Source organism: Lissotriton helveticus, chromosome 7 (genome assembly GCF_964261635.1).
Source record: "Lissotriton helveticus chromosome 7, aLisHel1.1, whole genome shotgun sequence".
NCBI classification, from domain to species: domain Eukaryota; kingdom Metazoa; phylum Chordata; class Amphibia; order Caudata; family Salamandridae; genus Lissotriton; species Lissotriton helveticus.
This window is the reverse complement of record NC_136068.1, coordinates 1,172,090,250-1,172,162,338: the sequence shown is the minus strand read 5'-3', so window position 1 is coordinate 1,172,162,338 and position 72,089 is coordinate 1,172,090,250. Positions and strand designations below refer to the sequence as shown.

At 44.1% G+C, this 72,089-nt stretch overlaps 1 long non-coding RNA gene across 1 annotated transcript; it reads right to left on the bottom strand.

Moving 5' to 3' along the window:
* Positions 1-35,813: 35,813 nt before the first annotated feature.
* LOC144770077 (uncharacterized) lies at positions 35,814-55,713 on the bottom strand. The gene is made up of 3 exons (XR_013598790.1): positions 55,616-55,713; positions 54,687-54,750; positions 35,814-36,042 (listed from the first exon to the last, which is right to left on the bottom strand). It is a non-coding gene; the product is annotated as an uncharacterized LOC144770077 (long non-coding RNA).
* Between the last annotated feature and the right edge of the window lie 16,376 nt (positions 55,714-72,089).

Here is a 72,089-nt window from a genome sequence, read left to right as displayed (position 1 = left end):
GATGTCATCAGTGATGTCATTTGAGATGTCATCAGTGATGTCATCAGTGATGTCACTGACCATGTCATGAATGATGTAATATGTGACATGATCAGCAGTGGATTGCGGGTGCGCGATATATAGTTAGTACAACTAACTATATATGGAATTTCAATGGTTTTGTGTGAGTAAAATAAGGTTTTTTAAATGCTAATTCCTAACTATATATGGTGTATAACCTATGGTTTTTTCAGTGAATATATATATATGTATATATATATATATATATATATATATATATATATATATATATATATATATATATATATATATATACATATATATATATATATATACGTATATATATATATATATATATATATATATATATATATATATATATAATACATTGAAAAAACCAAAGGTTATAGTTAAGACATAGAACCTTAGAAATTCACTGACAAAAACATGTATATTCATTTGTTATAACTTTTATTTTCCTTTCCAGTACATGTTGAGTTTATGAAGGTTTTTATTTTTATGAATATTTATTGATGTATAACTTCTGTATTTTTTAACAGCCCTAAAGAAGAGCAGTGTGTGAGAATCACGTGTTGGGTGTTGGCTGTATTTGCTATATAAAGAGACGCAACAAGTGATCCAATAAAGGGAAAAGAAATGAAAAACAATTAAAGAATGTGCATTGTGTGATTTTGGCAATATCTCAGTAGTTATTTTTTGTATTAATAATTATTAATTAACATAATGGTGGGGACCAGTACACTGAAATATTAAGAATATATATATATATATATATATATATATATATATATATATATATATATATATATATATATATATTCTTAATATTTCAGTGTATTAATAATTATTAATTAACATAATGGTGGGGACCAGTACACTGAAATATTAAGAATATATATATATATATATATATATATATATAAAATTCATAAACAATACATTCAGCCTAAAGTATTTGTAAAGTGGGATGGGTATTGGCAATCAAACAAACCAGTGATGACACTGAATAAGCCAAATCAAAATATGCTGTATAAAAACAAGTCAAAAAAACTTTCTTTAGTGCATATTCCATGCAGGTTTTGTATGGTGAGTTCAGCTCTAATCGAAGAAAATACCAACATTATTGGGTGCATATACAGCATAGACATGATCTTTATGGAAATCAAAAAATCAAACAACATATGTTCAATGTCATTAATTCACACTGGATCAGCAATTGGTTACGCGTTTGAGGCACTCAGTGGTGATTGTGACTCTTCTCTAAGAGGCTCAAAAGATAACAGTGATCCAAGCCATTCATCAAGAGCTATACTGAAAAGTGCTACTGGTGACATTTCTTCCTCATAGGTAACATTCTATAGAAGAGATAGATGAATTGCTTGCCATTTTTTCTGGTGCTCTGGAAGAGGTTGAATTATTGCTTCCAAAGCGAGATAAGCCACTGGGGGCTGTTCTAGCTTTAAGTCCAAGATGATTTCAGTCAGACCTCACTGACCTTGTAAGCGTGCGTTGCTCCCCCCCACGAGCAGCTCCAACTGGTAGTGGTCTGCCCTCCTGAGCCCTAGGCTAGTAGTTTGTGGCCCTCCTCCACCCGCAGGCCCCCGCCTGTACCTTATCCTTCGTGGCCCAGTGGTGAGCTTTGTTCGCTCTGCTGGTGTTTCTTTTCTTTTTATTCGATTGCTGGTGTTTCTTTTCTTTAATTATATTGCCTTTTCTGTATTTCTTTGTTCTGCTTCTTGTTTTCACTGTTTACTTCTGTCCTATACTTTTACGCTGGTATGCTACCTTCCCCTCCTCCATATCACCCCTTCCCGTCACTGTTCGCTCCCCGCATCCCTGCCTCCTTCCAAGCGCCATTTTCCCACCTCCTGCCTCCCAGCTAACCAGTTCTCCCGCCTCCCCAACACTACTTAATGGCAACTGCTGCATGGTGAAGAAGCCACCTCACTGACCTTGTCAACGGGCGTTGCCCCCCCCCCCACCACGCAGCTCTACCTGATACTGGTCTACTCTCCTGAGCCCTAAGCTCGTAGTTCGAGGCCCTCCTCCATCCGCAGGCCCCACCTGTGCCTTATCCCTGGTGGTCCAGTGGAGCTTCTTCTGCCTGCTGTTGTTTCTTTTCTTTTACTTTTATTCTATTGCTGTTGTTTCTATTCTTTATTGTTATTGACTCTTCTGTATTTCTTTGTTTAGCCTCTTATTTTCACTGTTTTCTTCTGTTCTTTCCTTTCACTCCGGTTCGGTCCCTTTACCCTCCTCCATGTCACCCCTTCCCGTCGCTGCTCATGCCCCACGGATATGCCCCTCTCCAAGTGCCATTTTCCCGCCTCCTGCCAGTGGTGGGGAGGAGATGTGTAAATAAATAAGATAACTTACCTGCCGGCTGCCCTGCCACCTCCTTCCTCTTCCTGGCTTCTCTGCAAACAGTAAGCACCCAGGCTCCTTAAGCCAATCACAACGCTGCACTGCAGTGTTGTGATTGATCTGTGGGCTGTGACTTGGCGCTCAGGCAGGGAATGAAAGCATAGGCATGTTCTCCATTCAGGCTGTTATGCAGCCAGGGTGGAGAATATGCACACCCAGATCCCGGAGAGCGGTACAAGAAGGTAAACCAGCAGGCGGCTGACCTTGAAGCAAGTGTGACAATAGGCAGGGCCTTCCGCTGGGATTTATGTCACGGAAAGCATTTGTGCTCTAAAAATTGCAAAATCTGGTGGTTAAACCCATAAGTTACACACCGTACACACCTATGCACACCTTAGCATGTGTGCATATTTCACAATGAGTTCAGGGTTTACTCTGAACCACAGGTCCTGAAGAAAAAGCCAATCAATTGGAAACTCATTGGCTGAAACATATAGACCACTTCACTAGGATTATTATTTTCACATATCTTTGAAGACATGTGTGAGATTAATCCTCTCATTCACGTCCAAATAACTATTTTTTAACCCTACCCCAGGGACAATACAGTAAAAATGAATTGGGTATCCTGGAGGTAGTTTTAACCTTTCACTTTCGCGGTATCCACTACTCACATAAACAATACATAACCCCAAAAAACAAGCTTGACGATAATCAGGCACACTTTGGAGGCACACATCATCCTGAGTGGGACCCTACTGATGAAGCATGGCACCAACTATGTTGGAGAGTAAGGGTTCTTCTATAAACCAAATTGGTTCCTACAAGGGAGACTCCTTTCCAAAGACCCTGATGACTAGGTTATGTAAAGCATAGCTCTGAGCTCGTTCTCTTTGTTCGTTTAATTTGAACATGCAAAGTGCGCATGGGCAACAGTTCTCCCCCCTGCGCTCCCCAGTCCAGCCTCACCCCGAACCACAAAACTGCCTCAGAATGGAAAATTAAATGATAATAGCCTTGTGTTATTGTCATTTTATGTTTCCTTTTTTTGCAGTACTGAAAGGCAATGGAGTGAATCTCCCCCACCCTAGCGGAGGAGCCATCCCTGCTCCCACCTCCCAGCTGACCAGCCCTCCTGCCTCCCCAACACTACTTAATGCCCCCGTTACACGGCTGTGCATCATGTGCGCTGGTGGCACTCCAAAGGCGAGCCTGTTTGCACCTGTCTGGGCCTGGCCTGCTTCCAGCACCAGGGACCCTGGTCCCTACAGCCTCCACCGCTACAACACCAGAACCCTCCATACACTCAAACACAGACGATCCACCACCTGCCACCTCGCATCACTGAAGGACACCCAAGGCCTGTTCACCTGCCACAACTGCATCTTCTCCAGCCTCTGTACATCAGATCCACCAATCGCACTACCCTCTGGTACCAGACCTGACCACCTCAGCTGCATTCTACTTAACACCCACTGCCTCAAAAAAAAAAACGTGGAGATCTGGGACCTGCTCGACTCCATTCCCCTCAATGTTGCCTTCTTCATGGAAATATGGATGAGCTCCACCACAGCCTTGGACAGCGCAATGGCCATCTCCGACATCCACAAGAACCGCGCCAATCTGCCACGAGGAGGCATCACCATAGTTCATTAAAAAAAACTCCGCATCACAACCTGCTCCCACGACCACTCACCCAACATGGAACACCTCAACTTCCAGATCCAGCCCAACCCGAACATCAGCCTCTGTGGCACTCTCGTCTACATCCCTCCTGAGCCCGTCTTCCCTTCAGCAAAGCCATACCCAATTTCATTGCACACCATGCTCTTGCCTCCATGGACTACATCCTCCTTGATGACCTCAATTTCCACCTGGACAACCTCGACAATCAAAACACCGCATACCTACTAGGGAACGTCGCCACCGTTGGACTCAAACAATTGGTCACCTCTCCAACCCACTCAGCAGGATACACGATCAACCCCAACTTCTACGCAAGCAGCAACATCTCCGTCAGCCACATCTCTGAGCTACATTGGACCAACCACCACTGCGTCCACTTCTCCTTTGCCAAACCCACCGTACACCACCACGTCTACCGCTATCCTCGCAGAAGGTGGAATAAGGTCACTGAAGACCAGCTCACCTCCTTACTTAGCAAAAACCCACCACCAACATCCATGGATGCCAATGCCTCAGCATGCAACCTCCAGCTTTGGATCTCTAACTGTGCCAACACACTGGCTCCCACAGGAACCCTCTAACCCTGCAAGCTTTCTTCCAGTTACTACAATGATGCAATATCCACCTTCATCTTTTTCGTCTTTAAAATTTTCAAGAAACTGCCTGCATATATTCCAGAGACCCTTCAGAAAATGGTGGTCTCCATCCTAATCTTGCGTGGGCTGGAATACTGCAACAGCCTCTTCGTTGACCTGCAGAAGGGGCTACTAGCCAGACTCCAGGTACTTCAAATTGTGGCTGCCTGATTACTGTTGAAAATTCTCAGGTGGCAGTCCAGCAGACCATTGCTTTTCATCTCTATTGGCTACCTATGCAACTAAGGAACAATTTCAAAACCCCATGTATGGCCTTTAGAGCCCTACATGGGATTTGTTCAAAGTACTTTAAACATAGGTTCTCCTGGTACCAGTGGCGGCACCTCGAGGGAGTGCTGCGGGCGGTGAGGCGGGGCAGGCTAGGGGTAGGGTGGGCTGTAGTAAAATCCAGCATACGGCTGAACCGAGTTAAGTAAATGAATAAATAAAACAAATTACATTGCGCGTGCTGCAACCCAATCGACGATGCAGTGTGCGCAATGTAATTCATTTTATTTATTTATTTATTTACTTAGCTCGGTTCGGCCATATGCCGGATTTTACTTCGCCCCTCCCTGCCACCACCCCGCCCCACCCCGCCTCACCGCCCTCTAGCACTCCCTCGAGGAGCCGCCACTGCCTGGTGCTCTCCACTAAGAGAGTTTTGTTCCTCTTCTGCCAACTTAAATGAGGTCCCCAAGTACCGGCTCGAGAAGTCGGGTGGAAGAAGCTTTGTCGCTGCTACTTCCAAACTGTGGAACTCGCTGCCCTCTCACCTTAGATCAGCCTCAGATTTGCTAGAGTTTAGGAAAGCTCTCAAAGCATGGCTCTTTATTTCAGTAATTACAGCGTGGTTCAATCCCATCTGCCACTGGTTCTTTTTGCTCAATCTGTGTAGGGCCCAGACGCCGCCGGGCATTAGTTTGCGCTTGACAAATATACATGATATCACATCATATCATGAAGGCAGTCGTCACCTGGATGAAGGAAAGCTGTCTCATGGTCAACTCAGACAAGACCAAAGTCCTCATCTTGGGCTCTACCCCCTCTGCCTGGGACAATTCCTGGTGGGAAGCAGCACTCGGAATACCCTCTCACACCCACAGACCATGCATTAAACCATGGCATCATCTTGAATTCCTCGGTCTGAAGAAACCACCAAATCCACACTGTTTTATCCTCCTGCTTACACATGCCCCACCTTCTTTGGAATATTTTCAGGTGGATCCCCACAGAGTCCAGGAAAATGGGCCCCCATGCACTCGACAGCAACACACTTGACAACAGCAACACATTTTACGCCCGAACCACCCTAAAATTTGTTAAGAAACTGCAGAAATTCCAGAAAGTCTCCCCAGGCTCATCCTGAACAGCCCCGCCACGGTCACCTGAGAGACCTCCACTGGCTCCCGATCAACAAAAGAATTACCTTCAAGCTCCTCAAGCATGCCTAGAAAGCCCTCCACAACGCTGGGCCTGCATACCTCAACTACAACCTCTCGACTTACACACCCACCAGACATCTCTGCTCCCCACGACTGCCCCAGCCCACTATCCAAAGTATCCACAAGACCACAGCTAGAGGAAGATCCTTCTCCTACCTCATTGCAAAGACCTGGAACTTCCTGCCTCCACATCTTAGGTAATCACCGTCGCTGCCTCATTTCAGGAAGGACCTCAGGATCTGGCTCTTCAACTAAACCGCTGATCCACCCCCTCACTAGTGCCTTGAGAGCCTAATGGGTGAGTAGTTCGCACTTTACAAGAATCCTGATTGATTGATTGATTGACAGTTTATGCACCAGAACACAGGTCTCACTTGTGTAGCATCCATTTTGGGAAAGGTGAGCATCCAATGCTCACTGAGTTCAGATAGCCAAGCATATCCCAAATAACATGCTAGAGTCTTTCTCCGTCTTTGTTCAGCTGGATATGTGTACTCCATGCTGTTAATTATTTCTTGACGGAACACTGGAAAGATGATTATACCACATCCGAATAGCAGTATCATGATGGGGAATCCTCCAAAGAGGCTGTAGAATAAATAGTGAAAAAACAACGGAATCAGTCCAAATAATGTTTTAAATCCAGCCATCAGACCAGACCCAATGTTCTCAAAAAGATGAACAACACCAGCCATCAAAAAGGAATAAAATATTCTTTGTGTGATATCAGCAAAATGGGTTGAGTACTGCATGTGTAACAGTCTCTGAATTTCTAAAGTAGTTCTGGTTGTCTGCATGGTATAGATCTCAACTGCTGAAGTCAAGGGGAACTCTTTCGGTAATAAAACAGACAATAGCTTGTTTAGATCTTCAAAACACGTGGCTTTCATATCTATACTAAGCCAAGGATTGTTCCTGATTATGCTTCGAAGTGGCAGATATAAGGTCCTTCACCAACACTGTGTATTGTTTCAGAAACTGTTATCAAGTATGACTAGCTAGGTCCCAACCCACACCAAGTAACATTTCTTAGAAATAAAAGAGAACCATTATTCAGAGCTCATGGTGTGAGGTAATGGATGTTGTGGTGGAAATGGATAGAGCACAACTTAAACCTATATTCAAAGCATCACACATTCCATGTAATGATATAGTATCACATAGAAGGGAGTGTCCAAGGGGATTTCTGCAATGTGCTCTGTTAATGTACACAGGGTGATCTACATTTTAACTCAAACAGATGTAAGAGAACGGGAACTTAAATGAATGAAGCAATTGATATTTATGCATAGTTTCATACCAGTCAATGGATTTATATTTTTGGCAATCATGTAAGTGAAACTTGCTAATGGGTAAAGAAATGACACCAAGTAATAACCAGGTAATAAGTGGAGTTTCACTAACTTTGAATGGTGCATCTTCAGATTGTTCAATACTCAATAGTGTATATGTGAATTCTTTCTTTATCGTTTTCTGACTAAATGTCAAATTATATGGTTCAAACATGGCTGTTTCATTGAGATATTATTAAGGACAAAACCTGCTCAAAGAGTTTGTAACGCCTGATTTAATTGTATATTGCTCTTAATTGAGCCTGTCCGTTTTGTAACAAGCCCAGATCTCCTTTTACGAGGTCTAAAACTGAGAGCAGAATATGCATCAATGGATACACTCTTTTAGAAAGCTGCATCAATTAATACACTCTTTTAGAAAGCGTGTGCATCCCAGTGTTGATAACTTTAAAAACTGTTTGCAAGTTTTCTTCATCAATTTGCCTAACTCTTTCTGTAGCTTCTTTTTCAGAATATTTGCTTAGCACAATAAATATTCCTGTAGCCAGGATTTTGTTATTACTTTTAGGAAGTGGTCCCTGAAGAAAGTCATAAAAGTCCATGTTTTTGTTAATTAAGGAAAAATGTTCTTTTACAGCTGGAAGACCGGAATGTTCCAACCAGCACTGGCATAGCTTACCTAATCTATATGAGGTATTTGTTTGTTATAGCATGGGTTGGGGGAAATTAGCTTTTGATTCAGGAGTGTTGGAAAGAAAACGACATACAGGATTCAGAATTGTATGGCCATAAGGCTAAATCTTCAGTAGAGAATTGAGTTAAATTATGAGTTTCTTTTTTAATCATTTCATTTATGTCTGCTTCTGACATATTTATTTGCAAGTGCAAATTATTGACCAAGGCCATTTTGGTATTGAAGGTTTCTTGAAGTTCTTTATTCTTCCAAATCCAGATGAGTAGTCCGTTGGATTCTTTTGCTTAGAAAAACTGTTATTTTCGGTGTTATGCATGCTGAAAATTACACTTCTTTGTCATGAATTTCCCAAAATGTGATTCCCCGAATGCTTTTCAAATCAACATTTGCTTTCCTATACTAATATTCTTCAACAGCCAGATTTTGACTTAACTCAGTAGGGTAAATCAGATTTTTAGTAGTGATCCAATATTTTTTGAAGCTGTTACAGCTTCTGCATGAAAGCTGAATGGTGTGAACTGTCAGCATGCTAGAAACAAGAGAATTTCTCTGCAAAATTAGTAGGACCATTGAGAGGTGGGGCCTCACAGATTCCCCCTATGTGTTATAGTGAATTTCTTCTCTATGATAGCTAGTCCTGTGTATGCAATAATGTGCACAGTGATGATAACTGTATTAGGGTTGTAGTCCCCCAAATATTTGGCCTTTCTTCTCCATTTTCTGCTGATATCATTTTTTGCTGGCCTTGGGACTCTGTGCACTTTACCACTGCTAACCAGTGCTAAAGTGTGTGTGCTCACGCCTTAAAACATAGTAACATTGGCTTATACACACTTGGCATATTTAACTTATCTGTAATTTCTAAGTGGCACTACCTGTGCCAGGGCCTGTTAAATAAAATGTTACTAATAGGCCTGCAACACGGGTTGTGCCACCCACTTAAGTAGCACTCTAAACATGTCTCATATCTGCCACCGCAGCCTGCATGTGCAGTTTTAAACTGACATTTGGGCCTGGCAAAATAAACCTTTTGTGAGCCCCAAACCTTCACTTTTAATACATATAAGTAATTCCTAAGGCATGCCCTACGGAGCCCACAGTCAGTGTGTGGTGTATTTTAAAAGTGGTACATATAGTTTTAAGTTATATGTGTCCTGGTAGTGGAAAACTCCGGGACTTCAAAGGGAATTTCTAGAAGTGACACCCACCTTGCAGAGAAAGGGCACCAGATATGAAAATGGGACCTCAGACACTAACTTTTGAGTACACTTCTGGACCTGGTGATACTCTGCCAAGAAGAAGGGCTGCTGTGCTATTAAAGGACTGCCACTCTGCTAGATGACTTCCCTGCAGGACTACTGCCTTGCTGGAATGCTGCCTTCTTGCCTGGGTGAGAAGGACTAAACCTGCCTTTCTTGAACCCAGGAACCCAGAGTGAGCAAGGGCTAGTTGGCTGGCCTCCTGATTAGATCCTCGGGGACAGATGGCTCCAATAACCTTCAGCCAAGCACCTGCACGCTGCCATCTGTGAGTCTTCCCTGCCAAGTGGTGCCTCATGGTGACCCTTGGAAGTGGGTCTTTGGTGCTCTGCCAGACTCATCTCCTCTACTACGGGGCACAACCCCAAGCAGAACCTACGCATTGCTGCTGCTGAGTGGATTGGACCCATTGCAAAGACCCGCATCGCCTCCGCAGCCTCTTCAGAACTGGCGCTGCATGATGCATCCTCAGTGCAGGCCCTCGCATCATTCATCGACCACAGCCTTGATGACAACACCACACTCTGCATCACAGTCTCACATTGCCTCAGAACCCATGAATCACCTTGATGCCAGAATTCGCATTGTAAGCCCTCGCTTTGACAACAATCCTCGCAAGGCTCTGCAAACCAGGAATTAAGGTACTTTGTTCAGGGAGCCTAACTGGGTCCCTGAAGCTGGCCCATGCTCCATTGTGGTTGGTCTGAATGTGTGACCTTTTCCTGGCCCAGCACAACCATATAACAACAGGTTGCACTTTGTGCTTTTTCAGGCTTTTTTCACAAAAATCTTTAAAATTGCATATGCTTGTTTCTTCTCATTGAATGTTATCATTTTGGTCTTGTTTTATTTTGTTACTGTTTGAAGTGTTGCACATATTCTTTACACATTGCCTCTGAGTTAAGCCTGACAGCTCTGTGCCAAGCTACCTGCGGGTTGAGCACAGATTCATTTAGGGTTTGTTTGTGACTTCACAGTGAGAAGAGTTGCGGTTGCTGCTTGCGAAGGGCTTTACCTCCCTCAACCAATTTGAATAAGGATCTTGTATTCAAAGTAGTATATGCCTGTAAATCATCTATAATTTTTTAACAGTCTATTTGTCCCAATCATCTGAAATAGAGCCATGTATTACAACATCATTTATTGAAACTTTGATCACATTCGGGATTTGAAAGGTCTGAGAGGTCCCATAATCTGATATGGTACCTTTTGCCATGCTATGCCCTCAGGTATGGGATAAGTTGTGATATTTGCAGCGTACACATTTCTTTGGACTCTGTGGGGTGAAGAGTGTGGCTGTAGTTCACAAATTACAGATGATGCAATTGTTCTTGCAGGGACTAAATGCCCGTTGAGTAGCAGTAGAACGACAAGTATCACTGACATCACCATAATAAAAAGAAACTTTCCCAATCTATTCCAGGCATAGGGCCATGTAGGAATTAGGAACCTGTCACAAAACCATTGATAAGCATGAAGGAGTCTTTGACGGTGAGTGACTGAAGAAGGGGGTTTACCCCACGAACAGTGACGGATGGTCTGGTCTGTAGGATGGTTCAAAATCTTGCTCGTTGTGGATGTTTTCACAAACTAGGTTCCCAACTCTAGGAAAGCCTCCTGCAAGCAGCAGTGATAACTTTCTTTTCACATGCATCCGAGTGATCCATCTTAGAAAGCTTATTTCTGACTCGTTGGATACTCCATTAAAACATTTAAATATTTCTCCAAGTCACATTTTCTCAGATTATCTAAGCAAAGCACATACATAGGAACTCCAAAATGACCTTTGTATGGAGTGCATCCTCCCAATACTTGTCTAGGCAAGTCATTCAATGCTCTCTGAACTCCAATAACATTAGCATCAACTAAGACCTGAACTTAGTACCCTAGCAGTTAGTGCCTGTTTAATCATGCTGTTAGCACTTTCAACAACTCCATTAGATTCAGCTCTGTATGGATTGCTGAATTGCAGATAAGCTTCCAGAGCAGCCAAACACAAGACCATCAACCAAATGAAATGAATGAACTGCCCCAATTGCTACCAGATACTACAAATCCTTTACTAGTGCTAAAAGAGGACAACACCCATAGGAATCAAGAACATGAGTCAATTGCCACCAATATGTTACTTTATCGGGTGTATGAGTTAAGAGGGCCAATGTGAAACAAGTAAATCACCTGTAGGGGTATATTGAAGATTGTGACAGGAGTTGGTGAGGATCTTGTGACAGTGGAGGGTTTCATCTGCTGACAAATGTCACACTGCCTAACGTAATCCCTATTCTGTTTATATAAACAAGGCCACCAGTTGCGTTGTTATGTTATACTATTTGTAAGGTGCAAGACTGCATCGAGATGGGCTTCCCAGCGTTAACCTACTACTACTGTGCCATCCTATAACAGACCAAAAGCCTATGCTGCAAACAGCTAAGTCTTCAACTGCTTTCCGAAGCAGAGATGATTGAATGTTTTCCATAGGTGTATAGGTAAATTATTCCATAACACCGGTACTATCGCTCGAAAAGAGCATCCTCCCTTTCTAGCCAATTTAAAGCAAGGTACCTCCACCAAAATTGAGTCTCCACATCTTAAAGCTCTAGTTGGTTTGCAGGGCTGAAGCAAGGATGAGAAACTCGATGAGCCCTGCTTATACAAGATGAGCCATGCACAAAGCCTTAAATGATGTGGTTCTCAAGCCGGTACAGCTTGCAGAGTAGCTGAGCAGAATTTTGGCAGGTTGAATAATAATCTCGTCGCCGTGTTCTGAACAATCTGAAGCCTGTTTTGCACATGCCATCCAAATTCAGGATGTCACAATAAGATGATTAAGGACTGGATGACCATCATCCGACCCTCTGGATGGAAGAAGCCAATAATAGTTTTCCGGTTTTTAAGGTTACGGAAACATATAGAAGTCAGCGCTTTAACTTGTGTGTCAAAATATAACGATTCGTTAAAACAAACATGCTGGTTTTTTACAGCATATTTGGGCTAGGGGGAGACCCTAACATACTAGGCCACGAGTGATCTCCTACCTCTTGTGATTGTTTCTCAAGCAAAATAATCTCAGTTTTACTGTCATTCAACTTCAAACAGTTAGCATGCATCACATCCTCAACGGCTGGTATACAGTTCCTAAAATTGACAGCGCCATCTACGGACCGACAGACAATTAAATAATATGCTGGATACCATCTGCATAGGAGACCCTTGAAATCCGAAAAGGTTTCATCACATCAGCCAATGGCTTTACATAAATATTAAAATGAGTGGGGATTAGGTCTGAGCCTTGTTGGATGCCATACTCTAAAGTCAGCTTGGTAGATGTACAGGGTAGAGTTATCATCTGAAAAGATAGATTTTTAAAAAAAGGACTTCTTTCCTGTCTGTATTGCAGCCTTTGCTGCTAGGTTGGCCGCACTGGTCCTTTTGGCGTGAACACCATCATGCTGCTGGCCCAAAGTGTTTCTCACATGGACCAATGGAAGCTTATCTTGTAACACAGCACCTTTCCCCAAAGCTTTCTCATAGGTTTTCCATTCGAATCCTTGAATCTATTCAAATGTCAAGGTGGCACATCAACATTGTAATCCTGACCACAAAAGGATGAGTCTGACACAATAAGTGTTGCAACTGAGGAGTCAGCCTTTTTGCAAGTAAAGGGGCATGTATTTCTGCTTATTGTGCAGTGCTGTCACCTAGGATTTCAGAGTGGGTGTGCTGTGTAAGGAATTCACCATCTTTCACTACACCTTGCACTATGGTGCAAGCTGTGGAGTACTTATATTTTGTTCCTACTGTCGATTGGCAAGAGCTATCCATATAGAATATGGTCTGGTGAGACTTGCTGGGCAAGGTAGCGGAAGTGTGAGCAATGTGTTACTCACATTGGGAAAAAAGTTGCATACGAAGAATACTTTCATACTGGAACTTTGAATCCATTGTACCTGAGGAAGAGGCCCACTGCAACCACCTCGTGTGTAGTCTGCAAGCATTGGGAATGCTGCCATGGTGGCCATTCTAGTACTGGTATGGGAGGAAAAGCAATTAGTGTTTTCCCTGTGCTAAAGGGCTCTCCTTTCAAATAGCTGTTTGTACAGCTATAAGATTTTTCAATGGAAGCAAAGCATGCTTCAGCTAAAGGATACAAGTAGGAACTGTCTGTCCTTCATTGTAGGTCACATAGGTATACAGATAGTGGCTGGGTAACTAGGTTAGTTTGATTATCCCTAGTTTGTAAATATTTAATCTCAAGCATGTCTGCTTCTAGAGCACACTAGTTATCAGTGTGTACGCTCAGCCATTGTTTAGAGGAAAACGTGGGAGAAATCAAGTTCTACAAGGGTTTAATTTGCTGAGCATAGTGACGCAAGTGAGTATATCCGAAGTTGAGAAAATCCAGCAAGGATTGCAACTTTTTCAGTGTATCGGGAGGCTGAAAAGTAGCACACTTCTGAAGAAAGTCTGGGGCTAGACCCTTGTCATCTTTGGATAACTCATATCCCAAGAAAACCACTGTCAGGTAAGCAATTTTTGATTTCTTAAAATTGATTTTGTAACCATATGATATTAATATGGTCAATACTCTTCCCACCCTGGTTAGCTGTAGATCTAACTCATCATCCGTATGATGGGTATCATCAATATATCAATATTTGACAATACCTCGTGAGCTGGCTGTAAGAGCTCCATTAAGCATGCGTAAAATAAGGCAGGACTGTTCTCATAGACAAATGGCAAAATGAGAACCGCACCCTGCCAAAACAAAAGACAGTTAGATAGTCACTTTTAGGCACTATATATTGACTAAAACCCCATTTGAAATATCTAGGGTCGTTTTGAATTTTTACACATCAACTTGGTCATTAAATACGTGCGAGGCACGTTTTGTACCACATAGGTTTGCTCATTCTTATACAGATTCCTATCGTCTAAAACTATTCTATGGGGGTGTCTGATTTGGAGACTGGGGAAAAAGGTGCGTTTTCATTGGTGAAATACAGGGCAGTATTATGCTCTGATATTGCAAGTGATCAAATATTGCTTTTATACCACATTTTGTTTCTGGCTGTAAAGGGTATTGTGTCTGTGGTTGAGGCTTACTGTGTAAGGGGGTGACATGTGAACTTGAGTGTTTAGCCAACTAGCTTTATTTCTGCGTAAAGCCGGAGCCTGTCTTACAGCCCATTCACTGATGTAAATTTCCCTGCTATCTTCAGGTACTATGTGAGGAAAAGCTACCCTTATAACTCCCTCGCTATCCATCCACCACATGGCACTTACCTATTAAAGACTGGAGGCCAGTCCTCTTCCGTTAGGATGAAATCATATTCACCAATTTATAAATCTTAGCAGGAGGATTTAAATGTCTATTTGGATTCTCGTCTTGTATATGCTCATCAGTTGGATTCACATCCAGAAACCTCTGGAGCATCTGATACTCTATCGTGACTTTTGTTATGCTGTCTAGAATTGTTCTCGCACATGTAGCCAGCCGAGACCGGACACATAGCCTCTTCACTGTTCAGAAGCCAAAGCGAACATTACTGTGCATGTGTAGCAAATGGCCAGCAAACCAGTTCTGATGTTCCTGGGAGGTCAGAGGGATTTTCAAATGTTGGAAAGAAAAGAGGTGAGCATGTAAGTATAGGTTCATTCACCTTGCCTTAACTCCTCTCGTCTATTACGATTCTGGCTCATTCTATTTTTATCTCTGTTTCCCCATTTCCTTTTTCCTCTGATCTCTGAGGATTACTTAACATCCAAACATGAGCGTAAAAGCAAAGAAAAAACTTCAACTGTTTTCTTTTTCCTCTTATAAGCAGACCTCAAAACCTTGGTTCTAAGCTGCTTCCATTTAGTTGATGGAAAATTTAACAAATAAATAGTTTCAAGACATAAGGAATAAACAACTCATAAGAAAATCCTCTGCCAAAAACAAAATACCCTTCTTCTTATGAGCATGTGTTCTCAAGGTATTGGCATTGTTCTTTATGATACCTCTCAAGAACTATGATTTTGCCCTTCACCAACACTTGCATAAGCAGTGACCCACCTGCATTAGCGAGTCCCCTCCTGGACAGTAGCGCAACCCGGGTGCCTCTCCGTCCTATGTGTGGATAGGAGGCACTACGGCGAGGATGCATCACCGCGCTATAATACGCGGACCGAGGGCTTTGTGATTACGAGGCCCCGATCGGACCAACAGCAGGCTTTGTATTTTTGCAGCGGAAATGAACGCCTTGAAAAGAGTCCATTTATGGCTGGATATATATTTTGACTTGAGGACGGTATTGCAATATTTATTTCAATGGTGTATACAGAGTGACATTGAGAATGACACTATTGTGAAACTACTGCTACCACTATGCTTTGCCTGATCATGTGACCTATTGAAGGTGAATAAATTGAAGGTGTCAATCAGCAGTAGCTTTCTTGCATATGTGCATCCTCCCTGCCTGTGAACAAGAACATTTAGTTTGAAACGCGTAAGGCTTATCTATCAGGACCTTTGAGCTGATTTCATTACGCTGCTGCCGTACTTGTTGGTGAGTGCGTCCTAAAGCTTTTGGGCACTTGAACTCGGGAACCACAGCGCCAATCCACACACCCGATACACCGTTGGAATCGTCAGGGTGTGTAGATGGTTATAGGCTATATAAATTAAAAACAAAACGTTATTTAAAAAATGTATAGTAAAAAAAAAAGTAGTCCCTCCGAAGTAGCGCCGGCCGCAACGTGCGTGCTCACGTCAGGAGCGTGGGGAGGAGCGGCGTCCAGGAGCGCGACGGGAGGAGCGGTGATGTGAGGAGCAGCGGACAGGCCACGGGCGGTGCAAGCAGCGGACAGGCTGGAGGAGCGGCGGCTGAGGTAAGGGAGCGGCGGACATGGTGCGGGGGAAGAGCGCTGACGTGAGGAGCAGCAGACAGGCCAGCGGCGGTGCGAGCAGCGGACAGGCGGGAGGAGCGGCGGCTGAGGTAAGGGGACCCATGTCGGGGCAGGCGGGCAATGGGCTGGGCGGGGGGCGGGGGAGGCGGGGGACGGGCCGGGCGGGGGCCGGGCTGCTGGACAATGTCGGGGTGGGCGGGGGGCGGGGAAGCCTGTTGCTCCCGGGCAACGTCGGGACGGGCTGCTAGTATATATATATATATATATATATATATATATATATATATATATATATATATATATATATACATACATATATATATCTATATATATATCTATATATATATATATATATATATATATATATATATATATATATATATATATATATATATATATATATATAGATATAGATATATACATATATATACATATATATATATAGATATATAGATATATTCAATGTTCATCAAGCGCTCCTAAGCAATGCGCACTCAGAAGCAGGTTGCTCAAAGATTTTCTTTATTCCCAAATACGCGTATTTGGGAATAAAGAAAATCTTTGAGCAACCTGCTTCTGAGTGTGCATTGCTTAGGAGCGCTTGATGAACATTGAATTGAAATGTAACAGCTGGGTTCGCCGTCATTGTGCGCCACCTGACTCGGGAGAGGATCTCAGCAGGACCCCTTGTGTGAATTTGGAATATATATATATATATACTGTCGTAAATCCATTACAAGTCAGTAATCTGGGAGGGCTTCAATCGCTCCTTGACCTGGCGCATGAAGACAGTTCACAAGAACCTCCAACGGTCAGTCAAGTGGTCACTGTTAATAAACCGGCACCCAGTCCTTTTCGTGCTAAGTCAACTTTTTTACCTCTAATGCCAAAGGACGCGGTGGATGTCTTTAGAGATAGGGTCATCACCGAATTTAAAGAGCTAAACAGGGCCACTTTGGGGAGAAAAAAACAGCTGGACTTTAACAATGAACAATATCTTCAATTGGTAGAGAAAATACAAGGAAATTCTTCTGTTATTGTGAAAAATGCCGATAAAGGTGGCAACACTGTTCTGTGGGCTAAAATGGATTATTTAAAGGAGGCAGAAAGACAACTTGGGTACTCCACCTGCTATATTAAGACCACTAAATTTGCAATGCTCAAAAGTAATGATATTACTCGCAAATCTATTTACCAATGGCAGAGAAGAGGCCTCCTTACTAAGGAGGAAGCCAACTTTCTCAGTGTTGTTCACCCGATCACTCCAGTTTTTTATCTTCTCCCCAAAATTCATAAAGTGGTCACCCCTGTCCCTGGACGTCGTATAATTTCAGCACAAGGTAGTATGAGAACTTGTCAAAATATGTGGATTTCTTTCTCCAACCTCACATGACCTCTCTACCTTCTTACCTCAAGGACACTACGGACTTTTTAGTTAAAATCAAAAATGTAACTTGGTGTTCTGACTTTTGTTTTTTGGTAATGGACATTAAATCTTTATACACTAGTATTCATCACTGTCAGGGTTTGGAAGCAACTAAACACTTTTTAGACACTCGTGATGCTGTCCTGAGGGACCACAATACCATGTGGCTCGAAATGACTAAAATATGTTTAACTAACAATTATTTCCAGTTCCAGAATGATATTTACCACCAACAACGGGGTGTCGCTATGGGCTCGTGCTTCTCCCCCAGCTATTCCTGCTTGCATGTTGGCTGGTGGGAGGAGCATGTGCTGTACAACATCCATCGCCAGTGGGTACCTTATTTAGCTTACTATTGGCGATAGATAGACGACATTTGTATCATCTGGCGAGGCTCTCAGGAACAAGCTCTTGCTTTTGTGGATGAAATTAATATCAACAATCACAACCTAAAATTTACGGCCTCAATCACACTAAACTCGGCTGAGTTTTTAGATGTATTTCTGTATATTGAGCAGGGTAAACTTCAAACGAAGCTTCACAGGAAATCTACGGCTGGGAATTCCATCCTTCATGCCCGTAGTGCGCATCCATCCCATACTATTAATAGTATACCCTTTGGCGAATTTATTCGCATTAAGAGAATTTGCAGTGATGTAACTACATCTAATTAATGCCTTGCCGAATCTGTTCAAAGATTTCTTCAGCGCGGTTATAAATTAGAACTACTTAACAGGGCTCTCTCAAAGGCAGCATTACGATCGAGAGATGAATTGTTAAAACCCAAGATTCAGAACATTCCTGATCCGAATAGTATTGGCCCTGTCCGCCTTATTACTACCTTTTGTTCACAGGAGCTCAAAATAAGGCGGATCATTAATGCAGAATGGCCGATTGTCCTTACTGACATCATCTTAGGCCCCATTTTGCCCAAGCAGCCGACCATCACTTTTAGGAGGGCACCCTCTATGAGGGATGCTTTGGATAGATCCATGCCAGAATCGGTCCCCAAACCCAATTGGTTGTTAAAAACAGGCTTTTTCAAATGCACGTCATGTCGTGCATGTACATTCGCCAAGAATGGTACACATTATAAATCAGCATTTAGCGACAAACAGATTGCCATTAAAGAATACCTTACTTGTCGCTCTGAGTTTTTTGTTTATAGGCTGAAATGTACGTGTAATCTTGAGTATATTGGAAGCACAAAATTGCCTGCAAATAAACGCATTCTGCAACATGTGAGAGTTATAGTCAATTCGGATAGCAATTATCCAGTAGCTCGTCATTTTAAAGCTGTTCACAGCAACAAACTCAAAGACCTGGAATACACACTTTTGGGTTCGGTCCACAACCCCGGACGGGGGGGGGGGTGACCGTGAAAAACTCCTCAGGCAAAAAGAAACTTACTTCATTCTGCTGCTAGATACCAGGGCACTCAATGGGCTTAACATTATTGATGAATTACACAACTTCTTGTAAACATGGTAGTCCATCACTGAGTCAAATCTTCATTGTTTTTTGTTTTTTGTATTTTTCATTGCTGAATGGTCAATATTTACTGTATTTTATAGGCTGCCTGCATTGAGCCTTAACTTAAACCGTCTCACGTGCTGTTTATAAATCACAATTACACTATTTGTTTCACATGTTATTGACAAGCACTGCCAATCCATACTAATACTAATAAAAAAGAGAGAGCCCAAACCTTTGAGGCGGGTAATCTCAGTAACCACAGCACCAATCACAACACCCAATACAGTGTTGGAAAGGGCAGTTGCAGCAGAAGGACATAGGCTATGCAGACGGCCACCATATACATTTAAAAGGTAAAAGAACCGTGCCAGCAAAGTAGTCCCTTGTGGGCGTGTCTGCATGGTGCTGTGGGTGTGGGCTGGGTGTGTGACTAACGCTGGGGGCGTGTGGTACGCCCATCATATCGTGGGCTGTAGGCGTGTGCTGGGGGCATAACAAACGCTGGGGGTGTGTGTCCGCCCTTCATGCCATGTGAGTCGTACATACAAGCACCAATTACGTTGCTGTGCAGCATCAAGGGGCACGTTGGGGGCGTGACACGCTGGAGACGTGAGAAACGCTGGGGCCGTGTGTCCGGCCTTCATGCCATGTGAACGCAATTGCGCCTCATCAAGGGGCACGCTGGGGGCGTGAGAAACGCTGGGGGCATGTGCTAAGTTCTGCCCTTCATGCCATGTGGGTCGTACATTAATCAGAAGATCGTCTGCTGTGGCCGTGTGCTGGGGGCGTGACAAACGCGTTCAGCTGGAGGCGTGGTAAGTAACGTTACTGCATCCTCTCCTCTGCGCTGTTACTGAACTCTCTCATTCAACGAAATTACACGCGCCTGCTACCATCAACCAGGGCTCTAGCCGGGCTCAGGCGGAGGATCAGTACACTAATTACACGCGCCTGATAACATCAACCAGGCCTGCATCTGGGCCTCAAGTGGGGGAACACGCAAATTAGCGTGTCTGCAGGGACAATTACTGCAGCCTCTCCTACTCGCTGTCACTCAACTCTCTCATTAAACGGATTTACCCACGGCTGATAACTCTCTCATTCAACGACATTACACGCGCCTGCTAACATCAACCAGGGCTGTAGCCGGCCTCAGGCGGCAGATCACTACACCAATTACACGCACCTGCTAACATCAACCAGAGCTGCAGCTGGGCCTTCTCCGTCCCCATTCTAATGAAACAAAAAATGTTGTCTACCGCGAGATTTTAAAATAAATTGCCCTTGCCAAATACACACATTACACACATTCTATTTCATACCCGGACAACGTCGGGACGGGCTGCTAGTTATACTATAATAGGCTAGTATTGGTCTTTTATATTATTCATCAATCTGTTAGAATATATTTGGAGGATATCCAGGGTAACATCTGTAATGCACTTGCACTTTAAACTCATTATCTCATAGCAGACTAAATATGGGTATTCATGAAGTTCATGCACTGGCACTTTATTTTCATACCCTTTTTTGTTTCGCTATTCTGTTACTATGATTAATTTGTCTTTTAGTTACGATCCTACATGGGGCACTTGCCTTCATTTGCTAACTATTCATTTTAAATATGAGTTTGTGATTCAAACACTATGCTCTTATTCAGTGTATTATGGTTATTTCCTGTTTATTTTATATTCTCTCATTATCATTTGGTAATGTGGTGCTGTGTAATCTGTCACATTTTTGCCCTTCATCCGTGTTTCTTTGGCTGATTGGGCTTTTAACTTGCTTAAAATTTGCACACCTGCTTCAGGCGCGTCATGTGATCAAGCTCCGTCCGCGGAGCAAAACGCGTCATGGAGAACACTGGTTCGATGATTGTTGAATAAATCCACACCACTGCTCGCACGATTTGGTGTATTGATGGCTTGTTATTGAAGATCGTGATTTGGTTTGGGGAAGAGGTACGCACCTGCTCAGTTCCGCATTGATAGCCGACAGGACTGCTTTTTTTATATATATATATATATCGTGGTGTTTGGGCTCCAATAAAATTATACCGCACTATTTAAGGGTTCGCCTCGTCTTTTTCCACGGATGCCAAGACGTTGTATGCCTCATATATATATATATATATATATATATATATATATATATATATATATATATATATATATATATATATATATATATATATATATATATATATATATATATATATATATATATATACATATGTATATACATATATACAAAGAAAACAAAGTTTAGGGTGAAAACATCTGTTAAAATATACTGTGTTTTAAATTAACAAAACCACTAAAATTCACCAGTTATAGTTATCTTAAGTAATTATAACTTGTACCCTAAAGGTACACAAACAGTCAAACAGTGTTGGATGGAATGCTTGAATTAACCCCAGCCACTGGTAATTACTCAGAGCCGCATCCCAGTCCATCGTACTTTGTGGATGTTGGCACCTCAGTTTGGCTGCAGCTACATGCAAATCAGTCTTGACCCTGCTCCCATGGGAACAGTCTAGTCCAAACTCCCAACCCAAGTTTACCCTGAACAGGAGCACAAGCAACCCAGGAAAGGTTTCTACCTTGTAATGGGCTCATCAACCCAGTAACTATAATTGACACCTCCGCAATGCCCAGTGTTCTCATCCATAACATAATTTTAAATATTGCAGTGATGTTATTAATGGTTTCACAGCACATGTCATGAGTAATGTAATATGGAATCATTAGCAGTGCATGGCAAGGAAACATGGAAAGATTTGTGAGGAATCATCAAACAGTCCTAACTATAACTACCCAGAGAAATCCACCACTGGGTAATATATATATAGTCACTGAAAGAACCAAATGTCAAAGTGATGTTCTAGCTAGAAATTGTATTTCTATGTTGTTTTACATAAAAAACAAACTTTTGAACTTCCCAGATAAAACCAAAGGGTAATTGACGTTATATTTAGGTAAAAATGTTTATTAAAACATAATGTTTTAAACTAACACAACCACTTAGATTATCTCAAGTAACTATAACTTGTGTTGTAAAGTAACTATATCTTGTGCCCTCAACATGCACTGCTTGTACCCTCACATATACTGTCACTTAAGACATGTTCACTGACTGCCTTGATAACATACCTAGTAACATCTGAAATGATATCACTGATAACAACACTGTGCATGGCGATAGCATAACTTCCTGCCTCCATTATTTTCTATGGAAATGTGTTGCAGTTTCTATGATTGGCCATGTGTGGTACTTGACTTACTCCATGGCTGGGCTGGACTATAGTAACTTTAGAATTGTAGTTTGTGAATGGTAATGTGCTAACGCTTTTGGCGTGGTGTTTGAAAGCCGGTGCATATCTAAAGTCCTCCTTAACTGTCCCTATACTCCTTTCATTTTGAAGTAGATTTCCCCAATTTCCCACCACTCCCCCATCCCTCCCACATTTACTACTGTTTAGTAAACTTACAGGTGCTGAGATCGCCCCATAGGAAAGATAGAGAGATTTCCACTAGTAGATTTGAAAATAGTGTTTTGTAGTGAGTATTACGACTGTAATACTACTCTATGTGCTAAAAAATACAGTTTATGAATTGGGCCCTTAGCATTTAGGTGATCCTTTTACCACAGTGCTCTTATTCTCGACAATTTATATTGCCTGGCTTAGTAGGATCGGCTAACGAGGCAATTTTTAGGTCTGGGGCAGCTGCCAGCACAATTTTTTGCTTAGAGGGTCGGCCTTGGATATGTCCCCTACAACTATTGGTTTATTTAGATCACACTTTTCCGGCCATTCACTTGAGACGTTGTCAAACATGTCTAAGGCTGGCCAGAGGAATATTTCTCTTTCACCCCATTCTAGTGGCTGCCTGGGGTATAATTTCCTCTCCTACGGAGCTACCGCAAGCAATACCACCAGTGGCATCATCAATATTGGCAACACCAATACTATAATCACCAATATCACCACACCAATACCACCACCAGTACCACAATCACTAATACTTCCACCACAACTACCATTATGAATCCTACCACCAATATCACTAAAAGCACTACGCTCATCAATGCCATCAACAAAATACCACAACAACTATTATTAATACCATTTATTACTTGTGGTGTGCAGAGTTGCAAGTCAATATTTCCCACCTTCAAAAAGGGGAAGGTGAAAAGGGACCCTACCTGGCAGTGGAATAACATTCCTGCTATAATTTAGGGTCATGAACAGTGTGTGGGTGCTTTCAGAGGCACGCTGTTTGCTCCTGGCACATCGGTCTTCCTGTCTTAGGATCAGACATCTGGCAGATAGGTATGGATGGTACACAGCTGCTCAACAGATCCTCTTACTATGTTTTCCCACTTCCATTAAAGAGTAAGGACAGCTTTGAGGAAGGGCACTAGAAAAAGGGGTGCAGCTGAGGCTGCACTATCCTCAGACCTGGAGGTAGATTATAAGGTTCTATGTCGGAACCACGTGTTCCCTAACCACCCATGCCTTAAAATTACAGTCTTAACAACACCCGAGTCTTAACCATGCATGCCTTTACAACAAATTTAGTTATAATGGCATAATTGGTCAAATAAATCATATGTGTGGTTAAGATTATGCCCTACCCCCCCGCCTGAGTCCTAAAACCCAGTCACCTGCTCCAAGTTCTACCCCGACCAAAGCCCTAAAAATAGCCCAACCCCCTGCCCTAACTCCAAAAAGCAGACCCCAGCCCTAAACCAAATCTCACCCCAGCCCCCACTATGAGCCCTAAAACCGTCACCTCAGCTGTAAAAAAATGACTTAGTCCCCGCCCTAAACCCTAACACCTTGAGCCCATATTTAAAAAACATCCTAGCCCTAATACTGTCACCTCAGCATTTTAAATTGACCCCACCACCACCCTAAGCCCTAAAACTGTCCACCTAGCTCACAAAAGTATCCAGATCTGATAAAATAAAATAAAAAACAATAAAAAAATAGTACTCACAAGCTGTTCCTCATCCAGGCAGGAAGTCACCTCCGACCATCCGCCCAGTCAGTAGCACCCACCGCTCAGAGTCTAGATCACTAACTTGTAAACCACGCATATGCGTGGTAAAGGCATAATAGTGGTTTAGACATGCCTACTAGCACCTGTGGGTTCAGCCACGCATTGCTTAGCAGTCCTGGTTAAGGCTGTTTCTCAGATTAGAATGATAACGGAAAACAATGAGGCCTTTCAATCTGTTTTCATTTCATGCAAGGTGAAAGACCAATTTTGAGGAGTGCAAGACAACTTCCAGCAAACCACTGCGCTTTATGTCATATATGTCTAAGTTACATGATGCAGCTTCAAAAAGATGGCCTTTGCTTGCAAACTTTAGTCACATTTGTGACTGGGCTCTACGGAGGATGAACACATAAGGCCCTTAAAAAGACACCATCTTAACACAGTGCTTCTTTTTAAGGTTTCAGATCTTAAGAATGGCTCTCATTTTTATGTGGACCTTTTAACCGTGGAATGCGGTGGCAGGCAAGTATTTTCAGTACACTCAAAAAACAAACCAATACACATTTAGTCATATATTTAAGAAAATGGCATCATAATGCACCATTGAGCCACGTTTTCTCTCACAAATGCCTCAAACTACCATCTCATCCACCTCCGACCCTCCCTCAGTCACAAGCTCCTTACTTAGATTTTTGCTCCTTTGCATCACGCACTCATTAGGTAATACCAGGATTTTTAGAACCCCTATAATTTTAGTAAGCGGTTGCCCCTGGGTAGCAACCTCAGTGAGAAAACTGTTCCAGTACCACTGACCTTCAGTAGTAATGAGGAAATTACCTGCAGTTAGTAGTTCCACCCTTCTTGCTGGAAATTGCATCACGGTGACCAGAAATCCCAAAACATATATTAGCACCACCATATGTACCTTCACAGGGATCTGACCATGACTCCTCTCTAATAGACAATCTGAGATCTCTGTCAAAGTCACTAGCCCCAGGCATCTCCAAATAGCAAACTGAAGCCCTTCTATTGAGAAGTGGATAAATGATGCGAAGCCTATGGACCTCTTGGCACTAGGTACATTAACGACTCCCCCAACGCTGACCTTGTCAGTTATACCCTCCATGCTAAAAAGTCTTTGGTTGTACTGAAGTACTGCCTGCAGCATGTAAAACTCACAACTGTATCACTAAGATGGTATTGGTCCTATCTTCCAACTCAAAAATCAGGGCCACCACAAAGGTGTGGTCATAACTTTAATTGTGCAATTATATGCTATATAGAATAATATCACAGTGGGTAAATGAGAGCCCAGGGAATGTGTCTCATGGATTTTGCATTCACCTGCAAACCTGCACCTGGTCAAACTTTCAAGGCATTCTACAGGAAATATGTGTGAATTTCAATGCTTATTAAATCGGCACCCGTTTGTAGGAGTACTTTTAGGGTTGCAGATGTACTACTTTTGTGCTTTGTCCACTAGGTATGCATGACGGTACCGCAATCATAACCTAAACAGTCATCTCTGTCAACCAATCCAGAAAGGTGATCCTTCCGGGATCTCCATATGGGTCTCACAAAGTGAATAATGAATTGCCATCTGTAATGATGGTGAGGCAAGCACTTCAGACATTATGGACGCATTTGGGGAAATGTCTACTGCTATAGGAAAGTTAATACAGGCCCCAGGTTGGGGACGCAAACAGTTAGCCCCAAAATGGTTCGATTCAGCGTGTTCCCTCGCTTCCAGGACCCGTAAGTTGGCCCTGAAGGAGAGGCATGGTATGATTTAGTCAAGGCTAGCACATTGCGCAATAGCTCAAAGTTCTGGGGAATCATTAATAGTCCCTTTCTATCTGGGGATAATGATACCTATTTGGATGCCCACTTTACAGAGGACAACTAAGTACACTACTTTGAGGGCATTTTTCGGTCATATATCCTGCTAACACGGAGGGAGGAAAGGGAGGTTGACAAGGCTGACCTTGTTTTTACATCGCAGGAGGTGAGAGCTGGTGCTCTAGGATTGTCTAAAAATAAGGCCCCTGGGCCCGACGGGACCCCGGCTGATCTCTACATCACCCATGTAGACACCTGGACACCGGTTCTCACATCTGTCATTAATGCTGCAATCCAGGTCGGTCACCCAGACTCTTGGGTCTTGTCGATCATTGTCCCGATTTTTAAAAAGGGAGACTGGGACAGTACTATTTGCTAATGGGCCCATTTCTCTTCTGGACTCTGTGGTAAAGGTGGTGGGTCGCATTGTTCTGGGTAGACTTGTATCTTGGGCCAATGAAAATAACTTTTTTAAGTGGCATTCAATATGGCTTCCACCCAGACCGTTCCACCGTGGAACAATGTTGAAATCTGCACATGGTTCTGACTAAGTATACTGTGGCGCTTTCCAGCACCATATACCTAGCCTTTATGGCCCTATCCCAAGCATTTGATTGTGTCAATAGTTCTAAGCTATGGCAGTTGATGTATACCTTTGGCATTATCTTATTTCTCAAGGACCTTCATCGAGACTCAAGAAGGCTGTTCTATATACAAAAGACCCGGCAAAAAAACATTAAGAGAGGGGTGCATCAGGGGTGCATACTAGCACCCTTCCTTTTTAACTTATATATTAACTCTCTAAAGAAGGTCCTATTGGCCACAAAAGCCGATTGTCCCCAGGTAGGCAAGCGCAGTCTGCCAGTCCTACTATATGCGGAAGACACGGTCCTCATGGCAAGGACAGCAAGGGGCCTACAACTTTTATTGAGTTCTTTAACTCACTTTATGGAGGACCTGGACCTGCCGGTTAATCACTCAAAATTGTTTATTATGCTGGTGGGACCACATACAGCAAAGCAGCTTACCTTTAAGCTAGGATCATCACCAATACCCAAGACTAACGTCTTTTCCTATTTGGGGGTTTTGTTCGATGACTCAGTGAGCTGGTCCCCCTTGCTTACTCGGAAGAAAGGGGTGCTAGTGAAATCTTCTGCAGCTGTTTTTAACTTTGCCACCAGGGTGGGAGGAAAACCAATAGGGGCACTCTTGAAGATTTACCAAGCAAAACTTATTTCAAAGGCCAGTTACGGGAGCAAGATCTGGGGCCATATTGGGGTCGGGGTCCTGCAAATCGCCGAAAACTCTTTCGTGTGACAGGTCCTTTCTGTGCCGCAAAGTATTTCTTCATACCTTGTGCATGAAGAACTTGGGATGCCTTTCCTCTCAGAAGAATTGGCTTTTCGTCCCCTGGCATTATGGCTCAGGATTTGGGCCAAGCAGGAAAATTCACTGGGTAAACACATCTTAAAGGACTGTCTTTCGCTTGACCATCTTTTGCATATTCGATGGCTTCAGTACATAAGAGTAGGCCTTTTGAGGCTAGGCAGAGCAGAATTGTTCCCTAATCAGGAGAGTGTATGTAAGAGGGACTATACATGGGCCAAAGAGTGTTTTTCAAGAAGGAGCCATTGCAAAACAGAGAAAGTAGAGCTGTACAAGTCCAGTGTACGTAGGCACATTATGTTAAAAATGATGCCAACCACAGAACCATATCTTTTAGGGCTCAAAAGCATTTATGATAGTTTTTTATTGACAACGTTTCGGCTTGATCTTTTCCACTGTCTCTTGGCTCAACGGCGTGGCTCCCACCGAGGTCAGTGTCTCATGCCCTGTGGCTGCGACGGAGGGTCTCCTCAGGACATGATGCACTTTTTAATGTTCTAAGTATTTATGATCTTCCTAGAAAATTATTTATTATCCCTATCCTTATAAAGGCTGGTTTCAGGAGGGTTAAACCAGCTTTTATCTTTTCACAACTTCTTTCTACAGATACTGTTTTGTACACTCTTAATTTTTTAAGGGCAGCCCTAAGACTCAGGTCAAGTTGTGATTCATTTCTGCACTGTAATCTATGTATTTTAGTTATAAGGCCAGTGTAATTTGATGTATTAACAGTTGTTAACCTTTATTGTGGAACACATTTTTAATCATGTTTGTTTGACTTGTATGGTTGTACTCATAAAACTGAATAAAGTTTGCTGATGATGAATAATGAATTGTGTCATCACATGGCATAACAAACAGCACTTTTAGAGCTACTGCTATTGCAGTCCCAAATACCTCTGTCGGTTTGCCATCAGAAGAAGAAAGTCTTTTTACGATATGAACGGATCCATTAAAACTGTCGATTTAAATAGCCCCATAAACTTAACAAAATGTTTGTTTAATGACGTAGTGAGAACTTGTATTATATAGTTTGGAAGGGTACAGTCTAATATAGTTTGGAAGGGTACAGTCTAAATTAATCTAGCAGAGTCCGTGTTGAAGCTTCAATTAATAATTTAGCTGCCCTATTAGACTCCAAAATACACTTGTCTAATACAGAGCAACTAGGCCATCTGCAGCCCTGACTCCACGCTCCTTATCTGTCACGTGACATTTACAGTGCTGCTCCAGATGTTTTTCTTCGGAAAGTGTAGACTGTGTACACTGATATAAGAGTTTTATAAGATGCGTTATAAACCTATATCTCCTGGAAGGGCAGAGATTACTCCCAATAAATGCAGTAACCACATGTTGAATGTGATCACCTTCTCGCCCCTAGCAAACAAAGAGTGAACTCTTAGCAAACAACAACAATAACGTGGGTGTACCTCTAAGGCTGTATCATTTACCTCAGAATGCTTATGACACTGTGGACAGCATACAATATTTTCCTATTGCAGATGGTGACCAACACTTTGTTTTACAATGAAACTCCAAGGTGAATTTTACTGGGAGCTTAGCTTATTTTTAGACATGCTTACAAAAGACTTTGTGAATTAACCCCAAAATGTCCAACTTCCTATTAGTGGAAAGTAGACACAGTCCTTTCTCTTTATATAATCTGCATATGAATATTCCCTGATTGCCTCTATTTTAGGGGCCTCATTTATGAGGCCCCTTACGCCGCCAGAAAACCACTTTTTGTGACATTCCATGGCACAGAAGTCTGCGTGATATTTATCAGGCAGCCCTAGCCATTTTTTAGGTTTCGCCTATGCAGCGCCCCTGCACTGCATAGGCAAAAAGACCATTAGCAATGGCTAAGGCTTTTCAGCCATACGCGTGCACGCGTTCCATTGCCTTCAATGGTAACACGTGCACGTGTGGAGATTCACTTGCGGGAGCGAGCGCCACCATATGGCAGCAATTATTGCTCCCACAAGTGAATCATTCAGGCCCTCCCTGCTCCCCCTGCTGCCGTGCGCCCCCCTCCCCCGCCTGCTGCAGCGCAAGCTTGTTTTTACACTTCTTGTAGGCATGTGGTTTGTGCCCTCGGGGAGGCAGCCAGAACTTGGCACCGTTTCGGTTTGAGCCTCGCCCTTTGAAAAGTGATCATGAAAAATATATTTTTTCGGCTGTCTTACCTGTGGTCAGGTGATAACGAATGGCAGCTTCGGCGCGAGCTTCTACAGAACAGAATCTTGTAGCAGCAACAAGAGGGCCGAGAACGGCAACCTCGCACGGGGACGGAAGACATAATGTGAAAGGAGGAAGCTTCTCTAAACCCACTAAACTGCACAAACAGGTATTGGGGAGATTGAGAGGCAGAAGAACGCAGACGTCTGGGGGCAGACTTGCTAGGAAGCCAGAAAGCCTCGGCACCGAGGTAACTTTTTGACTTGCTTCAGTCAGACAATGTTGTTCCAAGATCTGCTATTTCAGCGTCCTGTACATGTCAACATTTAGACATCCGGTGTTGAGTGAGTCACGTATACACATTACCATCTCGTCCTCCCTGCTCGCCACGCTGCTTTATACCACGGGGCTTATTCTCTGAAAAATTAGTATATCTTCACCTACAGCTAGTTCGCCTACCGGCTACAGTTCATGCCGCCTCACTTCATTATTTTTCTGTCAGTGGTCTCCCTGTCTCTGCCTTCCACCTCCTCTGACATAGAGTTTTGTCTAATTGGGGAGTGAATGTGTGTTACCACAGAAAAACTCACATTGTTGGGAGAGGGACGAGGAAGCCGAGTGTAATCTATAAGTGTAGATTTGCTACTTTCTTTGAATCCAAATATATTTTTTTCAATTACCTTTTGACCTCCAATATGTAGCCTAGAGACTCAAATAAAACTCCCCCAACACAAAGGAGCACACAAGTCCTGGACCTACTCCACCCAGTGTCTGACCGCCACACATTGCACCTATTTTATGAAGTGGGGTGCCAATGAGCTGCATGAGGGGACTGGTCGACATGTCCAGGGAATCCTTGCATGTCCGCTATCCCACCCCATGGACAGTAATAGGAGTGTGCTGAATTGGACATCTCGTCAGAACTCTACAAGCTTCACAGCCTTTCTTTTCTAAGGTTGTGAAGTTAAAGACTATCCCTAAGAACTATTTTAGTGGGAAAATTACTTTTCAGATTTATGCCAAAGCATTATATACTAGCAGGAAGATGAATGGCTGGAATTTCAAATGAATTTCTTAGTTATCAAATATTAATTACAGAGATGTCATCGACTTTAATAAATGTATGATGCTCCTGTATTAATAAACCTAACGATGCATTAGAATCTAGCAGGAAGATGATTGGCTAGAATCTCAAATAAATGTCCTTCTCAAGAAATATTAATTAAACTATTGTTATCTACTTTAATGACTTCATGACAATGCAGTATTAATAAACTCCCTGAAGAATTTCACACACTTTGAACGAAACACATTAGCTGTGGTTCTATATGTTTTAAGAAGTTATAACAAAGCCGACTCATGAAAACTAACATGTTGCTGTTACTATTTTGGAGCTAATGAGCTAACTGGATGTTGAGTGCCCCTGAATTGACATTGTTGTCCAGATCTACCATTTTAATTTGTAGACATTGTATGCGGCTTTTTCTGGTAGATGCTAAGGATGGAGCAGAAGCCGATGTTGTTATGGATGCACACTTTTAGTCCCAGAGAGAATGCGATAAAGCAACAGCCAGCCTTTGATTATTGTGAATTATTCTTGATTGTCAACAGTCCCCTGTTTTGGTCTTGAGGAAAGCATTTGCACTTTTTTGCTTAAACATATCAACCCCCTGAGTCAAAAATAAGTGCTATGCTTATAACTAATGTCAAGTTGTGAGAGCCTCATTCACGTAAAGTAAAGTGACTATACGCTATATCTCTGACACAATATGAAATGTTAGTATTATAGTAGTGGTTATTCACTAAGAACACCTATAATCTGGATTCTTAAGGGGAAGTGTAATTCAGGGTATTTGGTGTAACGTGGAAACATCAGCATAGCTTAGGGAATAAGCAAAGGAGCTGTTGGAGATAATCCGAGGGTCAGATTTCCTTTCTTTGAAAGCACCTTTTCTCTGTATTTGAGGACAAAGGAGCCAATGATGACATCATTGCAATCCTGTAACACAAGTACATCCAGTGTTTCCTCTTCTTGGCCTCTAGGTACCAATTCCTCCCTTGTTGTTTCTATATGTTGATTTCGCATCTCTCTGTACTCGTGGATGAATGACAGTGGACACTGCTTTACTTGCATAGCCAATAGGTCTCGCCTTTGGGACCTTATAAGTGTTTAGCCATGCAAGACTTGATGTTGTTGCACCAAGGATATTGTGCTGCATAACTAAACACTTATAAGGTCCCAAAGGCGAGACCTAATGGCTATACCAATGCTTGTTTGGCTGATTGCTGGCTGATAAATATGGGTTCCTTTAACTCAGTTTTCTACGTTAAGGCGGCCTGCATTGGGTGTTGCTGGGGGCGTTCCCAGAAACATCCTTGCTTTTTGACACTGCCCCAGATTTACGAGAAATCGTAAATCTGAGGCAGTGCCAAAAACATAAAAAGGGATGCACAACGAGGAGAAATATATTCAATTCTCCTCGCTTTTTTCCTTTTTCTATGTGTGCTGTATTCTGCAACAAACATAGAAAGAGGAAAAAGCCTCTTGTGATTATTTTTGTACAGAAAGGTTTACCTTCCTGTACAAAAATAATCAACCCCACAACGCAGAACACCCTTGCACCATGGTGCAAAGGTGCCTGTGTTGGCACATGCAGCCCATTGTGCACCAGTGCAGTGGAAAAGGACAGAAATGCACCGTATCTGATAGATACGGGGCATTCCTTCCCTTTTCTTTTGCCGTAGGGCAGCGCGGCGCAGCAGGAAGGCCTACTGCACTGCCCTTTGGCAAAACCTCATAAATGAGGGCAGATTTACAACATCTGCATAGATGCGTCAGTTTCCTTGCACCAGTGCCAAATATCCTTGCGCCACCATAGATGCGCTGTATTTATAATACAGTGCTCCAAGGCCCAAGGATGAACAGATGTGTCATAAATACTGACGCATCTGTTGGCACAAAAGTGACACATCGCTGGAGCTGCTCATGAAAGCTGCTCATGAAAGGGATGTAACTCCAGCAATGCGCCACAACAGATAGGTGAGTCCCATACAAAAAGCCCTGTGTCATTCCTTATGCCTGGTCTGAGCAGGCGTAGGGAGTTTGATGCAGTGAAGGCGTAGAGTGATGCAGTGAAAAGTTGTAAATTTCACTGCGTTAGTTCTACATGGCTTTTTGCATGGGAACGCCCACCCTGCATACATTATACCTGGCACAGGTGTAATGCGATGCAGGGCTTTACAACATGACGCATCTCCCTAGATGTATCATGTTGTAAATTGGCCGCATTGTTTGTGCCCGCATTATGTCATAAAAAGTGATGCAATGGCGACGCAAAGGGCTTGTAAATCTGCCCCTAGATGCTTAGAGACCAACACGCAAAGGCATTTAAGATTATGCGAAGGAGTACTATGTTTTGTTGCTGCAGTATATCGGTTGGCATGCGGAGTGTGGGCGTTGTTATGGTAACATAACATTGTGTAGAATGTTCAATAGATAGGGGTCTTGAAATGTGGGAGCCAGGCGAGATGGTGGTGACAGTTGGAGGGAGAGCAGTGTAGCCCAGAATAAAACTGTGAATTAACCACGCTACGTGTGGAGTCATACCTTAACATACTACAGGAGTACTACTTACGGGTGCCTCTGTTGTAAATTGTATTCAAGGGAATAAGTCCTTCCTTTATGGCTAGTAAGCCATAGCAAGATGTGGTGTAATTTTAACACAAAAGATGAGCAGACCGCCGTGTTGACTTGCTCAGTGTAGTAAAGCAAAGCATGGCTAGTGTGTTCTGTACACTACTTTCACAAATAACAGCAGTTCTTTTCCACAAGTGATTGTAGTTAATATTGCCTATATTTTTGCACGATTATATTTTGCTGGGTACTGTCTTTGCTTCTACATTATCGCTTATCCTCGTACACGCGCTGGACATGGTTGTAGTTGATCAACAATCGCACAGTGTGTAGCATTATACAGGCCAATATAAATATATAGATGCGGGAATGAATAATGTATCCGAATGAGAGCTCTGTAAAACATGATGTTTCTTCAGAAATAGACTACTTTGCGCAGATGAATAGTGTGGCTGCCCAAATTGCATGCATGACTTAAATATTTTACATGAATTATCACGGAGGCGGAGGAAATACATGCTTCATTGCACTGTAGCGCTCAGGTTTTGCTGAAAAGGGTCTTTGCTGGCGATGCAAGCACCACGGATCTCTGATACATATTGCAGGGATGTTTGTTTGACAATTTCTCACTAGGACCTTGTTCAATGGTGTTGACACATTTCGAAAACAGCTTCCTCGAAAACCTGTTTTTTGGAGCTTAGGGCTTAGCCTCCTGCCCATACATACATGCAACAATATAACCAAGGCACAGGAAAGATTGTCAGAAATTGCCCTTTGGGGTGTTAAACCTGTTCACTTATGAACTGTGCACATTGCTTGAAGGCTTACGAGGACGCGATCAGCCAGTATATAAATAAATATATATTTGTCAATTAGTCTACCTTATTCAATTTTACGTGTGACGTTCCATAGAAGCCAACATATAGTACATACTTCGTTCACTTGAATCACATATGATATTAGCGCATTGCCAGTGGTGGGAAAGCGAATTTACATGGCTGAGGGGGAAAGCACAATACTAAGAGAATTCATTATGTTAAAGCTGATGAACTATGTGTATTGAGAATCAGACAGGTCCTAAATCTGATTTCTAACTCGCTGAAAGTCATTATAGATATAAGATCCTATATTACAATTTAGGTAATTTCATACGTTATTTACAGAGGTTTTTATTCAGATCTTTCATCTCTAGGAAGTCATAGAAGGAGCATAGAGAGACTGCCACAAGGCATATCAGACGTCATAGTAGAAATAATTGTTATATAGTTGAGCAAATACTATAAGTTATTTTTTTGTTGGAACACCAATACATTGCAGGTTGCGTCTCGCAATAAGAACAGGTGGGGTGAAGATATCCCTGGGGGGCAGATTTATGTTAACTGGCGCATCCCCAGGGATGCGCCAGTTAATGTGCGCCACAGTGCGCCACAGCTCCGCCACCCCAGGTGCGCCGCATTTACAATGCGGCGCACCATGGTGCAAGGCAGGGAAGATGCGTGACGCATCTTTCGGCGTACGGGCGGCGCATTGCTGGAGTCATGTCGCAAGTGCGACATGACTCCTGCAATGCACAGGGGCCACCCCTACAATGCATGTTGCGTCACCCTTACGCCTGCTTCAAGCAGGCGTAAGGAATTGCCGTATAAAGTGACTGAGTGAAATCTCATAGATTTCACTCAGCCACTTTTAGGAGGCGTTCCTGCGCAGGAACGCCCCCCCTGCGCAGGAACGCCTCCTTATGGCGCTGGGCTTTCCAACGTGACGCATCTCCTAGATGCGTCATGTTGTAAATAGGGCGCATTGTTTGCGCCGCCGTTGCGTCAAATTAAGTGACGCAATTGCGGCGCACAGAGGCGCAAGGGCCTCATAAATCTGCCCCCCAGTGTCTTTGTTTCTCTCTCTCTCTCTCCTGTCCTATTCCACTTTTCACAAATCTATTGCATTAATATTTTTTGCATGGTGGTCAATGGTTTCAAGGAAGGAGCATCACTCCTGTTGTATTTGGATGACCAAGCTAGTGCAACCGTGGAACTATCAGACCAATGTCTGGGGCCTTAAAAACATTCGGAGCTTTACTTTCTCTGCAAAATGTCCTTTTTCTGCACATTTCGTGAGTGATGATTCTACAACCTATAGCGAAATAGTGCCATTTTGTTGACTACCTTGAAGCAGGACAAAAGAGGGCAGCATAAGTTTGGCAGTATGTTTTTAAAAAAAATGTCAAGCTATTTCGATCCGTCTTTGAGCCATCCTGTGATTATGGGCTTCTCCATTTGTAGTCTCCTGTCTAGGCTCTCGCATTCTTTGGGATTGAAAAGTTACATTACCTGCTTTGATTGATAGGACATTTGGGCCCATTTCTATTTATGATATTAAAATGGTGATAATCAAACTTGTGTGCTTTGTACTGAGGATGTCAGCAAAGAACATTAGGGTGCTGTAGTCCATTAGGTTTAATAATGTAAACAACAAGGACCCCCTGTTAGGAAAATCAATTCGTAATACAGGGAAATAAACAATGCGAGAGGAGTAATCAAACATTAATACGACAGGGGAGATAATGTATGGAAAGCACACAACCAAATGATTAAAAAACAAGATTGCATTTATTCATATGTGAACTTATTCATATTAAAAACGTTTGTTAATAAAAAACATAATAATCCAATAATTGCATAAACAACTCAATAATACAGTATTTATATACTTATAACACAATTACATAAGAAAGTCATAAAACAGTGGCAAACAATGTTAATCGACGCGCGTTTCGGCGTTGTTGGGAACGCCTTCTTCAGGAGCCACAATAAAATCTGAAAAACATATACAAAGCAAATTTAAAACCAAAAATTGCAATCTCAAGTTTCAAATTGAACAGTGAGAAGTACATATGAAGAATATATCTTTAACTGTGCTTACATAACAATGACTCCCTACTTGTATAGCTAATAGATGTAGCTACACAAGGTACAGACTAATGATTTTATATTTGAGCAGTGGTCTATGAGCAGGGGAGGGGGAAAGGAGGGGGGGGGGCATAGAAAGAAGGAAGGGAGGGATACCCTATAAATGAATCAAATACACAATGAGCCAGATGGGACGATGAATTCTACAGCTACAGAGCTTTGACATTGCGATACCTCATAACTTCCTGAGACTATACAAAGAAGGATAGGTCTATGTATATAAGTGCAAGAGTGGGTATCCTAACGTGGCACTTTCGGAGTTTAGATCTATCAATGGCATCAAGAAAAGGGCCCAAAATTCCTATTTCTAGCATGGATGTGTGGGCAAAAAGGATCTACAACTATCAAAATTATGTGATACGAAGTATTTGGAGAAATCACTAACCAAGGTATCTATAACGCCACAAGAGAAGGACTCGGTGTGGCCTTCAATTTGTGTAATCATGTGGTTAAATTTCAAGGAGATATCCAATATGAGGCAGCGGGTTTCTATATCATGAATATTTCTCATCGCTGTATTTAAAGTTTGAAAAATAATACAAATGGTCCCTTGGCTGCTGCTCACCTTAGTGCTAATAGCAAATTATGTTGCATGGAACTCTTCGGATATAATAGCGGTTGTCTTGGTTAGTTAGAACAAATAACTTGCATGTCTCAAGGCTACAAATAATAAGGACATCAGAGAATCAGGTCAAAAATTCACCCTGAGAACACTAGATAGAGCTTTTAGCAAATTGCACCTAGCCAAAATGCACCGTAGGTAATTCAATGGATATATCATTGATACAAATATATAACCAGCAGCGAAAGATAGAAAAATCAATGGCACTAAAGCTGGATTATATTGGTTGCGCCTTACCGAAAAAACACCGGAAGCGTGTTCAGTACTTCTCTTAAAGTGCATCAGACGGGGACAGCTCGCGATCCCTTTCTATTTGTAAGAGCTGGGTGGAAATGTAACCCTACGTCAAGACTTAATTTCTGGAATAAAAATATGTAGCTGCTGTAGTTACAGAACGGTTTTTTAGTACTCCGTATTCTAAACCTTAGGTATGGTAAGGACGTATATCTTACCGTTAGTTAATTAAGAGTCGAGCACGTGTGTAACAACCTGCGGAAGCCGAGCTGATAATGTCTGTTGGCGTCACACAGCCGTCGTAGGAGGAAAATACCTCGATTGGTAAAATGAGCCCCTCTTTAAGTATATGGACAGGATAGGGGTATAACTTTACGTCGAGCTGTGTTTCTGAAAGGGGAAAGCAGAGTGGCTACTATTACGATTACAGTCGAGTATAATTTGTATCACCGATACAATGGTAGCTTCGGTGTACGGCATGGACTCATGTCTTACCGTAAACATGAAGACAAGGGCGTATAGAACGACCTATGGGAGCCACGTTAATGATATCTGTTGGAGTCCCACAGCCGTTGGGGAAGTAAGGTAACTCGATGTGCCCTTCTTTAAATACGTGAACTGGATAAACAAGAAACTGCCCGTCGGACTTTGTTTCTAGAAAAGGAAATGTAACAAACTTATAGTTACAATTCGATTAATGGAAGATCTACATTACGAGTGCAGTAATGAACTAGGAATACGACGTAGGCAGCTATCTTACCGTAGATGTGAAGTCACGGACGTTAGCATCAACCTGCGGGAACCACGCTAGGGATATCTGCTGGCGTCCCGCAGCCGTTGGAAAAGGAGAATGACCCGGCATGTTGCTGGGCCCCTCCTTAAGTATGGGTAACTAGGTTACCTCTAATAACGCGCCGGCTGATCGGTACCTCCCATTAAGGGGAATGCGCTCGGAATTGCGAACTGAAGGGAGCGAAATGGGAGACGCGGTATTAAACAAGATCTCGAAGGGTAACACAAATCGTGTATAATGCCAAAATGGAGGCATACCTAGGGACCTACCTATTCGATCTTGGAGACAAGGCAATAGTAACAGGATAATGGCGGCTAAGATAAGCGTTCCGGGCGGAGAGAGGAGGGGAGACGGGGGGCTTAATATTAAAAGCATGTTACTCCACTATCACCCGTTAGCTAGCACAAGGCACTCGATCGGCTATTAATGGATAATCTGGAAATGCTTAAGTGGAAGAAGTGTTCACACATGCATAATGATCTAAACTATGACTCGAGCAGCGATTGAACGGGGGTCTCGACTCTACTGCTATAGGAAGAACTATTGTCACCAGAAAAGAACCCTCCTCTCATTAAGAGGTTATTAGCGGGGTATTCTGTATAATCCAAAGAAAAGGTGGGGGACACCCACGATGTACAAATAAAAGGTGGGGGACACCCAAGGTGTACAAATGGATTAATGATTCGCTGTAATCTGGGAGTCAGGATACCATCTATCCTAGGGAATATCGAGGCTTACTTGAGCGACTTATGGGATTTATGTGACTCGCTAGTTGTAATTCGCGCACCCCGCGCATTTTAATGCAAATTTATTGATTGTGCTTTTAACTAATCTTTTGCTGTGCAGGTACCTTTGTGGTCACGCGCTGGGCATTATCTGCGCTGCACCTACTCCCCTTCTTCATCACTCGGCCCCTGCAGGAGATTAAAGTCCTGCCGGGACTCGTAGTTGGCCGCCATCTTGGGTGAGGAGGGTCACTAGGCGAGCGGTATAGCGCTCGGCCCCTCACACCATTAGCCCTATAAAAGTCACCACATCTTGGCCCCCAATTGATTGGACGCTCGAGGCTTACTTGAGCGACTTATGGGATTTATGTGACTCGCTTGTTGTAATTCGCGCACCCCGCGCATTTTAATGCAAATTTATTGATTGTGCTTTTAACTAATCTTTTGTTGTGCAGGTACCTTTGTGGTCGCGCGCTGGGCATTATCTGCGCTGCACCTACTCCCCTTCTTCATCACTCGGCCCCTGCAGGAGATTAAAGTCCTGCCGGGACTCGTAGTTGGCCGCCATCTTGGGTGAGGAGGGTCACTAGGTGAGCGGTATAGCGCTCGGCCCCTCACACCATTAGCCCTATAAAATGGCCCCCCCTTATAGGGAGCGCAGCGGACGGGTGCAGCGGGCATGCCGGCAGCGCGCAGAAGTCGCGCCAAAGTCCAGCCCGTCTGCGCCTGTCCGCGGCCAGACGGGCCCAGGGCCCTGGGGCGCTGCCCCTTCCATCACCTACTCTTCTGCCACACTCAGAGGTTTGCAGCACCCCCCTTGTGCCCTGCTGTCTACAATCTGGGACCGCCTTGTATCTCTGTGTATCTCGGCGGATATACTCTCTCCCAGGCTTGCCCATACACCCTTGTTGGCCCCCACCCCGCCTGAGACTTTTATTCGCATACTTTACCTTAACACACGCTCCCTTCCCCAACACCATGCGGATATCTTCCTCCTGCTGACAGCTGAGAACCCCGATGTCCTGCTGCTCACTGAGACTTGGCTGTCTGACCTCTCTCTCCCTGACATCCTGGCTGCCCTGCTCCCTAACTACTACATGCTGAACGCCAATCGGCCTGCAGCCCGCCGTGGCGGGGGGTGGCGGCAATCATACGGAAGGATCTGACAGTTATTGCGTCTTCCTCACTATGTCTTCCTGAGGTTGATAATCTTGTCGTCAGCCTGGCAACGGAAGCAGGTGCCTTGACCCTTATTGTTTTATATCGTCCTCCCACCTTTATGCCCCTGTTCCCTGCCGCCCTCAGCGAACACCTCGCCGCTCTGATGACCTCTTCTGCTCGCATCGCCATGTTCGGTGATTTCAATTACTGGTTCGACCATGCCGATGCAGGCCCCCACGCTACTGAACTGTTCGAGACACTCCTTAGTCTAAATCTGATCCAACATGTCACTATTCCCACTCATACTGGAGGCCACATCTTGGATCATATCTGGACGCAGGGGGTATTGCTCACTGAGCCGATTATCCCCCCCTGCGTCTGGTCCGATCACTCGGTGATCGACTCTTCCATCTCTATAAAGGGTTTGGCCAAACCACCATCGCGGGAGGGCGGGATTGCTCGGAAATGGAACGCCCTTGATTCCCCTGCCTTTCTCTCCTTCCTTGCGGAGACTCAGCCACCACCCAGCAATAATTCCGGCGTCAACACTCTGGACGGCAATATTGCCCATTGGCTTACTACCGCTAGTGACAAATTCGCCCCCCTGTCTCGCTTTCCCCGTTCCCGCCACAGTAAATCTCATAAATGGTTTAACTCAACTCTGAAGTTACAACACCTTGAGCTGCGCCAATTGGAGCGCAGGTGGAGGCGCAATTATCTCAGTACAGACAGGGAGGTGTACGTGCTTGCACGCAAGGCATATAAAAAAGCCATTACTACTACCAAGGTCGCCTATTTTTCGAACAGAATTTCTACAGCTCCCAACAAATCCAAAGAGATATTCAAGGTCCTCGGAGAACTCACATCGGACACCAGGACACTCCCGAACTTGCCCCCTTCCGCAGAGTCTTGCAATGCCTTGAACACCTTCTTCATTGATAAGATTCTAGCAATTAAAAACTCCATCTCTCACTCCTCTCCCTCAGCAACAGCTGCAGCTCCTCCTATCAACACCTCTACTTTGATTTGTTTCCCCACACTTGATCCCGACTCCCTAGCCAAGTTGGCCACTCGGGTGAAATCTGGTTCCCCCAAGGACTGCTGTCCCCCTTCTGTGTTCCGCGACATCTGTCATTCTTTCCCGCACTGTATCTTACCCCTTCTCAACACCTCCCTCAACTCCGGCACAGTTCCTAGTTCTTTTAAGGAGGCTGTACTGGTGCCTTTGCTAAAAAAAACTGGCGCGGACCCAGCGGTCCTCGCCAATTACCGGCCCATCTCTCTCCTGCCCTACCTGTCAAAAATCTTGGAGGCACATGTGACCACTTGCCTCTCGCAATTCATCGAGGAGTCCAACTTCCTGGAAATGAACCAGGCAGGCTTCAGACCAGCCCATTCCACCGAGGCTGTGCTCCTTGCCGTGTTGGACAACCTCCGATGTAATGCTGACAGAGGCCGCCCCCAGGCATTGGTCCTACTGGATTTGTCGGCGGCATTCGACACGGTGGACCACAACATCTTACTCCACCGTGTCGAGTCCGCCGGAGTCCGCGGGCCTGCCTTGTCCTGGGTTAAATCCTTCCTAGAGGGTAGATCCCAAGCAGTCAGTCTGGGACCCTTCAGCGCCACCAGTGCACCTTCATCTTGTGGGGTCCCTCAGGGTTCTTCCCTTTCCCCCCTCCTTTTTAATTTGTACCTTCAGCCTCTTATCCACTCCCTGGGCAGCTGGGACGTCACCGTATTTAATTACGCGGACGATTTAGAAATTATTTTTCCCCTCTCTTCCCCTGACGCCGTCACCAACTTCAAGGCGGTCATGATACACATCCAGCATTGGATGAACCAAAATCAGCTAAAGCTCAACCCTGGGAAAACTGAGCTCCTCCTTCCTGGGAGAAGCGTTTCCCATTGGGGCCCTCAATATTGGCCACCTGAGCTTGGTCCATCTCCCCCCCCTGCTGGCTGTGTAAAGAGTCTCGGCGTCATTATCGACTCTGAGCTCACTCTTAAGGCCCAGGTGAGCGCTGTAACATCTTCCTGTATGTTCCAACTATACAGGATACGGAAAGCCGCCCACCTCTTGACCCCTGAAGCTCTGCTACAAGTTTTAATAGCATTGGTGATGTCCCGCCTGGACTTCTCTAATTCTTTGTATCTCGGCCTTTCTAAATCCCTGTTGTCTAGGCTACAGATCATTCAAAACCAGGCTGACAGACTGGCATTTAAAATCCCCAGATGGCAGTCGGCCAAACCCTTACTACATCAATTACATTGGCTACCAGTCAGCGAAAGAATAGCCTTTAAGGTCGGCTGCCTGGTCTTCAAAGCCTTGACTGGTCCCTTTCCTGCTTTCTTGAAGTCCCTGGTCACTCCCTACTGCCCCTCCCGAACTCTGAGGTCTACTCACCTCCAGCTCCTAGTCACTCCCCGGTTTAAGCTTATCAAATTAGGTGGCCGTAGTTTTTCTCACCTGGCCCCTAAGTTATGGAATTCCTTCCTACTCTCACTCAAATCCTCATATTCCCTTGCATCATTTAGGAAGTCTTTAAAAACTCTGCTCTTTTCACATCCCCAATAAAGTCCATCCTGCTCAGTCTCAGTGTCCTATCAGCGCCAGGAAACCGACGGTGACAGTGCGCTTAACAAATGCCCATTAACATAACATAACATAACAACAACAAAAGCCTGGGTCTTGTGGGGGATCACCGCAACCAGATGCTTCGGAGGAGCAATATGATTTGCGGGATCACACTAAAATTAAGTCCCGGAGTGTTTTCAGGTTCCTGTTCCTCATTCTCCTAGGTCCTTTCAGGAATTATCTGATCAACAGTACAACAAAGGCGGGTGGCAAGATCGCAGACAAGACAAGTCTATGCAGCTCAAAAGGGATATGCAACGCTCTTTTGTTGTGGAAGTCAAGAGTGAGGGCCGCCTCCATATAGAGCACCCTTCCAAAGGAAGAAGGTTGCTGCTTTAACAGCTAAATATTCCCCAGACGGTGAGAACCCTTCTCCTCAACAGGAGTTGGGCGGTGACTCTTGTCGACAGCGGAAGTCACTCTAGTGCGTCAGACACTCTGCCAGTTTCTGGAGGCAAGAGCAACCTTCACCTTTGTAACAGTTGAGACCACGGATACCCGCTTTGCACCTCGGCTCCGCTTTATCATTTAGATCTTCAGATTGAAGATGATGTTAAACGCACCATTAACACTATTTTTTTGGACAATTTGACATCTTTTTATGACATTTTACTAGCAGAGATCGATTGGTCTCCGTCCATAACCACCTTTGGTTTTTCTTTGTTCGCCCTAAGTTGGCAGGGTATGCTCAGACCTGAGTCTCTTGCTCACTTTGCCACTGGAGTCAAGCAAGCTCGGCTGAAGATGGCTGTAATGCCAGAAACCGGTCCTGGGAAGCTTGATTCCGGTCCAGGGAAGACATGGCTTGGCAGTTCGGGCTGGACTGTTCCCAGGAGACACAGGGTCAGACTGATTTGCATATGGCCATGTCTGAACTAGGGTGGAGGAGTGAGCTAAAGAACGGTGATGGATTAAACCCAGATCAGTTGACTGGGGTTGAGTGTTTGTATTGTCAACGCTCCGTCCATCACCACCTTTGGTTTTTCTTTGTTCGCCCTAAGTTGGCAGGGTATGCTCAGACGTGAGTCCCTTGCTCACTTTGCCACTGGAGTCAAGCAAGCCCGGCTGAAGACGGCTGTAATGCCAGAAACCGGTCCTGGGAAGCTTGATTCCGGTTCAGGGAAGGCATGGCTTGGCAGTTCGGGCTGGACTGTTCCCATGAGGCACAGGGTCAGACTGATTTGCATATGGCCATGTCTGAACTGGGGTGGCGGAGTGAGCTAAAGAACGGTGATGGATTAAACCCAGATCAGTTGACTGCGGGTGAGTGTTTGTATTGTCAACGCTCCGTCCATCACCACCTTTGGTTTTTCTTCAGTCTCTGAAAATATTCTTTCTAATGTTAAAGGTGAAACTGCATCCTTAATTATACACCAATTACTATCCATATTGGCCATTGTCGACTGGGTGCGTGAGTTGGCTGTTATTATTTCTGATGTTTACACATCATTGAATTGTAATATTGTGAGTTCCAGACCATCTGTGCAATCTCTGGGCAAACCTCCTGCTGAAAAAGATGGTTGTACGGACTTTCTTAAAATGTCATGGGATAAGTCTAGGCAACAACAACAAAAGCCTGGGTCTTGTGGGGGATCACCGCAACCAGATGCTTCGGAGGAGCAATATGATTTGCGGGATCGCACTAAAATTAAGTCCCGGAGTGATTTCAGGTTCCTGTTTCTCATTCTCCTAGGTCCTTTCAGGAATTATCTGATCAACAGTACAACAAAGGCGGGTAGCAAGATCGCAGACAAGACAAGTCTATGCAGCTCAAAAGGGATATGCAACGCTCTTTTGTTGTGGAAGTCAAGAGTGAGGAGCCGCCTCCATATAGAGCACCCTTCCAAAGGATGAAGGTTGCTGCTTTAACAACTAAATATTCCCCAGATGGTGAGAACCCTTCTCCTCGACAGGAGTTGGGCGATGACTCTTGTCGACAGCGGAAGTCACTCTATTGCGTCAGACACTCTGCCAGTTTCTGGAGGCAAGAGCAACCTTCACCTTTGTAACAGTTGAGACCACGGTTACCCGCTGTGCACCTCGGCTCGGCTTTATCATTTAGATCTTCAGATTGAAGATGATGTTAAATGCACCATTAACACTATTTCTTTGGACAATTTGACTTCTTTTTATGACATTTTACTAGCAGAGGTCGATTGGTCTCCCTCCTTTGTCTTCGCATTTCGCATGGTGAAGATGTAAGCTTCCCTTGTTTTTCTCATCTTGAACCGATGGAAACAAAGCATGCTTATGCTTCTGAATGGACCCTGGCTTTGGCTCCTGCTATATACTGCAACCAGGCTGGTTGGAATAAGGGTTCTCCGCTACATGGTATTCCGATACATTCCACTCCTCAGCCTCAGTCTCAATATCCAATTAAATGTTACTCTAAAGCATCTGTTAAATAAATACTTACCCAATTAGAGTATCATGGTGTGACTGAGCCCTGCAAATCTCCCATAAATAATCCTCTTTTTCAGGTTTTGAAACCTGACAGTTCTTATCGTATAGTTTTAGATTGCAAACATTTGAACAGCCATACACGCACCTTTGCAGTGCAGAACACACATAGTATGGCTCTGATTAATCTTCTGTAAAAAATATGACTACGCTTAACATTTAGGGGCCGATTAGGATGGCGGACGGACTTGCGTCCGTCCGCCACCCTTGAGGAGGAGGGAACGTCCGCAGGGGCTGCGGCGTTCCCTCCGTGCTGATTAGGATGTGACCGCCAGGGTGGCGGTCACATCCTCTATATTTAACATTGCGGCGGGTGCAGCTTCAAGCTGCACCCGCCGCAATGTTAAAAAAGCATGTTTTACATTTACATGCACAAAGCGGCCGGCACCGCACGGTGCCTGCTGCTTTGTGCACGCAAATGCAGGGGGGTACCATAGGTACCCCCCATGTGCACCCCCCACCCCCCATTCACCCAGGGGGCCCGCAACGGGCCCCCAAAGTGAATGTCCGTATGCTTTTCCATGGCGGAAAAGCCGCCGTGGAAAAGCATGTATTCACGAACATCCTAATATGGCGGACGGTGTCTCATAGACACCGCCTGCCATGTTATAGCTTTTCCGCCACGGTCGGAAGCCGACCGCGGCGGAAAAGCGGCGGACGGAATTCCAGACCCACCAGCCATCCTAATTTGGCGGTGGGTCTTTGGAGGCTCCGCAGCGGTTTTTCCGCATCCTCCAGGCCGGCGGACACTTCCGCCGGCCCGGAGGATGCGGAAAAACCGCCATCCTAATCGGCCCCTCAATCTTTTTTTTATTGAATCATCACCAATACTTTAAATACATGATAATTTCATGAAAGTAAATATTAAACAGCAACATATGAGAAAAGCATATATTGTAAGAGTTTTTTTTTTTGAGCTGGGTACATTGAGCTGGGTACAAAATAACAACTCCATCATTATTATAACGAAAAACCCAATTAAGGATAAATAAATAAAGAGACAGTTATCTTCCATACAATCCGGTAAAGGAATGGTGCCTTTTTATACATTTAATTACCCTCTTTCCATCTTTTAAGAGGGGCTCAAATGTTTTCATCGTTTCTTCTTTCTTTTAGGCCCTTTTTATCGTATACCCCTTTGTCTAAGTTGCAAGTGACTAATAGTCTACCCAAACATTGCTGGAATCTGGGTGCCAGAGGATCCAACCAATCTGAGGCAATGCATTTTCTAGCCACTGCCATGGCTATGCAAAGAAAGGGACGATAGTCCTCTGACGCATCACTATTGCTGCTTCCCAGTAGTATGACTTGGGCTGTTAGATTAATTTTTATTTTCAGCGATGTAGTAATAAACTTTTCAATTTCACCTAACCAAGTTCCCTAGAGCGGGCATGTTGCAAACATATGTATCATATCGGCTACAGTACTGCTGCAGCGAGGGCATGTGATTCCATCCAGCCCGCCCGCCCGCCCCACTGAGCAATTCTTGCTGGCGTATAGTATAACGAGAACAGTGTTTTGTGATGTTTTGCCTGTAATTCTGCCGACCGGACCACAGAAATTCCAGGGAACTCTAAAAGTATATTATGTTCTGTGCCCAGCTTCTGTTCCCATTTAGACCCATGTTTCTCAAGGTCATCCTGGATAAGCTTAGACAGCTTCGAGTAAATCTGACTAATTGTGCACCCTTCTTCAGAGGGGACCACATCCACAACACCATTGTTGTTGAAGCCCATTATACCCCCTTTCTTATGGGTTAAATAACTCCAGACTTACCAGTATTAAAAAAAATCCCTAGTATGTATCCCAAATCTGATTTGTATATCACTAAATGCTAGTATACCCAATGTATCTAGAAGATCTCCTATTGAGAGGATTCCTGCATCCTCCCATCTTGACATGATATTATCCCAAAAGATCTCTGGCATAGTTGGATTTTTAAAGTGTTCCTATAATAATTCAGCCGGCCGAGCCTGACTTTTCTTTTAAGGGATACCCAAATCTTAAAAGCTGTGTGTCGAGTTTTAAATCTAACTTTTTGGTAATGACTTGGCTCTCTATAGTTCAGGAAGCAACCCTGTGCGGCCTCCCCTATTAGTAGTTCGTACACTTCCTCTGACCCGGGCTGGTTCCTCTGCTCTTCTGTTTTCCCTACCAACAGCACACACATATATTGGAGGGTGGCAGCCCAGTAGTATAGTCTTAGAGCAAGAACCCCCATCCTCCTTTGTTAATGTCATGAGTTTGAGAGGCCTTCTAGTCTTACCGTGTGACCAGATGAACCTATATAGCATATTTTCTTTGAACCAGGATTTCCCAAACTCCAGGGGGATAGTCCTGGAGAGATACAGTATCTTGGGGGGAAACAGCATCTTTATTATATTGCATCTACTTACAGTAGCGAGGTGAAGATTATGCCACCTATCGAAGTCATTTTTCCCTTTCCTTATTATTGGAGCAATGTTAACCTCTACTAATTGCTCAAGTTCTGATGTAATATTTACCTGTAGATATGTAGCCATATTTGTGACCTGTGTATCTGCAAAGGCGGACACCCTGTTGACGACAATTTGGGTTTTCTACTGGTTAAGCTTGTACCCTGAGACAGCCCAAATTCTGCTGCTGAGTTACCTATTTTGTTGACTGCAGTTTGGGGGTCAGTTATAACAACTGCCAAATCATCCGTGTAAGCGAGGATTTTAATTTCCATCTCCTGAAATCTCATTGGTTTGATTGTATAGTTTCCTTCAATTCTTTGTATCAGAGTGTCGATGTATATAGCGAAGAGTAAGGGGGAGCAGGGACACCCCTGTCTAGATCTGTATTGGTTTTGTATACTCCTCATTTACTCAAATGCGGGCCACCGGGTATTTATAAAGGCCTTCAATTGCCTTAATAAATCCTTCTCGTAGCCCATATTGTTCTAGGGTGCCCCACAGGTAATCCTAGGAGACCGTGTCGAACGCTTTCTCAGTGTCGAGCAGAATGAGTGCCAAAGGGACTCCTGAGACAGCTGCTGCATCAAAGAGTATTATTACCCTACGGAGATGTTCGGTGGTTCCTCTTCCAGGTATGAACCTGTACTGACATGAGTGAATTACTTTACTTATGATGGAGATTAGACGAGTAGCAAATATTTTGGAGAACATTTTGGAGTCACTGTTCATTAGAGTGATAGCTCTGTATGATCCTGGTTCTTGGGGGGGGTTTACCTTTTTTTAACTATTACCGCCTGAGCCAAAGACTTGGGTGTTGAGTCCCCCCCTTGTGGCGGTCTGAACGTTTCTATCATGTCCCGGTTTAATAGATGGTAAAAGATTTTATAAAATTCCAAGGGGATCTGCTCAGGCCCCACTGTCTTGCCCAAAGGAAGATTCATCAGGGAACGGTGTATTTATTCCTCTGATAAGTTCATTTCCATAAGGTCTATATCATTATTGGCAAATTGCTCTATTTGGATGTCTTTCAAATATTCACTAACCGATTGATGGGACGGCTCAAGTTCCTCCTGGTACAATTCACTATAACATTTATGAAATTCCTCTCGTATACTCGTAGGTTCTTTAACCAAATTCCCATCTTTATCCTGTATCTTGACTATCTCCCCCATCACCCTTCTATGACTTGTCCGAACTGACAGCGCATGTCCTACTTTCTCGCTAAGTTCAAAGCACCCCTCATGCCATGCAAGATATTTCCCAGCTGCCTTGGTTGATGAGATTTCCCCAATTTCAGCGTTAGTCACCACGATTTTATGCGTCTAACCCTCTAATGGTGCCCCTTGTGCTATTGACCTTATCAACTCCTCTTCTAGAACAGCAGTTGCTTTATATAGTGTATTAGCTCTTTCAGCTTCGTTATTTCTCCTTCGGGAGTTATAGCTAAGTGTCTCAACTCTGACCCCGGCTTTGAATGCATCCCAGACCACCCCACTATTAGCACTGTCCCAATTTATTTCGAGAAAAACCTCAATCCAGGTATTCATGTGTGCAATATAGTCTGGGTCTTTTAGCAAACCTCTCTTGAATGTCCAAACTGAGTCTTTCCTCTCCGCTCCCCTGAGATTAACAGTTAATACTAGAGGGTTGTGATCTGAGAACACCCTAGGGTACTTTTCAATTACACTATCTGAGGCTAAGTGATAATATAGCGACTCCTTTAGTCTTAGCCCCCTGCAACGTATTCACAACCAAGGTATACCCAAGCTGCTCCATTAGTTTAGCCCTAGACCCCTCAATATGTGTCTCCTGTAAACACAAGATATCTGCTCTTTTCAATTCTATTGCAATCCTTTGCCTTTTGTTTAGATCATTTAGACCCCATACATTAATTGATACTATTCGAATTTTTACCATCGGCTATCCGGAAAAACATACCCTGAATTTGTATTACCCAGAATTGTCCTTAACTCCTCCTGTTCCACATCTCTGCTGTTTACAGGTAGCTTGTATCCCCTAATTCTTTTATGACCCTCATAAACCAGTTTCCCTCGCCTGTTTTCCTCCCCCCTCTGCCAGTACCATCCTCCTTGCCCTCTCTTCCACTCCTCCTCCTCCACACTACCCCCCACCCAACTCCCCAAATTTCAGCAAATAGGTCATGACATGACCCATGTGATGTCGCCTGTCTGGCCGCCCAAGGTGTCCCCGTGCCCTATCCCCAAGCCTCTATAAATTGAACAGATCCTACGTATTATGCCATCTTACCCCCACTTGTGAGAACAAAGAATGAAGAAGGTGATTATTTGGGAAAAAAACATCCCGCACTTTCTATTATTTTCTGCTGTTTCTACCGGTGATTATTTCACCCCTCCCTCATTCAATTTTTATTCGATCAATACCGACATATCTGCCCCATTACCCAGTCTCCAAGTGTCCTATCGTCACACTCTATCTTTCTGTTGCCCCTGAAGCCCCAAGTTCTCTTGCCCCCTGTAGTTCCTTCAAGTAATCTTGCCTTAGCTGAAATGGACTGCCAAAGGAGGAAATTCCCAAAGAAGACTGGGATCGCCCTGGGTTGTTCCAATTGCCCTGCCGTGATATTTTTTCTTTGGGTCAATGGAAAGCAATGAGCCCGCTGAATCTCAGTGTCCCAGTTCCAGTTTGATATCTCGGGGAAAGCTCCTTTCAAGAGGTCTACCATAAAATGTCTTACATCCCTGACTTCACTATTTCTGCAATCCCCAGGAATAGTAGGTTGTTTCGGCGCTGGCGATTCTCATAGTCTTCGAGTTTCCACATCATGTCACCTGCCTGTTTCTCCTGAAGCTCGTTGTGTTCCTGCATTTTCCCTAGGCTCACACTCGAGGGTCGCTGTTCTTTCCTCGACATGTATCACCCTTTCTTTTATTTCTGAGCACATTTTGCTTACCTTCCGGATGGATCCCTGAAATTTCTTTGTAGCCTGGTGTGCTCTATAATTTTCTTGGTGAGTTTACCCTTGCATTTGCTTGATAGTGGCATAAATTATCCATCGAGGAAACATCATTAGGGTTGAGAGTGGTGCAAGATGCCATTTGGGTCTGATCGACCATGCCTTCTTTGTAAACCTGGCTTTTGGCAGAGTAATCCCATTGTAGCCTGTGGGTGGTTTCACCATTGCTACCTGTTCGTTGTTTTTCCCCCTGGGTTTTGATCTGCTCTTTAGGGTAGCTGCCTTGTCATGGCTTTTATTAACAGAAAGGCATCAGTCCCTGATTCTTCGTCCGTGAGCTCAGGGGTGGAAGTTAAGAGCTCTGACTCATCTGTTAGGGAGAAGAACTTTTCTCCCTCCCATAATCCGGTGATCTTGTAGAGTTCTTCAGCCAGGGTTATCCCAGCTGCCCTTGGAATGCTGTTGCCATATTCTGATTAGTAGCTATGGGAGGGTGTTGTGCAACAGTTTCACTCACAGTGTTAGTTTCAATAACAGACTCTGTTTCAGTTAGTATTGGCAAGCTATCTGGGACAAACATAAGACTTCTATTACCTGCCTGACTAGATGGTCTGTCTCCGCTCAGCCTCTCACTCTGTGACCTCGATGCCTGACCTGGTTCCTGCTGGCTGGGATGTTGCCCCTCCTGTTCATCAATCCGCTCTCCACTCCGCTCTGTTGCATAGAGTTGTACCAGCACATCTGCTGTTGGGGCTCTGGCTACAGGGTCAGGCCTGGAGGAGTCAGTTCCGGTATTCTACTTTCCCATTTGCGCAGGCAGAGGCAAAGACAGAGGCAGGGATTCTTCGTCCGTCGCCACGCCATTGGAAAGTGCTTCCACGATAAGTTTGTTATTTCTCCTTCGGGAGTTATAGCTAAGTGTCTCAACTCTGACCCCGGCTTTGAATGCATCCCAGACCACCCCACTATTAGCACTGTCCCAATTTATTTCCAGAAAAACCTCAATCCAGGTATTCATGTGTGCAATATAGTCTGGGTCTTTTAGAAAACCTCTCTTGAATGTCCAAACTGAGTCTTTCCTCTCCGCTCCCCTGAGATTAACAGTTAATACTAGAGGGTTGTGATCTGAGAACACTCTAGGGTACTTTTCAATTACACTATCTGAGGCTAAGTGATAATGTAGCGACTCCTTTAGTCCTAGCCCCCTGCAACGTATTCACAACCAAGTTATACCCAAGCTGCTCCATCAGTTTAGCCCTAGACACCTCAATATGTGTCTCCTGTAAACACAAGATATCTGCTCTTTTCAATTCTATTGCAATCCTTTGCCTTTTGTTTAGATCATTTAGACCCCATACATTAATTGATACTATTCGAATTTTTACCATCGGCTATCCGGAAAAACATACCCTGAATTTGTATTACCCAGAATTGTCCTTAACTCCTCCTGTTCCACATCTCTGCTGTTTACATGTAGCTTGTATCCCCTAATTCTTTTATGACCCTCATAAACCAGTTTCCCTCGCCTGTTTTCCTCCCCCCTCTCCCAGTACCCCCCCCTTGCCCTCTCTCCCATTCCTCCTCCCCCACGCTACCCCCCACCCAACCCCCCAAAATTTGAGCAAATAGGTCATGACATGACCCATGTGATGTCGCCTGTCTGGCCGCCCAAGGTGTCCCCGTGCCCTATCCACAAGCCTCTATAAATTGAACAGATCCTACGTATTATGCCATCTTACCCCCACTTGTGAGAACAAAGAATGAAGAAGGTGATGATTAGGGAAAAAAACATCCCGCACTTTCTATTATTTTCTGCTGTTTCTACCGGTGATTATTTCACCCTTCCCTCATTCAATTTTTATTCGATCAATACCGACATATCTGCCCCATTACCCAGTCTCCAAGTGTCCTATCGTCACACTCTATCTTTCTGTTGCCCCTGTAGCCCCAAGTTCTCTTGCCCCCTGTAGTTCCTTCAAGTAATCTTGCCTTATCTGAAATGGACTGCCAAAGGAGGAAATTCCTAAAGAAGACTGGGATCGCCCTGGGTTGTTCCAATTGCCCTGCCGTGATGTTTTTTCTTTGGGCAATGGAAAGCAATTAGCCCGCTGAAACTCAGTGTCCCAGTTCCAGTTTGCGCTATAATTTTCTTGGTGAGCTTACCCTTGAATTTGCTTGATAGTGGCATAAATTATCCATCGAGGGAGCATCATTAGGGTTGAGAGTGGTGAAAGATGCCATTTGGGTCTGATCGGCCATGCCTTCTTTGTAAACCTGGCTTTTGGCAGAGTAATCCCATTGTAGCCTGTGGGTGGTTTCACCATTGCTACCTGTTCGTTGTTTTTCCCCCCTGGGTTTTGATCTGCGCTTTAGGGTAGCTGCCTTGTCATGGCTTTTATTAACAGAAAGGCATCAGTCCCTGATTCTTCGTCCGTGAGCCCATGGGTGGAAGTTAACAGCTCTGACTCATCTGTTAGGGAGAAGAACTTTTCTCCCTCCCATAATCCGGTGATCTTGTAGAGTTCTTCAGCCAGGGTTATCCCAGCTGCCCTTAGAATGCTGTTGCCATATTCTGATTAGTGGCTATGGGAGGGTGTTGTGCAACAGTTTCACTCATAGTGTTAGTTTCAATAACAGACTCTGTTTCAGTTAGTATTGGCAAGCTGTCTGGGACAAACATAAGACTTCTATTACCTGCCTGACTAGATGGTCTGTCTCCGCTCAGCCTCACACTCTGTGACCTTGATGCCTGATCTGGTTCCTGCTGGCTGGGATGTTGCCCCTCCAGTTCATCAATCTGCTCTCCACTCCGCTCTGTTGCAAAGAGTTGTACCAGCACATCTGCTGCTGGGGCTCTGACTACAGGGTCGGGCCTGGAGGAGTCAGTTCTGGTATTCTACTTTCCCATTTGTGCAGGCAGAGGCAAAGACAGAGACAGAGACAGAGGCAGGGATTCTTAGTCCGTCGCCGCGCCATATGAAAGTGCTTCCACGATAAGTTGTTGTTTACCACGGACTAAAACGCCAGTTTGCGACCCGCTCCTTGGCAGACCTTGGGTCAGCCTCCCCCGCTCTCCCGGTTACGTTGCTGCGCTGGAGACCGCGGCCCGACACTGTTCCTCCAGGGTCTTTCACAGCATCCTTCGGCGCTCTGTTCCCTTTGGGGGCCATGTTCTTCTACTGAGAAAGTTTTACCTGCGGTGGAGATGGCCATTCTTAAGGAACGGCCTCTAGCTCCAGGTAAGCGCATCTTTGTCATTGTACCAGTGCCTGCCTTGGAGGCGATCACAAAAGCTAGTGTTCCTAACTCTAAAGCCCTTCACCCCCATTGGATTCAATGGGTGACATCCTTAACATCCGCTGATGTTACCTTTGTTTGTTTTTTGTCCTCATTCGTAAATAAGCAGATTGTCTTTAAATGGATACAGGCTCTTTCCTGGTTCCTTCAGTGGGGGGCCAAGGCCTCGTCTGTAACTTTGCCTCCTCTAGGGTTTGTAGAATGGCCAGCCGCAAGACTCTTAGGTAGTAGAGGATAAGGAACAAGTCCACTTCCCCAGATTCGACCATCTTCCCATAATCTCGCTTATTTAACAATCATTGGACTTCATTGAGATGATGCATTATCAAGCTTGCTAACCCACTCCTCCCAGACCACCCAAAGTCTGGTTATTTTTCTCGAAGAACAAAAATGATCCAACTTAACTGAGGCAACCCATTCCAGAGATACCGGGGGCTGAGGCGAAACCCATTTTAAGCAGATTTCTCTCCAAGCCAGAAGAGTCAAGATAAATAGGAACGAGGCTTGGAGTTTAGAAAGCTTACAACTAGTACTCTCCTCTAGGAGAACTCCAAAAATATTTATACAACAAGAAATTCCACGGTTCTGAAATAGATAGTTAGAACATAAAAAGGTCTAGAACAAAACAATATATGCGCCAGTTTCCTTAACTAAGGCCACTACCATAGAAAGTCCTATTCACGAGGACGGATTCCCATCACTCACCAATGGTGACATGCTTCATCATCTGGGTCTCCTCTCGATGTCACACTGGTGACACTAAGGGCTATAACCCTCTCGGAGGGAAAGGGGAGCCCGAGGATGTTTTCTTAAGAATTATCAGTGAAACACTACAACTCCTAACTGGACCATCAGATGCGAGTGGTTGAATTGTGTGGGAAAAAATGCAGTGCTTTATAATATGGTGTTAAGTAAGTGTTAACGTGCGTTTTAAAATTGACCTATGAGAGAACCAACCATGTATTAATATCTCTCACAGCCCAAACTAAAAATAGTGCAAACAACAGTTTATAACAAACGACTGTCTGTTGTTCGGAAAAAGGTCAACATGTTTCAGCATATACAGAAATATTTTCTTCCCATGCCTTCTTCAGGAGCACTACTAACATTGCTACTGCAAGTGTGACAAAAATAATAATCAAATGTGGTCAATACAAGTACATACGAGGCGGTTGGAACAGATACAACCTGAATCCCCTGTAATCAGGAATGTACAACCCTTCCTCTGCAAATCCCGTAATGCCAGCGGCATCTGTAACAGAGTGAGGAAAATAGATGCATTTGTTTAAAATTCATACAATTCTCATGTTCATAAAAACATTTTTCTGCTGTGACAAACTCATTATCATCTACATTTACTTAATTGCAAGTACATGCCAATCGTTCTTAACCAAAACACATGAGGAGAATACCTCACCTCACCTGGCTGCGGCTCAGGGAAAAGGAGGCACGGCTCTTTAAGAAAGTGGGAAAATACCACACTCGTTATGGTTCCCTACTATTCTTAGCATCTTATCATCAGTCTCTATAAATCAGGAGTCATGCACACACACACACACAACACCAGACTGACAGGCACTATAGTCCTTTACAAATAAAACTGCACACTCAATGTGAATCTTGTATCACTGAAGTGTTGTTCCAAATATAAATACTAAGGTTGTTGATATATAAGTTCTTTGTAGCTGATAACATATTATTTTCACTCAGTAACCTAGTCTGTAACGTGACCATTATTTTTCTCTAATAACGTATGAATGGCAAGATTATCCCATATATCTATCCATCAATGATTGAGCATAGGAGACAAATACACGTAACGTCGCCTGTACCTTCACACAAAGCCCCACCACTGTATGGAAAAAACGGGGGTATACATAGCTGTATCGTAATATTCTCAAGTATACCATTTGTAAGATTGGTAATGTCATGCCTCTAAACGTTCCAGAGTGTCCCTATCCATATTAGCTCATGGGAGAACCGCCACCTTCCCAGTTATGACGCGCCTGCTAACAGCGGTGAAACCGTCTTGAAAACACTCGAGCCAGACACTCAAAGCTTGCTCGCATCCCTTTTAGCAAAAGTAACGATAATAAATCAAAAACTGGCGCTCTTACCTCTCCGTCGGTACCTCTGGAAGTCAACTAAGCTGTCTGGCGAGGTGACGGACGTGGGGAGATGCCATATTTTTAAGCCGGAAAAGCTCACGGGGGCACTTGACGCATGCGCCCTACTGCTTTCTCTTCAATGACGTATAACGGCATAGGATTGCTGGGATAACTGGTATCTAAAAAATAATATTAATAAAGCCTCACGTTTCACAATCTTACTCATTCACTCGCGATCTTAACATAGTCAGAAAGAGAAACAGCATACATTCTGACACCGGACATGGCCATAAAATACCTGCTACTTTCTCATTTATCCCTCTATGGCTACCCGTGTTAGTAAATAAAACCTTTGAATGCGTGGCAACGCCTCCTCGCATCTTTACCATGCTCACTGGGTTACAGCCGCCCGGTATACATGAAATAGAGTGCCCATAGTTATATATCAATGCTCCTCTATTGGGACTCTAAATAAGAAAAAAAGCCCCTTGTCCTAGTTATATAGTACATCGGGACACCCTGGGTGTCGAGCATGTTTCACATGAAAAGGGCCATATGAATTCAGTCACTTAGTGTTAAAAAGTGTTCACAAACTATTGTAACATCACCCAAGTTATGGCATCGCTCAGAACCAGTTTGTCGCTATGTAGTTTGAAAACACATTTCTGTTCTTTCAATAATAAAGATTTGGAAATGTCTGTCATATGTTCTGGAATATATGGTTGTTCCAAAACCGTCCATTTGAAATCATCTGGTCGATGATTGACTTCTAAGAAATGGCTTGTCAATCTTGTTGCTTGCTTTTTACACCTCACTGCACTTTTATGTTCCATGATCCTCAATTTCACCTTTCGTGTAGTCATACCCACATTATTCAATTTACATGGGCACGTGATGAGATATATAACTTTAGGTTGTATAATCTTACAACGCGATCTTTTAGATCGCGGTACATCACAACGTATCTTTAACAACGCAAGTCATTACCACGACTTACGCTGTAGGGTGCTGGACTTAGGAATAGTAAGATTTACTATTCCAACTCCAGCCTACGTACAGTAGGGAAGGTGATGGAATAGTAAATCTACTATTCCTTAGTCTAGAGCGCCCTCCAGCGCAAAGCGTGGTAACGACTTGCGTTGTAAAAGACGCGTGGTAATGGCAGCGCAGTGTTTTGACCGCGTTGTCATGGATGTTCCCCATAACTTTATCACTGTTACAGTTCGTGAATTTCTTCTGAACCCACGGTCTATCAGTGTCCATGTCAATTGTCTTGGATTTCTGTGTCTGTGGACAGACCGCACAGGAGCCACAGGGATAATGTCCCTGGACTGCGGGAAGGTCCCACAGTGTGCCTACTGCATGTGTTTTGTGAGTTCTAGGCCTGGTGTGCACAAGCTGGTCGCGCAGATTTGTACTCCTTTTAAAAGAGAACGGCAATGGAACTTGTTCATTACCAATGTTCAATATTTTCCAATTTTTATGGACACTCTTTTATATGTCATTAGACATCGTGCTGAAAGTATTTACAAAAGTGAGTCTAGACATCTCTCCTTTTGGTTCAGGTGGATTCAACAAGGCCTCTCTGTTATTATTCATAGCCTGTTTAATTGAGAACCTAACCAATCTGGGAGGATATTTTCTAGAACGTAATTGTGATGATAGGGTCCTAGCGTGCTCCTGCAATCTCTCTTTTGTGGAACAGTTTCTACGAGCCCGCAAAAACTGACCATGTGGTAAATTGTCCCTAAGGGACTTGGGGCGGTGGCTGTCGTAACACAACAAAGAATTTTTTGCCATTGCCTTTCTGTATAATTCTGTCTCAAGGCCAGTTGGGGTGGCCACAATCAATAAATCCAGAGAAGCCAATTTGTGTTTATTGACTTCAACAGTGAAATTCAGAAACTCATTTCTACTATTCAGCCAAGTGAGGAATTCACCAATGGCTTCTGTCCTTCCCCACCAGACAACCAAAACGTCGTCTATATACCGCCTCCAAAGGCGTATAGCCTCACGGTAAGGGTTGGTTGGTGTCAACACATGTATCTTGCTCAAAACCATGTACATAAAGGTTTGCCAGGCTGAGAGCAAAAATGCTTCCCATACTGGTACCAGAGATTTGGAGATAGATTGTTTCCTCAAATTTAAAGAAATTCTCTTTCATAGCAATCTGAGCGCAAGCCATGATAAAATGTACCGGAGTTTTAGAGTCCAGGTTCCTCTCAGTTAGCAGTAATACAATGGAATCCAATGTCTCATCTTGAGGGTTCGAAATGGAGAGAGATTCTACATCAAAGGATACCAATACATCCGTTTCCATATTGTAATCTACTTCCGGCAATAGTCTCAACACGTCTTCCGTGTCTTGTAAAGAAGTTGGCATATCCTTAACCATTGGTCTTAAAAAATGATCTACAAAAGTAGAGAGTGGTTCTAGCAACGAACCAAGTCCAGATATAATAGGATGCCGTGGTGGTGGACTCTGTAGTTTATGCACTTTGGGGAGTACATAAAAGTAGGGCATAACAGGGTACTTAGGGGCCTATTAGGATGGCGGACGGACCTCTGTCCATCTGCCACCACGAGGTGGAGGGACCATCCGCAGGGGCAGGAGCGGTCCGTCCGGTGCAATTAGGATGTGACCGCCACCCTGGCGGTCACATCCCATACCTTTAACCTTGCGACGGGTGCTGCTTGAAGCAGCACAAGCCGCAAGGTTAAAAATGCATGTTTTACATTTACATGCACAAAGCGGCAGGCACCGCACGGTGCCTGCCGCTTTGTGCATGTAAATGCATGTAAATGCTGGGGGGTACCATAGGTACCCCCCATGTGCATCCCCCACCGGAAAAGACGCCGTGGAAAAGCATGTTTCAATGCACTTCGTAATTTGGCTGACAGTGTCTTGCAGACACCGCCACCAAATAGCCCTCCACACCCCGCGAATCAGAGGCGGACGGACCTGCCGTCCGCCGCTGGTCCCACCGCAATCCCACCGTCATCCTAATCTGGCGGTGAGTGTTTTTATGTGGCCGCGGCGGTAAATCCGCATCCTCCAGGCCGGCGTTGGCTTCCCCGGCCCGGAGGATGCGGATTCACCGCCATCCTAATCGGCCCCCAAGTTTGTAAAAACCTAGCTTCTTGTGCCATTATCCATCCTTCGCTCAGTGCCTCTTCAACCATAGTAGATATGTTGTTTTTAATTTTCTCTGTCGGGTCTTCTTTCAAGAGGCGGTAGGATTTACTGTCACCTAACTGCCTTAAGCATTCTGCCCGATACACATCTGTGTCTAGTACCAAAATAGCCTCGCCCTTATCGGCCGGGTTTATCACAATCTGATCATCAGAGGTAAGGTTGCGTAGTGCTACCTGTTCATTTTTGGGGGGATTACAAAATGTTTTGTCATCTTTCTCGAACAAAGCTGTGACATCATTACTCACGGCTTGTTCAAATGTAAGCACCTGTGCTGGAATAAGATGTACCGGGGGATTAAACGTGGATCATTTTTTAAGCCCAGTGTTGGTATCAATAGGGTAGGTTAGTTCCTCTCTTTCTTTTTTAAAAAAGAAATGTAAGCGGACCTTTCTGAAAAAAATTGGCAAGCTCCCAGTGGGTCTGGAAGGGGTCACCTCTAAAGGTAGACACAAAGCCAATACCTCTATTAAGAACTTTCTGTTCATCCAAATTAAGGGATCTTGAACTTAAATTCATTACTAATGTGTCTCTGCACTCGTCCCTGGTTGACCGGGGAGTTTCTTCTTGCTGCTGCGCAGACTCCTGGGTGATTGGGGGGGCTCCAATGAACTTTCTGCTGTTGGTTCCTACGCCTCCCTCTGGAGCGCCCCCGGCCAAACCCTAGAAAAGGCTGGTTGTTAAAGTTGTTTGAAAAGACAGGTGGTTGAAAGGGTCCCATCGGAGTTTAAAAATGAGGGAATGGAAAATTCCATGGGTTCAGTTGCCAACATTGTTGGTGTTGATTTGGTGGTCCACCTTGCCATTTTGACCGATAATTTTTACCGCGTCCTTTGTTCTATTGACCCCTCTTTGATGAGAAGTCAGAATCACTGGTAAGAGACCCCTCCTCTGAACTGGACATACGATGAACCTTGCTTGTGTCCTTTGCTATTAAATTCCATAGGGACGTAGCTTTCACTCATGTATGGATACACCCTCTCGTGGGAAAATCGTGCCAAATCCTTCTTAAACTTCTCAATCTTAGAGAGTAAATTCTTTGTTGTTTTTATTGGATTCTCCTGATTCTTTTTGAAGGAAGTACCCGTGATTGTGGTTTTGATCTGAGATTCCAATAATTGGATCTCTATGAGAATGGTATCTGCCACACGTTTTGCTGTCCTAATAATAAGAATCAACCAAGCACGCGTACAGCGCCATGCTATCAGCGACCAGTCTTTTGAAAACTGTTAGTCAGTAAGAAATAATCCGGGCGCGTTTGTTACTAGTAGTCAAGTGGGGGCACAATTCCCTTGCAAATATTCAGTCATTATAGCCCCATGAACTACTGCGCGTGAATGTGAATTCTTCAACCCCAACACTTTTCCCCAATCATCTTCATTACTACTCATAGTAAAGGGTAGGTTTTCCAAAATATTTGGACTTGTGGAAAGTATAGATTGTAACACTTCATCATCATAAGCTAGGCCACATTTGTCAGCCATCAATGGTCAGTGTCAGTGGTGAACAACAACAACACACCGATCGGATTGGGGACCCAAGGGAATATTTAAAGACCTAAACTCTGGGAACATTCCCTAACAATATACAACAAAAAAGAGTTCCAGAGTGTCTATAGGTGCAGTGAGTTAACATTGCAAGTCACCAAGAAGCACAGAAACCTACCAACTAACTGCGAAAGGTGGTAACGAAAGACACCCTGGTAGATGGTCTAAGGTACCCATCAGTCACCACTCGGAACCGCCCTTCATCATTTGGGATTCCTTTATGGCCATATACCCAGATGTACTATTCTCAGGAGAAAAGGTAACCAAGATTATAAAATGGTCCCTTTAACTGAAATAGAGGGTAATATGGTCTTACACTTCCTTGTAGAGGTAAGTGGTAAATCGTACGGTGACCAACAGTGTGCAGTGCAAAAGGAAACAAATATAAAAGAATAATAAAAAGTGCAATTAAAATTGGATGAGGGAGTAATGAATAATTTTATTCAGGTGTTACTCGCTCTACCAATGTTAAAAATTTGCCAAGACAGGTTAAAAAATAGCTGTCTAGATGTGGTACCAGGTCGACATGTTTCAACAATCGGTGACGTAGTTGTCCTTGCTTTCTTCAGGACCCAACAACAAATATTGCTACTGCAAAAACTAATAATAAGATGTACGTGAAAAGTGATAGTAAGACAACAAATATAAAGAAAAGTATGGAGATCACCTGAAGGTTTCTAGGTGTCGATTCGTGTCTTTTTCTTACAGGTCATGTGTTTTTCACTAGAAAGAGTCAGAGAGAAGAAGGTAAGTGCCACAAGGTTCTCAAACACATATTAACATACAAAAATCACTAGGTTGTAGCCCATTAACCTTAGTGTAGCCAAATCAAGGTGCTGTCAATCCTCATTGTAGTAATGTCCCATTATTTCATTCAGGGATATAATATTATATTCCACATGAAAAGAAATATATAAATCTTACCAAGCTTGTAAGAAGTGAAGACCTCACCCCACCTGGCAGTGGCTCAGGAGTAGAGTGAAGCACCGCTCTGTATTGGGGTAAGTAGACACGAATGAAAAACAGACCCCTCATTGTAGTAAGCCCACACCCTGTGGTAACACACTCCCAAACACAAAACTATTAACAATAAAAGATCTCATTCGCTTGATAAAGAGGTGGATACTATGCGCCATATATTACATTTATGAGCGTGCATGAATCAATTGTCTGCCCGTATCCCTGTTTTGTACAAACTGAGCAGTGTGTCAACAGATTAATTGCTCAGCCGCTATTCAAAAGTCATGGCTAGTCTGTATTTCAGTAGCAACAGTCTAGACTCGCAAAGTCAAGTAGTTTTGTTGCTTTGTTTCAAAAAACACACAGAGTGCCGTAAACTTATAAAGATCGAACAGAGCAGGACACTGATGTAAATCTTAAAGATCAGAGTGGCAAGACACTATCAAGTATAACGCGAAGAAGAAACCGTCATGGGCTTACCTGTCCGTCGGTACTCCTATGCCGGCATCTGAACCGACTGGGGAGGTACCGGCGTCACACGCCACACTCGTTTAAGAGGCGTGCCCGGACAGGTTCATCAAGCCATGTGACCCGCCGGTCTGTTTGTTGATTGGTCGATGAAGCTGCAGAGTTGAAACGGCTGCAGCTATTGATGCTTGGACGTTCGTAACCACATAGGCTTGATTAAAATATTTTAAAAAATTATGTAAACACTGGGACGCGATCCACCTCATTGTTGCTGTCATGCCTGCCTAGTCTCCGGGGACTGTACAGACGAACTGTCAGCGCTGAGACCATTCCAAGAAGGCCGCGCGGCATTGCGCATGCGCGAGGGGTTTGAGCCGGAACTTAAGCTCGTTTCCCCAGGCAATCAGCGCTTCGCGTTCTAGTTCTGCTCTTCGAGTTGACGCTTCCGCTGGCCACTTCCGTTTACACGCCCTCGTCTCAGCTTGGGCTTTGTCCTTCGAAGTTAGCTCGGCTTCCTATTGCCGTACTCGCTAGTTGCTTGTGTCCTGACTCGGGGGCTATGATTTCTCTGGTCATTCTGCTCCCGGTCTTACTAGCGACTATTTCCTGAATTCTACATCAATGTTCCTGCTCCTTTGTATTTGCTCATTACTGCCTTCCTGATCCACACGCCGAGAGTCGTCAGGCTTCCCTCTCTCCTCTATTGGTTAAGGAAGGATTTCTAAGCACCATACAGCATTCCCAAGTGCCTTTTGTTTAACTTGGGTATTGCTTCTAAGTTATCCCCTCGCTCTGAGCCGGCTGTCTTATCCCCGGTGTCGCAGTGGTATCCTTCACCCTATTTCTTGCGGACCCGTCATTTGGCTGGACTATGGTCCCGCCGGACGGCCGGTATTTGCGGAGGTAGGGGTGAGGGGTGTTGTGTGGCATTGTGGGCTTTGTGGTCCGCCAAGCGTTATCCCTTATATTTCCTTTTATACTTCTTATCTGTTCATTTTCTGGACTTCCCGGATTCTGGCATTCATCACAGTACTAAGACAGGAAGAACTGGTAAAGCGCTTGTAGCGCACTTTATTTACATTGTGTTCTTACTTTACCGTCATAGTGTTGATGTATGTAATTTTGACTCTCCAGGCTACTACTGATGTGATCCTGCCATTGTCTACACTACAAGATTTTAGCCTAGAGATGTACTAGTTAGGTAAGGATTATTCTGGACCCTACATCGTTATTAACAAGGTCTGTACCAGAGAATGAGAATAATCTTACATCCTTTAAATCCAGGCCACATTGGAGGTTCAATAGTTCATGGTCACATTTGAGTTTCCAGACGATTTCCTATTTTGTGTTGAATGACACACTCTTGTGCTCTCAGGTAAAGAGAGGTTCATATATTGATTATTGGGGATTGCAGGGTGACTGTTATTGTATTAATCCATCATTCCTTTTTAACTTCACCTACAGACAGAAGCAGAAGAGAGCAGTGTCCGAAGAGTCCAGTGTTTTGTCTCCCCCTACTTTCCTTGTTTTGTTCCCTCATTTCCCTCCATATCACCCTTGTGTTCTAGTGTTTGATAGACACAGGTGGTGTAGGGGGGACGGGTTGGGGCTATCATCGGCTCCTGGCACTCCTGAGGAAACCACATACAGAGTCCTTACAGAACGAGAAGCCCTTGTTGCTTTTTCCACCCGAGTGCCATGACCCCGGTTACCATGGAAGATTTGGCCCACATGTTGGGCAGTCTCCAGTTAGAAACGCAAGCATTGGCCCAAAGGGTAGACAATATACAAAGAGAGAGACAGCCTAGTGTAGATGCAGGAGGACCCAGCACTGTCGCCCCTGTAGTACACGTTACCACACCCCAGTCAGTTCCTTTAGATCCTCCTGAAAGATTTTCGGGTGGCACCTCTAAACTTCCTACTTTCATAAGCCAATGTCAGTTGCACTTCATGTGCAAAGCTAGTTGCTTCCCAACTGACCAGTCTAAAGTAGCCTTTGTTATCTCCTATTTGGGAGGTTCGGCAGCCGACTGGGCTATCCCATTTATTGAGAGGAACGATCCCATATTACATGATTACGGGTCCTTTAAAAAGGAATTACAAAAGATATTTGATAAGCACACATTTACACATTCTGCAGACACTGACTTATTATCACTCAAACAAGGCACCAAAGAACTCTCAGCTTATATCACCACATTTCAGAGATTAGTGGCAGAGGCGGATTGGCCTGAAAGTAAACGTAGTGCCCTGTTTTATAGGGGATTAAGAGATTAACTAAAAGACGCCTTATCTCACGTAGTGGAGCCTCCTGACAATTGCCCTGACCTGATAGACTTGGTAGTTAAATTAGATCACAGACTACAAGAGCGCAGAAGGGAGAAGGTGCGTTCTGACTTCAAACCGTATGTTTTCCATAGGAAGGCAGAAACTGAGAAGACATCCGAGGAGGTAGAGCCTATGCAGATTGGGTCAGTCAGAGGTCCCCTGAGTCAGGAAGAAAGACAAAGGAGGAGAGACAATAAGTTATGTCTTTATTGTGGCAAATCAGGCCATTTTCTAAAGAGTTGTCCCGTGAAACCTTCCCAAAACAAGAAGTCGGAAAACTAACAAGCCCGACACCTGGAGAGTCTAAGGTGTCGGGTAGCTCAGGTCTAATAGTCTCTTCTATAGAGTCCTCTTCTGTCACACCCAGTCATTTCTATGTTTCTGCTGATCTTTCTTTTTATGAAAGATCAATTAAAGTACTTATCATGCTGGATTCCGGGGCGACCGGAAATTTCATGGACACTGATTGGGCCAGACTCCATGCTATAGAGGCAAAGGAGAAAGACACATGGGAAGATGTCACCACTAGCGATGGTAGTGTGTTGAAATCAGGGCCTATCACTCATCAGACAATTCCCATACAACTCACCCTCGAGCAGGGACACCAAGAGGATCTCTCTTTTGACTTAATCAAATCCTCTCAGTTTCCCGTACTATTGGGATTCCCATGGTTACGATCACATAACCCACGGGTTGATTGGGGTACTGGTACACTTGAGTTTTGCAGTGACACATGTAAGGATCAGACTTCCTTGAGTAGGAAAGGTAAACAGCTTGCTTCTACCAATTTAACTGATGTCCCCGCAGAGTACGCAGATCTACGCATTGTGTTTGATGAAGTACAAGCAACTAATCTTCCCCCACATAGGCAATACGATTGCCGCATTGATCTTCTGGCAGGGGCTAAAATTCCATGTAGCAGGGTGTATTCTCTCACTGAGAAGGAAAATGTATACCTGCGAGACTATCTAGACAACATGCTCAAACAAGGATTTATACGTCCCTCTCGTTCTCCTGCATCTTCATCTCTCTTTTTTATTCCGAAACGAGAGGGTGGCTTGAGGTGTTGTATTGATTATAGATCCCTAAACGATATCACTATAAAGAACAGATACCCACTCCCCTTGATTTCAGCCCTCCTTGACAGAATTAAGACCACCACCGTTTTCACTAAATTAGATCTCCGTGGAGCATACCATCTGGTGAGAGTCAAGGAGGGGGACGAGTGGAAGACGGCCTTCTGTACGAAGTTCGGTCTTTATGAGTATTTAGTGATGCCGTTTGAGCTCTGTAACGCCCCTGTAGCATTTCAATTCCTTATCAACGAGGTTTTACGGGATTTGATAGATGAGTTTGTAATCGCCTACATTGACGATCTACTCATTTTTTCCTCTTCCATGACGGAACACAAGGCTCATGTGAGAAAGGTGCTGGAGAGACTGCAGGAAAACAGTCTCTTTTGTACGCTTGAAAAAAAATGCTTTTTTCATGTTTCTGAGGTAGCCTTTTTAGGATTCATTGTGTCTTCCTCTGGCCTTCGGATGGATCCCCAAAAGGTGGAAGCCATTCATCAATGGCCCACTCCCCGCTGCATTAGAGAAGTGCAGAGCTTATTGGGCTTTGCCAATTTTTATCGTCGTTTTATCGACAGTTTTTCGAAGGTGGTAGTGCCTATCACCTCATTGCTAAAGAAAGGTGTTCCTTTTCAATGGACCCTTGCAGCTGACACTGCCTTTACCGCTTTGAAAGAGGCATTTACAAGAGCTCCTATCCTACGACATTCTGATCCAGCTATCCCATTCTTGGTGGAGGCGGATGCCTCTGAAAGGGCAGTGGGGGGGGGTTCTTTCCCAACCAGTCCCTGAAACAGGAATAAGTCACCCTGTCGCTTATTTCTCACGGAAGCTCAATCCGGCCGAATTGAATTATTGTACAGGGGACAAAGAATTGTTGGCCATTATGAAGGCTTTTGAAGAATGGAGGCAGTATTTACTAGGAGCAAATCATATGGTGACTGTTTTAACAGATCATCGTAATTTACAGTTTTTGAAGTCTGCCAGGGCTTTATCTATGCGGCAGCTTAGATGGACGCAATTCTTTAGCGAATTCGATTTCGTGATTAAATACCGAGCAGGAAATAAAAATGGGAAGGCTGACGCTTTATCACGTTTAGGCTATATCACCAATGAAGAACCCAGAGAGACACCACTCATTATCACTCCAGACAGATTCATAGGAGGGGTCAGTTCTGAAGACGATTTTCTTGACAAAGTGCGTCAAGAACAAAGCTCAGATAGGATGGAACCCATTAAGAGATCTCATGATACAGTCCAGGTGGGAGATTACTACTATGTGAATTGTGGGTTAGTCCTTCCCTCTACAGAATTACAAGGCCAAGCTCTCAAATGGTGTCATTCACATCCCCTAGCTGGACATCCTGGTTTCAAAAAGACCTTAGAATTGTTACGGAGGTCATTTTGGTGGCCTGGAATGAGAAAAGACACGGAAAGGTATATACAGACCTGTCACATCTGTGCTCAAAGTAAGGTATCACATAAAAACCCTGTAGGGTTATTACAACCTTTACCTACACCTCCGGGACCTTGGCACACAGTGTCCTTGGATTTCATAGTTGAATTACCTGTCACAAACAAAGGGAACAACACGGTGTTAGTGGTGGTGGATACCTTTACCAAATTAGCCCACTTCATACCTCTATCTGGGTTGCCTACAGCTAAAACTCTGACCTATGTGTTTTTGAGACAGATAGTTAGATTGCATGGTTTACCTTCAGTATTGATTTCAGACAGGGGATCTCAATTTGTGTCTAGATTCTGGAGGGGTATATGTGCTCTTCTGTCTGTGGACGTACGTCTCTCTCTTCTAGCCATCACCCACAAACAGATGGAGAGACAGAGAGAGTGAATCAATGTTTTGAGCAGTATATCAGATGTCAAGCTCTACAGTCTTTAACAGAATGGGATGAGTTGGTTTGGTTGGCCGAAATGGCATATAATAACAGTCATCACGCATCCACCGATTTTTCACCTTTTTTCTGTACATATGGTTACCACCCTCGAATCCTCCCTGGTTCTTCCACACCAGGTTCAACTCCTGCAGCAAGTGAGTTGATATTAGACCTCCAACGCAACCATAAGCTTGCACAAGACAATTTGGAACAAGCCAAAGAGGGGTACAAGAGGGGAGCGGATGCACACAGACAGCAAGAACCCTCTTACACCGAAGGGGATGAGGTTTGGTTGTCCACTAAACATATCAGTTTAAGAGGCTCTTGCAAGTTTAAGCCTAGATATATTGGACCTTATAAGATCACGAAGGTCATAAATCCAGTGGCCATGAAACTTGCTCTTCCACAGACGATGAAAATACATCCTGTGTTCCATGTGTCCTTACTGAAGCCTGTTGCTTCTGGAACGATTTTACCATCCGCTCCTCCTCCACTGATAGTAGATGATGGATTAGAATACGAGGTGGAGGCCATCATAGATTCTAGACGAATCAGGAAACGGTTGCAGTATCTCATACATTGGAAAGGGTATGGGGTAGAAGACAGAACATGGGAACCAGCTAGTCAGGTGCACTCGCCTACTTTAGTGAAGAAGTTTCACAGACAACATCCCCAAAAGCCTAAACCTGTGCGGGGGTCTTTAGGAGGGATGTACTGTCATGCCTGCCTAGTCTCCGGGGACTGTACAGACGAACTGTCAGCGCTGAGACCATTCCAAGATGGCCGCGCGGCATGGCGCATGCGCGAGGGGTTCGAGCCGGAACTTAAGCTCGTTTCCCCAGGCAATCAGCGCTTCGCGTTCTAGTTCTGCTCTTCGAGTTGATGCTTCTGCTGGCCACTTCCGTTTACACGCCCTCGTCTCAGCTTGGGCTTTGTCCTTCGAAGTTAGCTCGGCTTCCTATTGCCGTACTCGCTAGTTGCTTGTGTCCTGACTCGGGGGCTATGATTTCTCTGGTCATTCTGCTCCCGGTCTTACTAGCGACTATTTCCTGAATTCTACTTTAATGTTCCTGCTCCTTTGTATTTGCTCATTACTGCCTTCCTGATCCACACGTCGAGAGTCGTCAGGCTTCCCTCTCTCCTCAATTGGTTAAGGAAGGATTTCTAAGCACCATACAGCATTCCCAAGTGCATTCCCAAGTGCCTTTTGTTTAACTTGGGTATTGCTTCTAAGTTATCCCCTCGCTCTGTCTTATCCCCGGTGTCGCAGTGGTATCCTTCACCCTATTTCTTGCGTACCCGTCATTTGGTTGGACTATGGTCCCGCCGGCTGGCCGGTATTTGCGGAGGTAGGGGTGAGGGGTGTTGCGTGGCATTGTGGGCTTTGTGGTCTGCCAAGCGTTATCCCTTATATTTCCTTTTATACTTCTTATCTGTTCGTTTTCTGGACTTCCCGGATTCTGGCATTCATCACAGTACTAAGACAGGAAGAACTGGTAAAGCGCTTGTAGCGCACTTTATTTACATTGTGTTCTTACTTTACCCTCATAGTGATGATGTATGTAATTTTGACTCTCCAGGCTACTACTGATGTGATCCTGCCATTGTCTACACTACAAGATTTTAGCCTAGAGATGTACTAGTTAGGTAAGGATTATTCTGGACCCTACATCGTTATTAACAAGGTCTGTACCAGAGAATGAGAATAATCTTACATCCTTTAAATCCAGGCCACATTGGAGGTTCAATAGTTCATGGTCACATTTGAGTTTCCAGACGAGTTCCTATTTTGTGTTGAATGACACACTCTTGTGCTCTCAGGTAAAGAGAGGTTCATATATTGATTATTGGGGATTGCAGGGTGACTGTTATTGTATTAATCCATCATTCCTTTTTAGCTTCACCTACAGACAGAAGCAGAAGAGAGCAGTGTCCGAAGAGTCCAGTGTTTTGTCTCCCCCTACTTTTCTTGTTTTGTTCCCTCCTTTCCCTCCATATCACCCTTGTGTTCTAGTGTTTGATAGACACAGGTGGTGTAGGGGGGATGGGTTGGGGCTATCATCGGCTCCTGGCACTCCTGAGGAAACCACATACAGAGTCCTTACAGTTGCTACTAGGGTGGCCACCATACTTTTTATGTTAGTGATAACAGTATAGGACTAGACAGTATCAGTTTACATATGTCGTTTACGAAGTATTTCTATAATTACCCACGAAGAAGTGATAAGACTATTATGTTATATACTACTATATTACAAAGGTCCTTGCCTTTGAACAGGCCATTGAGAAGGAGGTAGAAAATCTTTTTGGAGAAAATAATAGAGCATTTTGCAACTTACCGAGAGTTGAACATTTGGCACTAAAATCATTATCAGCTGACAAAGAATTAACTATCAAACCTGCGGACAAGGGCGGAGCCATTGTCCTTCTTGACACAAGTACATATCAGGCCGAATGCCTACGGCAACTTAGTGACAGAAGATCTTACCATCCCCTTGATATGATCCTACAGAAAACCTCCAGAGGTCTATCCAGACGATGATTAAATAAGCCTCCTCGGAGGGCTGGAAAACTCAAGCTGAGGCCGCCTTCCTCTGTACTAAACATCCAATAATGCCTTATTTTTATACCTTACCCAAGGTACACAAAGAACAGAGGCCACCGCCTGGTCGCCCCATCATCTCGGGCATTGGGTCTGTTTTAGAGCCTCTATCAACTTTTGTTGATCATTTCCTGCGGCCGATGGTACAGGAAATGCCTACCTACTTGAAAGATACCACCGACGTTCTACGTCTTCTACCAGACATCGAATCCGATACCAAAACTGATCTCCTTGTCTCATTTGATGTTGAGGCGTTATACACCTCCAACCCTCAAGATCAAACACTGGAAGTTATCCATTCACTGCTAGAGGCCAGGAATTTGGACAGTATTACACCGGTCCACTTCATTATGGCCTGTGCCACTCTAGCTATGAAACAAAACTTTTTCAGATTTGAAGAAACCGTATATTTGCAGGTATCTGGGACCAGCATGGGGAGCATTTATGCCCCCAGCCTAGCGAATTTATACATGCATTCCTTCGAGCAAGAGCACACCCTTACTAATAGCAACCCATACATCGGGAATTTAAAGACCTGGAAGAGATACATCAATGATGTGTTGGTTGTATGGCGAGGCTCAAGTGAGACATGTTTGGACTTCCTCCGTTAGTTGAACAGCAGGAATGCTTTTCTGCGGTTTACTATTGAGATAGGGGGCCATAGCCTGGCCTTTCTTGACTTGAAAATTCAGGCAACCACCAATGGCTTACAGTCTGAACTGTACAGAAAATCGATGTCGAAGAACTCATTACTCATGTTTGATAGTCACCATCCCAGATCCCTTAGGGAAACCTGCCGTTTGGACAGTTTCTTCGTGTACAAAGGAATTGTTCTACTACCCAAACTTTCAAACAACATTCCACCACACTATGTAATCAATTGATCTCATGCAAATATCCACCAAAACTGGTACGACGTTCAATGAAACGAGCCAGTAATAACAATCGACTGGCATTGCTTGAACCATCAACACCAAAACCACCACTAGAAAGACTCACTTTTGTGCACACCTTCGGGACTCTTTCTAACAAAATCCAGAAAGTGGTTAAAAGACATTGGCCCATCCTCAATTCTGGACATACTTCTATCCAGACCCCTCTCTTTTCTTTTAAGAGAGGTCCGAACCTGAGAGACAGGATGGTCCATACGAGACCCCGAGAAGAGCCACCCAGGATGTTGGGCTCCCTCTGGGACCTTCCGCCCGTGACTGGACACCATCCATGTGGTTCGTGCCAGGCTTGCCCACAGACCAAGAAAACAACAGAGATCGACATGGGCACTTCCAGACCCTGGAGGCAGATCAAGTTCACAAACTGTAATAGCGAAAGACTGGTGTACTTAATAACATGTCCCTGTGGGTTGAAATACGTAGGGATGACCACCCGCAAAATACGAGTGAGGATATCCGAACACAAGAGCACAATTAAGTGTAAGAGACAGGCCACCAAACTAACCACACACTTTTTGGAGGCACGCCATCCCTCTACTGCTTTTCAGTGGACCGTTCTGGAACAACCATTCATCCCGACACACATAGCAGATGTGACAAAATTCCTTTTATTAAAAGAGCAGAAATGGGTTTTGAAGCTTGACACTCATCACAGGGGTTTAAATGATGAGATTCCCTGGTCCTCCCTATAAACATTTAGAGTTCTTCATCTTTTGAAGTTCCATTTCAGATACTTTCCAGTTATGTTGAAAGGTTGACAGACTTAGTCTCCTGTTATGCAATACCCGTTGATATGGAGGCTGTGCAATATCTCATTCCCAATGATATGTAGGCTTGGCAACAGGTTAATCACATCTTTACTAATAATCGTGTAAATACCCCTCACTCCGTGAATGATGCACCCAGACTGACACTAATCGCTCGAAGACTGCATTCCCTAACGTAACATATGCTATGCATAATGACACACAGGCTTTATAATAGTCTTATCACTTCTTCGTGGGTAATTATAGAAATACTTCGTAAACGACATATGTAAACTGATACTGTCTAGTCCTATACTGTTATCACTAACATAAAACGTATGGTGGCCACCCTAGTAGCAACAATGAGGTGGATCGCGTCCCAGTGTTTACATAATTTTTTTCAATATTTTAAACAAGCCTATGTGTTTGCGAATGTCCAAGCACCAATAGCTGCAGTCGTTTCAACTCTGCAGCTTCATCGACCAATCAACAAACAGACCGGCGGGTCACATGGCTCAATGAACCAGTCGGGCACGCCTCTTAAACGAGTGCGGCGTGTGACGCCGGTACCTCCCCAGTCGGTTCAGATGCCGGCATAGGACTACCGACGGACAGGTAAGCCCGTGACAGTTTCTTCTTCGCGTTATACTTGATAGTGTCTTGCCACCGTGATCTTTAAGATTTACATCAGTGTTCTGCTCTGTTCGATATTTATAAGTTT